Raw genomic sequence first — 72,089 nt, forward strand, 5'->3', positions numbered from 1 at the left:
TCTTGAACGGTGTCGTAAAAGAGACTGTGATTTACAATGATGTATATTTAAAAAATGATGAGGCAAGTGTGAAGGCTTACATGGATTTTGAAGTAAATCGTAACTATTTTAACTTTTACCATGCTTTTTCACAGGCAAGAGAGACATTTTTGGCAGACAGAGAGGGAGATGTTGAGAAGAGAGAAGGAAAGCTTGACGAAAAGCCAAAGCACATAGTTCTCCACGTAGCATCTTGAACGGTGTCGTAAAAGAGATTGTGATTTACAATGATGTATATAAAAGAAAATATGAGGCAAAGGTATGAAGGCTTACATGGATTTTGAAGTAAATCGTAACTATTTTAACTTTTTCCATGCTTTTTCACGGGCAAGAGAGACATTTATGGCGGATAGAGAGGAAGATGTTGAGAAGAGAGAAGGAATGCTTGACGAAAAGCTAAAGCACATAGTTCTCCGCGCTGCATCTGGACGGTGTCGTAAAAGAGATTATGATTTACGATATATGATGTCTATATAAAAAATGATGAGGCAAAGGTATGAAGGCTTACATGGATTTTGAAGTAAATTGTAACTATTTTAATTTTTTCCATGCTTTTTCACAGGCAAGAGAGACATTCTTGGCAGACAGAGAGGGAGAGAAGGAATGCATGAAGAAAGGCATTTGAAAAGGATAGATTAACAGTTTTGGCAGATAGGGAGGAGTAGAGAAGAGACAAAGAAAGATTGAAGACATTTGAAAAAAATAGATTAAAGTTAGATGCATAAGAGTTGGTGTTGGTAGATAGAGAACAAAAGACTGGCAAAGGAAGGCAGTGATTTGCAAGTGGCAGTTATGAAGAGATTGAAATTACGTCAAATTTCTTGAACATGGGGCAGTTATGAGAGGTTGATACTGATGTCAAAAAATTCAATTTCTAGAACAAACAAAAGGCATGAAGGTTTACATTTTAACCTTTTTTTCATGCAAAAGATGTTTATGGTCAGGGGCTAAACTAGGGTCGAGTTATTAGAAGACTTTTTTTTTATGTTCAAAGAATTTCTCTCCATGGGGTTGATAAAGACTGGCATCATTCCCAGTGTTAAGAAATGTCTCCATAACTTCAACTGATATTAGCATGGAAGTATTACACACTATATAAGGAAAGCTCTTGTTTAAAAGTTGTTGATCCATTCCGATCCTATCCTGTTGATGTCGCCACCTAGCAAAATGTTATGTACAATGGTTAGACGACTGGACAGACTCGTTGTTGGGGCTGGTCTCTCTGCTAGGGGTACACAGATTGTAATGACGTCATCAGTCCGGGTGTATCAGCCTGCCCTATATAATAAAGGAAAAGTGAGAATAGACCGTGTCCGCAATAGCTGATCTGTCCGTCTATACTGGGGGTGAGCAGTGTATCTCGTACAGTTTTACACAAACTCACAGGTGAAATTCTAGTTTATAACAAGTCTTGAAAGAAGGGAGTTAACTAATTTTGTATTTTGTATAATTGAAGCATGGATGTATTATTTCATTTCCCCTCCACTGTTTGTGATTCTTTCGTGGATATCTGGCTTTTTATGTCAATGTCAGAGTCCACACAACTACGTTTTAGTTATGTTTGAATTGTGTATGTCCCATGTGGACGAACCATCAGAGCTGTCGTTTAACATGCAGAAATTATACCAACTTGACAGCTGGACCCATTTACAACTGATCTAAATGTTTATCACATATAAAGTTTCTACAAATACGGTCGAGATCAAATAAACATGGATTACCAACTTGATGACTAGGATTATTTATACTAAATCCTGACTGTGTAATATTAAATCTTCACAATACAGATTGTCATTCAAAAGTCAGCATGCATATTTATTCGAACACATATAGTAATACAGAAAAAATGAAAATTAATATTAATAAAATAGTAATCATTTTTGTAAAGAAATAAATAAAAAAAAGAAATAATCTTATAAAATTGAAACATATGCATTAAATAAGTTATAAATATAGGTGTCTTCATGAAAGTTTAATTCGGTAGGGCTGCTAACAAATGTCACATATGATCAAAGTTGTCTCCCCATTGGAACTATCCGACGTGTTCCCATGGATACGAAAATTATGGATTTTCGATATAAATTCGCTTAACCTCTCTAATGGATATGACTAGTAATGTAAAGGCCTAAAAAAATATTGTTTGATTCCGGTTACCCGACTCCATCTAGCTTTTCACTGCCGACCCTAAACCTTTTTTTACGTATTCCAGAAAAAAAAATCGCAAAAATTGTGTGAAGTCTCACGAGAAATAATAGTGGATGCACAAACTGTAAACGCTGTGACCATTTGGAAAACAGTGGAAAACCTTAACTAGACATTAACACACACAAAAATGAATAATAAAAATATAAAATAAAAAATCTACCCACCCCACCTATTCTAAAATTGAGCGTAACCGGAACCATAGTTTTTTTTTTATTAGACCTAATGAAAGATCACCGTGTTCTAATTCACCCAACAGTCCGGGGTTTAATAGGATCATCGACAAATTCGTGTGCCCAAGGAACATATTTTCTTTCACTGTTCCTATGAGTATGAACTAAGTTGCAAAGGCTAGATCTTCTCTGGCGCCCGGCTTGTAAATCCTTACCTCGTACATGCTGTATAATCCAAAAGCTGCCTCGGTCGCGAGACTTGTCTTGGTCGGCAAGTACAATTACTATTCTTACTTCCTCTTTTTCTGTTGCCACGATGACGACGTTGTTGTTCCGAAGTATCACTTAAATTCGCGGGTGAACTTCAATCTGAATCGCAGACGGTACATGAAACGTCATGCCGTCAGAAAGCTCGGCGCTGGAAATTTGCCATTTCCCGCCATGAATAACTTTGCTACAAAGTGCTGCAAGACGCGATCTTTGCGGAGATCCGACTGATCGTTGAATTTTGTTGGCCTGTGTCTTGCCTCGAAACCTGCTCCATAAGGGCGTCCATCTGTCTCTGAATGTTGTTATCCATATTACCATTAAAACATTAAGTTGCTCTATCATGTCTCTCTTATGATCACCTGAGAACTACGACAGTGAGAGGCCGTCAGGCCGAACAGCTCGCCGTTCGAGCAACTTCAAGAGCGCCTGTAGGCTGTAGTGTAGGCAGGTTGACCAGCCTTCAATTTCCTTCGTATCCGTCATCTTGAAAGAACAAAAAAGTCAACTCAAACATCGATGTCCATTGGTATCCCACACGTTGGGCAAAGTCTTAGTGACGTTTAGCGGTGTTTTGGGTAAATTCCGAACTTTTTGCAGAAAGACATCGGTGAATTGTGTTGCTGAAACAGCAAGCAAAGTTCGAGTGATTGGAGCATGCGCAGAACTAAGCGCACGTATTCAAATAAAATGTGTATCATATGGGCTGAGCTCTTTAAAAACAAATCACCAAATTTCTGGTGCGGAGTATATTGAGGGCAATGACCTGGAGAAACTTGTCATTGATACAGAAAATAAAGTAAGTATTTGACTTAGGGGTAAAGCCATTTCATTTCGTTGGGGGGGGGGGGGTTGCAGGATTGATAGCAAACTAGACTCCATTTTTTTTGCTAAGAGTAAGAAGGAATGTACAACATTAAAAAAAAATGCTTTAAATTCGACTTTTGGCTGCACGATGCAACATGTCATGTAACTTTATTTTGAATTTCATCATAACAAGAGACATACATTATGATTGTAGCTTATAACAAAAGTAAAATGTAACAAATGAATGCAGCTAAGGGAGCCAAGTGGGGAGGGTCCAGGGGAGGGTATGGGAGGAGGTTCCCCTATCCTGCCCCCGACAGTCTAAAGATGCTATGAATAATCTAAAACAGAAAGGACTCAAGGCCTTATTCTCATTGCAATCTTGATTAAGTTCCGACCCAAATCTTAGTATTCCAGTATAAATGTCTCTATTTGATAAATTAATTTTCTATATGGTCATAATATCTATATCTACATGTACATCTACATCTTATCTCATCCAAGCCTTGAAAATGTTCATCAGGTTGGCAAAACAAAGTACTATATTTTATCTTATCTTACGCTAGTTTGTTTCTGTATGCAAGGTAGATCATGCAGTGTTGCATGAAGTTTGTGCTATTCATTAAGGATAGTGATGACTTTGTGCTCTTGAGAACTGAGTTTGATTGCTACACAGTCTGGTTGTATATTCTCCAGTTGTGGATACTTATCCATGCAGTATCCTATGCTGCAACCTAGGATGAAACATACATGCACTGTACATTGTGTTATAATCTTATGATTTAAGTTTAATAACTAGACAGATGTCCATTCACATCCTTGTAAAAATTTAATGCATAGGTGGACAGTGAAATTAAGCAAAACTTTGTTATAAGGTGTCGTCACTCGGGAAAGCAATAACTATCACATAAAAATGTCTTTTTAGAAGACATACAGTTACAACCTATGAATAAATCTGGTTGTGTTTGTGAGAACTTGACAACAGGTATTGTCTAAGTATTGACAGTAAATGTGACTGTATCTGCAAACATTTGAAATTCAATTCAACTATCAAACTTAAGTGGATAGTTTGAAATAAGCATCATGGAATTTTGTACTTCACAGACAGAGTCTTAAAAATATTCAATTGTTTCAAAACAAAGTTACTTGGTACTAATTGTTGTTTACCTGTATGATTTATCCAATGGAATCGATCAACAACAAACCATGTTGATTGAAAGAAATTCGGATCGCGTCGTATCGCATATCTATGTAAATTGCAGGCGTTGTCGTATATGACAAGGGATGGTGCTAGAAGAAGAAAAGAATGAAATGTAGTTTATAGTAAAAATTAATATTATGTTTTGTTATCTCTAAGTATGGAAGAAACTGTGAATAGAAATCAATTCAATCTCCTATTTTTGATGTGTGAATTGGAAAATATTTCAGACTCTCATATTATTTCAACATTAACCTCTCTATTGGATATGACTAGTAATGTAAGGCTTACAAAGAAATAATTGTTTGATTCCAGTTACCCAACCCCACCTAGCTTTTCACTGCCAACCCTAAACTTTTTTTTACGACCTCAAGAAACAAATAATTCAACATGTGTCATATTAGTCCGAGTTATTTATTTATATCAATTCAAATCTATAAGCAAGTTCATTTGTGGGCTATTAGAATTTATTCAGCAAGGTTGCTACAGTGTTCTAGAAATGTGCTAAAAATAAGTAAATTGTGGTACGATGGTTTAAAAGTAAACCAACCCCTTTATTTTCACATTAATGAATCATAGTTTCCATGGATACAACTTACTCAATTCAACAGGGAATATATACTTACAATTATCAAACAATATATTTAGTATGTGAGTAAAGTTAGTTATCACACAACAGTAAAACATAATAACTACACTGTTGATTAAGATTTTACCTTTGACAAACCGGGTCTTCATTAATGTGAACGGCAGATAATGAGATTTGGTGACTCCAGGTTTTCCATGACTTGAAATCCATAGCATATTCCTGTAATATAAAAAAGTGACGAAGTTAAAAAAAAAAAAAAATAAAGGGGATATGTATATTTTGGCTTTCCAGTTTAAATAGCAAACATGAATACAGCTGAAGCGTTTGTATATTGTTTTAGACAAGGGACCGTGCTCATCCCTGTAACAGTCACATATAACTACATCAGGGTTGTGCACATAACTGTAGCAGCCCATTATAAAAATGTATACGTACCTTACCAGCTATGTTAACGTTCCTGGAAGGTCAGTATAAAATATTTAAAGTAGTGAGAATTTGATCAAATTTGATTTTTTTTTACAAAACATATTTATCATATTCTTAGAAATTGAAAAGAAAAAAAAATGAGGTTGCCACTCAAGTTTTTTTTTTTTTTTTTTTTTTTTTAGAAATGTGGTCTTCCTTATATTATAATTTGCATGAGTATTTTACCATGTCCAATATCTTTCCTTGTGTAAAAAGTGGTATCTTATACTTAAACCTGTTTTTTAAAAAGATTTTCAGGGTATTTACTATAAGCCTGGTCAAATGATTATATTGCAAAAATACTATATATTTATTGAAATATCTGTCTTCTTGTAATGTCGCTTTAATAACATAGATGTAGACATATTCATGTACTTCTTGAAAATAGAGCAAAAATTGTTGGTTGCCTCATTCTTTTTGTGCTAATGAATTTATCAACCCTGTCCGGGCATACCCAGGACGCCATTCTAAACTTCTGTACTCTCCCAATCTCACCGCATGAGGGCGCTAAACCACAGTAAAACAACTGTCTCCTTTTCTTGCACCCTGGTCAAAGGAAAATTAGTAACAACTTATCTTTGCTCAATGGCTATTGTGACAACTATTATGTCAAACTAACTGTAGTCTGAAGTCTATATGTATAAGAATGGGCCAGTTGAGCACATTCTCTCGCTTGGTTGGATATTAATTTTGCCCTATGCATTTTTATTAAACTTTTAACCTTTTCTGGTAGGCACTCTCTGGATTTATTTTAAAACAACTGTTGTTTTTACAAGGCGATATTTTGAAGGATTTAGTATGAAATGACTATGGAAACAACTCAAAAATAATGTTTATGTAAAATGGTGTGCACTTGCGAAGTTGCATTTTCTCTACTAATTCTTAACAAATAGTAAAATTATCATTGTCACCAAATATGCCAACAGCCTGTAAAATGTATGACTTAATGCAGCAATATGATATGATGTGCATGTCATTTGTTCTTTACAATCTGTAAGAAGGAATTGTACATTTATATTATCATTTCAATCAAACATACCAGGTGAATGCAGAACACTAAAAATGCCTGGTAGCAGGGATAGATGCCTAAACTTCCTTTTAGTACACTTGTGCACTTCATTATTGATATTGGCCATATTGTACAACCCTCTTTGTCTACACATTGTAGATTTGGGAAGAACATCTAAGTAGAGTCTGTGTCTACATTTGCATATATATGTTTGTTATGCTCAGCTTCATTGTTGTTGACAGTGTTGTGGTTGTTGTCAAATGGCACATATGTGAATTGAAGTAATTCTTCAAACAATATTTGGACTAACATCGGAACATCACCAAGATTGTGAAGCAAATCAAACAGTTCTGGACATTGTTCCTGTAAAGTTTTTAATACTTCAAGGTAACTGAATATTGTGGAATAATTGTGGTAGCAGTCTTTCACTTGCCAGGGTGGATGTAAAAGTCCGCATACAGGGATGCTTGCACTTAGGCATCAAATAAATGGCCTCCATTCTGTGGCAATGATCCACTTATCAGACCTGACAGGACGTGTTCTGCCATCAGTCTTACAAGTAAAGTAGTCATTGCAGGTTGATATTTTTAGTTCCCACTGAGTTGAAGAAGTTCAATCTCAGACAATCCATTTTGCTCATTGCAATACAACCTTAACACTTCATGTGTTTGAAAATGAACAACTTATCGCTGTATTGTACCTAATAAATTTGAAAACATAATTAAATTACTAATAGCATTCCATGCATATACAAGCCAGAACAAGGCTTCCCAGAAGACTTAGAACAGTAGTGTAGGGAGCCTTCATAAATTACAGGGTCACGGGTGGGATGAGGGAAGGGGGTCTGAAGGTAGGGTGGGTCACTTTTTAGCTCCACTGTCAAAGACAGTCAGTAGCCCCATCTACAAAATGTACACTGCACTAAAAATCTTACCCGAGATAGGATTCAGTATGGTAGTATTTATTTAGCACAGGCCAGTACAATATCTTTGGTACTATTTATTTAGCAGGACTGTCTATAGTCTGTGACTGTCAAGGCCAGTGCAGTATCTTTGGTAGTATTTATTTAGTAGGACTGCATAGTCTGTGACTGGCAAAGGCCAGTATAATTATCTTTGATAGTATTTATTTAGTAGGACTGTCTATAATCTGACTGTCAAAGGCCAGACTATAGTGGGTTATTGTCTGATGAAATGGTACTAAACATTGGTGCTCCCCAAGGTTGTGTATATATTATCACCCATGCATAAATATCGGATAAAATCGATAAAGAGACATTGTACTGTCGTCTTTCAGTTTTCACAATAGAAATAATATAATGTGTTAAGAAAGATAGCAAATGGCATATATTTGTTTTTCAAATATCCATTTACAGTCAGTCCACAAATATTTGCCACAATCCCCCTTTCTTCATGTGTTATTGACCATTCTACACTTACACAGTAAAACATGTGGCATCGGTCGACTAACAAATCAATGCATGCGCAGTTAACTTTGGGCCCATTTTGTGCTAGCACAAAATTTACCCTGCAAAACAAAATTGTGAAAGTAATCTCTTTCAACTTTTTGAATTTATATTTTGAGTATTCAAATTGTCATATTCGTGCATGGACTAAATACCTTTGAAGAAAATATGAAGTTAGTAGTGAAAGATCTAATTGGCTGTCACTACTACTGAGGTTGATGATACGGGTAAATGTGAAAACAGCACATTGGATATGTTGATAACCGCTGAATGAAACAAACAAAAGAGATCACAAACGTAAATTACTTTTGATAAACATAAAACGTATTTCTGTAGTACATTTTTGTACTTTCAATCGACGATGTTGACGTCACAGTTTTTACCTCATAGCATGGGTTTGTTCTGCGTCTTGCATTCTATGACCATATGTTTGTCTAGAAGAACACTTTATAATTGAGCATTCACATGGTAACTTTGTTCTGGTATGGAAAAGATTCAGTCTTAGTTTCATCAGTCTTTAGTTCGAAGCAGTGCGATAGTTTCAGTCCGTAAAATACAAACTGTATCACTATGTTCTCTCAATTTAGTTCACGATATTAAGGTTTACATATTATATGTGTGCATTTCCGATAACCCAACCAAACCTAGTTTATGCTACCAACCCTAAACAAGTTATTCTCTTTCTGTATAAATTCAAAATTGTGTTTGCATTCAAAACAGCTAGAAAAAATGGCGAAACTTTACTTATATTTAAGTACCATTTAGTATCAATTTTTAAGTCCCTTCCCAGAGAAACCAGGTCTTTTCAAACTGTAAGCCTAGATATACAGAGCAGTCTGCATATTGGGTCTGTCTACTAATTAAAAGCTTCACATCTAATTGTGTTCAACTTCTTTTGAATTCACATCTCATCGTTAAACACAGAGGGTATTGTCACCAACACCTATCTTGTCTCTTGGCCTAAAGCACAAAACATTATCAAAATAAAATATCCACCTAACTATACTATTTTCTGAAGTCATGTTATCGGAAACAAACTTTGTGTGTTGTTTTTGATAAATTCATTAAATAATTAATTGAATTCATTTTTTGGTAAATTTTGGGTAAAATTGAGATATTATTTGGTTTATAAAATAAAGCGACCTTTCTATTTAAAATGGCGACAATATCATGATTAGAAATCGTGTAGTGGTAAGTCGAGAATTACTGTATATGTCAAATTGTCTATATTGACTGAAAAAAAAGTGGGAAATACAGAAGAAAGGCATGGTATTGTTTGAAGATTTGGTTGAATAACATTTGTGTATTCACCATTTACAGGCTGATGGTGGAAAATTGATGCTATGTGATTTTGGATTTTTTGGTTGCATTGGATCAACCGATAATATTGGTGATGCAACAATGCAAAACATGTCGCCTGAGGCAGTCATGGTGGTGTGTTAAACTTTACAGCCATCGCTTGATGTATGGTCGATAGTAGCAACCATTATATAGAAACGTTTATCGTAGACCTGCCAGGGCCAGGAATTATAGAAGACGATATTGAAGTCGTAGTTGACACTTGCCTCCAGAAATATTATAATGTATACCCCAGTGGATTGAACGAAATTGGTGGTTATACCTTGGTCGAGATATTAGTCATGTTACTAAGCCCCTAACATGAGGGCAGGCCTGGCTGAACTACTTTCAAAGTTTGATAATTTAATTCTCGAGTATGATAATGAAATATATGAATATAATTATTTTTTGTTTAAAGTGGCCATATGGATGAGGATTGGGTATATATTTTGGATTTTTAATTTATAAAACAATTTTATCATGGCTTCCTACTTGGAAAATCAATGTGAAACAACATATGACAAGTCCTTGTTTGGAACTTAATACATTGCAAAAAGCTAAAACATACACAAAAACTTTGTTATTGTACGTACAATAACAAACATTTTACACATTTATTAATCTTTTGCAATTTTATTGTGTTACAAATTTAAACAAGGACTTGGTCTATGTTGTTTCATATTGATTTTCCAAGTAGGAAGCCATGATAAAATTGTTTTATAAATTAAAAATCCAAAATAAATATCAAATTCTCATCCATATGGCCACTTTAAATTTTGAGACTTTATTATAGTTAAGGTATTAAAAGATTACTTTTAACGTTTTTATTGTATTTTCGATGGACTGTGTATCAATACTTCTCATGTCAAGCAACTGGTTTAATACCATTGCTGATTTTTCCTAAAATCACCTCTGTGTGCATGTGTATAATCAGGTAGTTACCTCTGTATATCATGCATGCCTTGATATCCTTGATAAAGAATTTTGATTTGAACCGTCTGACTGTATTTATGTATTCGGACTGCACAAGATTCCTTCTGCATTTCTATGTATGTATGTATGTATGTATGTATGTATGTATGTATGTATGTATGTATGTATTCATGTGTTTGTGTCTGTCTGCTTACGTCTGTATGTGTTCTCTGTGTTGACTATCTCAATTTTCGATTTTACCAAATTTCATGATCTAAGCTTATGTGATGAAGTAAAGATATTAATTCATGAACTGAGGGACGTTGATGTATATATGTGTGGAGACAGGAGTGTTGTGCCATGGACAACATTGCAAGACCCAGTGCCCAGAGTGTGACACATCATGTCATTCAGTCATGTTGATGGGGGCAGTGTTGCTGTGTGAAGACAGTTAGGAAGGTAATTCATTATCATCTACAGGCAACTTGGTGAAGGCAGCCAGCAGTTCATTGTAACAGTTATCTCCAGGCAACTTTAAATAGAGATTATGAATAGAAATTTTGTTGCATATAATCATTTAAAAACATACACACATATACTAAAAAAAGCATGAATATCTTGCCTTGAACAAATGAACAATTAAAGACTATCAGAATATCTAATCAATTGTCAGTCTTATATGCACAAATGCAGCTTGGTAGTTAGACAGACAGCATGGTAGATAGAAAGAGACAGTTTGTAGATAGAAAGGGCTTGGTATATAGACAAACAATTTGATAGATTGGCAGCATAATAGATAGAAAGAGACTGCTCAGTAGCTAGCCAGACAGAGAAAGACAGCATGATAGCTAGACAGAAACAGACATATTGGTAGATAGACAGAAACAGAAAGATTGGTAGGTAGATAGACAGTGTTGGTAGCTAGACAGAAAGACAGATTGGTAGATAGTGTGGTAGCGAGACAGAAACAGACAGCTTGGTAGATAAACAGTGTGGTAGCTAGACAGAAACAGACAGATTGGTAGATAGACAGTGTGGTAGAGAAAGAGACAGACAGCATGTTAGATAGAAAGACACAGTCACGGTAAATAGAGACAGACAAAAGCTTTATCATGATGTAGTATCATTGAACTTAAGTACACTTTTGCTTACAAAATCAACACAATACACTATCCATTTTTTCACGATAACTTTTTAATATTTTCATGGAGATAATGAATTTCAGTCTTTTCTACAATATTTAATGAACAGTATATTTCAATACAACCAGAAAACCTTTTCTTGGTTTAGAATTCAAAATAAAAGCTTTAAAATAAAAACCACCATAATTCCACAACAAACTGTATGTGAACTAATTTGAAGGAAAATGGAAATATATTTATATTCAAGGTAACAATATGAAGACAAGATTAACATGAAAGTATGATTACATCAGTCTTTCTTTACTGTAGATAATCTTGAGTGTGTCATGAAAATAACAATTTTGGCAAAAATATCTCGTCTGATTTGGAGTACCGAGGAGACATAAAACTGTTCATGTGAGCTAACATCTGCGATGTATTCAGGAGACAAAATACTTTATTATTGTTTGGCCAGAGTTACCTGGGCCTTTCTAGGACAGTATGGTATATGTTGAGCACAAAAAAAAAAAAAAAAAATAGTAGCACATTTAACAGAGAATCCTTGCATTTATTGTTGACATTATGATTTGCATAACTCGGGGCTCGAAATTAACTTTTTTCTTTGGTAGTCTGAGTGGGCTACCAGTTTCAGAAATTGGTAGCCCAAGGATTGTGACCAGTAGTTTGATATTTCTTGAACTGAATACAGATTTCCTCTATGTGCATTATTACATATAAAATACCTTCATGTCCATAAATCTTCTATCTTCATCACATAATCAGTGGTAGCCTGAGTGGGCTATCAGCTGCAAACATGGTAGCCCCATGACTAGAATTGACAGTTTGTGGGCATAGGACTACTGGTAATTTTGAGACCTATAATAACTATGTTACACAGTTTACAGCACTGTCGGGATGCAAGAATGTCTGCAAGCTGGTTATTTACCGATTTACAAATCTTATGCTGCCAAGGGGAACTTTGACCTCTGACCTTAAGTTATTTTGCACTTATCAATATTGGTCACATAATTGACTGCAGTACCATTGTCTAAATATCATGAACAATTCTCAATACATGCAATAGCATTTTACCTCATGCTAGAGGGTCAAAATAGAAGAACAAGGTTGACTTATTCTCAGTACTTGCAAATAGCATTTTACCTAATGCTAGCGGGTCAAAATAGAACAAGAAGATCAACTTATTCCTACGTGCACCAATAGTAATGCATGTGAAGCATGTGGAGTGGAAGTTTCGTGTCCTGAATGCACCCCTGGTGCACTGTTTGTGGCATCATGCCTTACAATAGTGCCCTCTAGTGGTATAAATGGGAAACTTGAAAATCTATTTTTGGATTTAGAGACAATACCCACCTCATATCTTGTGTTGTCTATTTTTTTGTTAATCAGCTGATGTTTAAATCGAGAAAAAACGATAAGATCTCACTGACACAGAACTACTGCAGCAAGAGGTATGGAAAGACATTTTGATCTGTTTTGTTGCCAAAAAATGTCAAATGTACCATTATTTCTTTCATTATAATAAAAATAATAAACCTGCATTTGTCTTTGACTACTACAGGAATAGAAAGGACCTGAAAAAATGTCAGGAAAAAATCTTAGAATTATTTTTTCACCAACCGATATTTTTTGAACAAAACAACAAATTCTGATGGTAAATACACCATATTCCAGTTGCCACTACGAATGTTGATCACAAGCTATTGTCTGGGCCATATGTTGGAGCCGAGCGTGACTATCAGAATAATTGAGCATTGTAGCATAAAGACAGCAGACACAAAGTTTGTAACTAATTTTCCGTGTTGTTCTCACTGTATTGATTTATAAGCAATTACCCAGTGTGCCCTCTATTAAAGCCAATTTGACACGCCACTGACATACACAATTTCTAGTGATGCAACAAAATTTGGTATTCCTCTATCTCTTACTATGTGATGATGACTCACAAGAAATCCCAGTTCTTATCATTTTGACTCACAACAACAAAATTTAGCTATCCTTAGAGGGCACACTGCGGCTATACTACCTGTAATCAAAACATATCAGTCCTAACCACTACATTGTCATGCTCTTTTAGGAATACACACAGTTCTTTTACACGTTTTGTTTAAGCTTCATTCACCGTCATATGATCAGCAGTCATGACAAAATATTATCCCTCCCTTTGCCAAACGAGGGCACCCTATTGCAATCCTTACTTTTGAAAAAGGCCTGAACTTCAGTGCCAGCAATATGGCATCTTACACATGACAGCACAAGACTTATATTTGAGGTCTTAAAAACAATTCTTCAGACAGTCTGCCAGACAATTCACTTTGAAAGTATTATCACAAGGAACAACACTTTTTGTTGACATATTGATAGAAACATAAAAAAAAATAATTGGTAAAGTTCAGGTAATGGAATTGTGCAAAATATTTGACCTTTGACCTAGATGTGGGGTGACCTCTGACATCAAAGACCTTGTCTATAATTTTGTCAATCAGATAATCACTGTTACGATCTTAAAATCTTCATAATCATAACTATTGTTTCTTGTTATGGGTTGTGAAGTGTGTAAGCCTGCACTATCGGCAACTGGAATGTTTCTTGACACTTTTGTTAAATATAATGACTTCCTCATAATATTGGACACCCTGAACAGTATTGAATCACTTATTGGTAAATGTATTTGCGTGTAGCGGTACACATAGTCAAGTGCAACAAATCCAATCAAGTTGATTGTTGAGTCAACACCCAAATATCGCACCGGAATGCACTCACAATTTCAAACTGTTACTGTACTACTTATTGATACAATTGACTTCTAATTAACATGTACAAAATCTAATTATTGGTATTTTAACCATTTTCATTAAGTAAATTTCTTGATTGTCTGATTGACGAAATAATAATCAAGTTACAGCTCGTGCAGGTTTAAGCTTACACTATACATAGTTCTCTTTAGTCTACATTTTGATTCAAGATGGCAAATGAAAAAAGTTACACCCCTTCTGTTAAAAAATGGCACCAGTTGAGTGTATAAACTTTTTTTTACTCAAGTGAAGATACTTGCATAAAACTTCAATTAAACTATTTTAGTGTAATGTAACATAACAATTGTCTTCTGTCATTGTCTTCTGTCATTGTCTTCTATCATTGTCTTCTGTCATTGTCTTCTGTCATTGTCTTCTATCATTGTCTTCTGTCATTGTCTTCTGTCATTGTTAAAGAGATTTTTGAAAGGTAAGGATTTCATTTTTCATACATATTATAAATTATGTCATCGGATTGTTTATATATCAGGTGTAAGATCAGTCAGTTGCAAGTGATACTTAGGTTTGCTTCAGTAAGTAGAATACTATGAGTATGACTAAGTTTTAACTATGAAGCAACACTTGCATTCCAAAATGCATTTACTCAGCTTGTACCCCTTTAAAGGGTTATGCCACCACTCCAGGAAATAGATTATCATAAACTATGGGTCCTGGAGAGTCATTTCATGATTTTACATCACCTACAATTACTTGCAATTTCAGAGAAACATCAAGTTGATCTTGTGCCTTTATAGGGTTTCTTTCATATGGGTTATTGCATCATGAGAGTCAACAAATATAATATATATTCAAGTTGCACACTGAATATTCATGGAGGATGTTTTACACTGAGGGGAATAGGCATTTTATTCTGTTCAGTTTAAAACATCCTTCATGAATATTCAGTGTGCAACTTGAATATGTTAATTACTTCTGCTGACTCCATTAAATGACCCCCTTTTCTATTGTGAGTCATCCACAGAACCAATAGTTTATGAAAATGATTCCATATCCTGGGGGTAGTGTTCCCCTTTAATGATAATCAACATAAAGTGGCATGATACTTGTTGCCATGGCGCTGGTCAGTATGGTGTCATGGGAGCTGGAGTAGGTACAGGTAAAGAACTGATTGTATCACCATTGGTTGTAACATCAGCTGGACTTACAGCATGAGATTCCACTTTCTCTGACAGTAACTGGTACATATCATGTACTGTTTGGCTATGCTGAAAACAGAAAAAAAAACGAATGTTCGTGTGATTTATGAATTTGAAATCCACAACGCTGTGTGATAGGGAAATATTTGTTCAGTTTTTATAGTAACCTTCTGAATTCAGTTTTGTGGAGACCATCTTCATGTAGTTTTTATTTGATTGTGTATTTTTGTCAATTATTGATTTCAGGTAATTTTCAGAACAGGTGAAATATGACTCATGGTTGATTTAGTCAGATTTAGATAATGATGCAATATTGCTTATATTATTACATACATGCATGTACCAGAGAACTACATGTAGTTGCACTGGTGCATGCACATACTAGTGCTATTTGCAATTCAGTGCAATACTGAAACATTAGTGCGTCCCTTCATGCAAATGAGAACACCCGGAACAAAACGAGTAACACGAAATGATGGATATAAAGGTAAATAAAGACATCTAGCTGCTTGCACTACATCAGATTTTAATCAGATTGGGTTTACTACACTAAACAAAAACTTAAAATAAATTTCTCACAACATGTTGATACAATAGTACAACGGAAATCATAAACCCTGAAACAAAACGTTGTCTGACTCAACAAAAATCTCATTAACATTGCTACATGTTATCGGCTGGCTAGACAAAAATCTTACCAACAGCATTTCGTCAATTGTCTGGCGTGACAAACATCTTTACTGATATTGTTACACTTTCTTTGTGTGAGCTACCATTATCTTAGGAGATCAATGCCAAATATATATGTCCCTGCCTTGTAAACCTACGGTCTGTCGCGTTCTTTTGACATTTTTGAGAGTCAATTGACTAAAATGTATCAATTGTAGTTCAGTTCTTGTTGTGGCAGACGATAACTTGTGGTAATATTAATTAGGTTTTTATCGAGCCAGACGAGAACATTTACAACATCAAAGAGATATTTTGTCTGGCCAGACAAAAACTGTGGCAATGTTAGTGTGATTTTTGTCAAACCAGGTGACGTTTTGTTTCAGGGTTTGTGATTTCTGTTGTCATAAGCTATTGAGTGGACATGGACAACAAAAGCTGATTTCCACCTGGACCCTGTTACCACTCATTAAAACATGGATGTCAAGGAAGTTTTTCCCTGTATGGGTTTCAAGTTTGTACAGTTGTCCACTTGTACATTTTTGTAGTTGTAGTCTGCATATTGAGTTTAACACCTCCCTCCTCATTTATTTCTGATTTACTCATCATTGCGTAAGTTGTGAAATTACTATAGTTTTGAAATTGTCTAGTCAGCCACTTTTTTTCCAAGATAAAGAGAAATTTCTTACCTCTGAACGTGGCTTGAGTTGTTCCATCAGCTTGGTGAGCAATGCTGCAGGTAGCTTATGATAGACGAAGCTGAGAAGCCTAAGCAAGTGTCTCCTGACTGAATCAACAGTCATCGCAGGTAGAAAGAAGTCATTGAAAACTACACTGCAGAATTCTTCGGAACTGAACTCATCTGATAAATTCAGCAAAGATGACACAAGTGAATGTATAACTGTATCATCGCATGCTCGTTCATTATCGCCTTTGAGAAGAGTGGGTAATATCCGACATACGCCTGCACGATTGCGCTGTTTTGAAGCATAAAGGACATAGTACACAGCTAAAGTGAAGGCAACAGCATCTTTCTTGAGACATTTGAAGTACAAGGTAGGCAGCGAATTATTGACAGTGTCATTTTCTCCAAGTTTTCGATTAATGTTTCTTGTGTGATCGTCTACGATGAAACTGACAAGACACGGAAGGTACTTCAGCATCAGCTCATTATCCTGAAGAGAAAAAACATCAATTTTTTTTTAGGAGACACTACCACAAACTGTTCAACCAGACATGGCATGTATATTTCGACATTTATAAGACAGGTAAAGACTACTTTCGTTTCCCACTTCTGTTGCCGAGGTTCCCAAATCTTAGAAAAAAATAGAATTCAAATAATCAATCTAACTATGAATGCATCGATCCCTTTATATTCTCATTAAAATTATGGCATACAAAAATGTAGGCAAAATTGACCATCTCATTGAAAGAAACCGGTGAGGAAAGAATACATGTGTTTGTAGAAATAACTTGCATACTAGTAGATTTGCTGGCCCAGAACATAGCCCCCTCTATGGCACAAATCTTAAAATATCTATTCATGAACAGGTAGATGTATACAAATGGCTAGACTCAAAGATTAATTGAGGCATTTTCATAGCGCCCTCTCTGGTGCAAATTTTAAAACATCACTACAGAACAAACAGATAGAATCACTTTTGTACCAAAAGGTCTGTGCTAAATACAAAATACCTTTGGTACCACCCTCTTTACATGAGATAACACCACATTATGATCTGCTAACCACAGGTACATGTGTGATTACATGAAATTAATGAATTTTTGTCCTTTCAAAATTTCTTTACAGGATAAGGGAACACCAAATGTTGCTGCATCACAAGAAATTGGTGTGTGTTGGTGGAATGCTCCATTGATGACACAATGCCATTTCCAAAAGAAACTGTTTTGTTTTGTTTGCACCTACCTTTTACATGGAATTGAAAAATGCAAACAAAAGTGCAATGATTTGGAAATGGTGCTGAAAGTGGATTTTTTTTCAATACGTTCTGTTTAATTTTAAAAACGAGTCCTTAAAAACCGAAAGATTTGAAAACGGCATTGTGTAACAACCTAAAATAACAACTACAAACTGTACAAATGTGACCTCACGAATGACCCTACTGATGACATACTAACGTGTGCACTTCAATCGTTAAATCATGTAATTATATTTGCGCATGTGCAACGGTATCGTTTTTGAATTGTTCCATCTGCGAGGTTTGCATGTAAATGGTCAGAAACGTTTCTGACCTATCATGTAAACGCATGAAAACAAAATATTATTAATATATTGATTTTTAGCATTTTTTGTTGTTGAAAACATCATCATGTAAATACTGCATTAGAATGCACACGAGTCACAATGCTGAATCTGTCAAATGACTTACCAGTTTAGGTTCTTTGAATGCTTGTTTTTCTATCATATGCCAGGCTCCAAGCCCAAGTGTCAACATCCTCACCAAAAGAATCAAATCTGCATTTTCCTGTTGAAAGGGAACCAAGCATCAATAAAGTGAGGACTTCAAATCTACAAGACTAAATAAATATCTCTCTAAAAATAAATGTAAATGTCGTGCATATGCAGGGGTGAACAAATCCACTGGTCCTGGGTCCGGGACTAGCGATTGTGTTGGGTGGACTACACAAATTTTACATTGTCTGGTCCGTCGAACCAGTACCTTACTGTTAATAACTATGTTAAAAAGTCATCTGAATATACAGATTCATAGGCAAGATTTAATGTTTTACATTAGCGGGACCTGGGACCACTAATTCTTTCAGCAGGACTATTGGACTTTTTATAAGGCACTGGTCCAGGGACCACCAGTTCACAAAATGATTTGTTCACCCCTGATATGCAATTTAGTTTAAAGTGGCCATATGGATGAGGATTAGGTATTTAGTTTGGGTTTTTATTTGATAAAATAGCTTCACTATGTTTTTTTACTTGAAAAAATAATGTGAAAGAACATATACTAAGTAAGTTCATGTTCATAACTTAATACATTGCAAAAAGATGCAAAAAGTGTAAAAAGTTTGTTATTGTACGTACAATAACAAACATTTTACACATTGTTTAATGTTTTGCAGTTTATTGAGTTGCGAACATGAACTTGGTATATGTTATTTCACATTATTTTTTCAAGTAGAAAAACATAGTGAAGCTGTTTTATCAAATAAAAATCCAAAATAAATACCAAATTCTCATCCATATGGCCACTTTAAAAGTGGCCATATAGATGAGGATTAGATATTTAGTTTGGGTTTTTAATTTGTAAAACAATTTTATCATGGCTTCCTACTTGAAAAATTAATGTGAAACATTGGTCAAGTCCTTCTGTGTAACTCAATAACATGCTAGAGATTAAATAAATATGGAAATCTTTGTTTTTGACAAACTTATTACATTTCTTTAAATAACTTTTTTTGCAATATACATGTACACTGAGTTTCAAACACAGACTTTGTCAATGTTGGTACATGTAGTTAAATGTTGCCTAACTCTACCCTTCTGTTACCACTGGTAGTTAAATGTTGCCTAACTCTACCCGTCTGTCACCACTGGTACATGTAGTTAAATGTTGCCTAACTCTACCCTTCTCTGTTACCACTGGTAGTTGAATGTTGCCTAACTCTACCCTTCTCTGTTACCATTGGTATAGTACAATGTAGTTAAATGTGGCCTAACTCTACCCTTCTCTGTTACCACTGGTAGTTGAATGTTGCCTAACTCTACCCTTCTCTGTTACCACTGGTAGTTGAATGTTGCCTAACTCTACCCTTCTCTGTTACCATTGGTATAACTTACAATGTAGTTGAATGTTGCCTAACTCTACCCTTCTCTGTTACCACTGGTAGTGTGTCCTCTGAGCTAAACTAACATGCCACTGATGCACATAATTTCTAGAGCGAAAGATTTAGTGTCAATTCTACATGTACATTTGTATCTCTTATTCCCAAATTTTTATTCAATTTATATCAACAAAGCATTACAATTCTGCTGATGCTAAAAGTAACACCTTTTAGCACCTTCTTACACCTGTACCCATATGGTGAATAACGCCACCAGCCTACGCTTTGGGGCTATGTGTAAATAAAACTTGTTTGTCTAAACTAAGCATCTTGCTGGAACTCGTTGACACCTCTCAATCCGATAATGGTCAGTAGTTGTACCTCAGATCACAGACAAGAAACTGTGTTCCTTGCCTGTGCTCAGATGTTGTACCATGGCTCACAGTCCTGCTTGCAGACGGTGCACGCGTTTCGCTCAACACCGTCCTACGAAAAGTAACCGTCCTATAGCGAGTGCGAAAACAAAATACTTTCGCACCAATAACAAAATAATTACATATAATTTTTTTTTATAAAGCTATCAAATATTAGCAATCGGTCGAATATGTACTCATTTTACATCTTTTTGACGATAGTAGTCGCTGGTACGATCACAAAAAGTGTCGAAATCGGAACTTTTCCAGTTCCGACTGATTTCAAAGTCCCGCCTTACAAACTCCGCCACATTTGATCGGGCGTCCACTTGGGCATAAATTACGATTGAACTTGTGATTTCGGGATTGCTGGTCCTCCGGACTGGGACTAGTACTTTTGTAGCCAAGGCGAGGTAAAATTACTAAATAGTCGATTTATTGCTGATATTTGAACACAGATGCGTTAAATCTTTAGTTACTAGCATTTCAGGTAAGCCCAGGTTTCACAACTGTCTCTTTGTAGGCGACTTACTCCGTATGCAAGCAGGGCGACATGGACCCTCAGACCACTAGTGGTCAACCGGTCTGAGATGGATCATAGACCCTACGAAATGGATGTAGCCTAGTAGAAATGTCTGTATTTGTGAACAGTAAGGAATGTCTCTCAGATAGACTGTGTCCATGACTGTACAATGTTGTGTCAATCAAGGCCTCTTCGCAGGTTTGTGAAAATGATGCTGGGGACTAATCTCCATTTCAAAAAGGGAAGTTTTTCTAACTGAAAAAGGTGTTTGTCCTGAATGTTCGATAACTTGCATTTCCGTCATTTTCTCGTCTCTGTTAATTTTAGCGACGAAGGGATATGATATTCTATAGAACGCCTTTTGTTTTACCAATTACAAACAATAGCATGTGAAGGGCGATATAATATTGCCTTGTCCGAGAAACGGGAAGTACACTAGCTGTTTTCACTTCACTGCTCACTCTTACATTGAAGAGCTATGTAGTCAGTAATCTTGGCGAGTCTATTCTATTGTCAAACAGAATTTTCCCTCAAATTCAACATCACTGTCAGAATATATTCGAGAAAGGTTTACAAGGTTTAAACTTTATTCATCCTGGATTCAATAGCAAGTGTACATTCTTTGATCACGGATTTGCGAGTGCAAAACATTATAAAAGCACGGGACTGCAATTTTGTGTTCCTTGTCTGTGTAACCTCAGGCCACTGAAAATATTCATTAGTGGTCTGAGTCTGAGTTGGAACACATCTCCGTTTATACAAGTGCTAGCTGTGTGTATTCACTAAGCCGTTTCAATATAATAATCATATGGACGTTTTATTTTCAACATCACGCAAACCATTGGCCTCTTTTCATGGTAGCGATTAGTCTATCTGCTAGACCTCGGATGTTCTTCCGATACAATACGACATACGAACATCGCTATCGAGGATGGAACATCCAAGGCAAGCCCTCACTGCGAACTTTGTTCGCTTATAGTATCGAAAGAAAGCACGAACATCTAGCAGCAAGACTAGGTAGCGATTTGACAGACGCCAACAAAATCGAATTTTAGACTCTAATATTACTCTTCGCACGTACAGAGTACTTTTTATAGGATAATATCATAAAAAGTGAATCAGAGCAAGCATCTAACCTACAGTCTAAAATTAGATTTTATCCGATAATGGATATTTGTGTAATGTCGCGTCTTCATGGGGTCAGGTGTCAAAATTTGGAAATGTGCACTCAGAGAACTGCGACACAACTGCTGACAGAGAGTTCTCAAATCATATTTCAGAGCTAAGGTGGCTATTGTCCTGCGTGTTCATTATAAAGCGGCCAAGTTCGCGTCACAATTTGTAAAATAACGCTACGACATTATACTAAACAATAAAGAATAAATAAGCCTTTGAAGTTTCTGTGCTCCTACTATAAATACTTCCTATGAATCTGGCCACAGCTACTCATGTCCTAGTCTAGCTGCTAGACCTCAGGTGTTATTCCGAATTTACAATACGACAAGGATGGGCGTTCGCCATCACAGCGAACTTCGTCGGGAGAAAGCCCGAACGTCTAGCAGCAAGACAACTTTCTATAGTGGTCTGAGTGCACCATGCATACAATGAAAAGATGGAAAAGAAGATTATGCAAATACCCGACACTTCTTTATTTCTGTTGATATAGATGATGAGCCAATTAACACATTTCTACCAGCTTAGCATATTAACTAACCTCGGATTTTCGAGGTTGGGAAGTTCTCAATTGGTCACACTTTAGCATCGGAGAGAATTGTAATGGTTTGGTTATCATTAGAGAGTGCTAGTTACCAGCCTGGGTTAATAAACCTTAGCAAAACAATGAAAATTAGATGTGATGGTGATCAGAATTTTAGTCAGATTTCCAACTGTATAGAGGAGATGACAAATGCTGTCTAAAACTCAATCATATACATATATACATGTACATGTACAATCACTCACGTCATCCATGCTAAGAAATAAAAGAGTAAAATCTACGCCACTTACTCTGGGGAGTGAATCAGTATTAATCAATTGATGTACTATCTTCAAGGCACTGGAGGCAAGGGTGTGAATAGCAAAGGGGTCACATAATATCATCGACAAATCCCTACAAAAAATCATAAAAATAACTGTTACATGTACATGTAGATCGAAGCTGATATGACATTTGTATCATTATCTAGAGATCTCACAATCCTTTTTATAAAAAGTTCTACGATATGAAGCTGATGCCAAGTACATGTACATGTACTAGACTACTCATTTTGATTAAAATCCGATGTGGTGAAAGTGGCTAGATGTCCTTATTTACCTCTATTCATCGTGTTGTGACGTTTTGTTTTGTTCGGAGTTATCGTCGCCTTCCCACGTACGAAAACAAATGACACAAAATGATGGAAATAGAGGAAAATACAGTGTAAAGCATTTAGACACTTTCACCACATCGGATTTTAATCAGATTGTAGACTACTGTAACCTGTTGGTACAAGTACATTGTACTAACATGATACACCTTGACACATTCAGTGGGTGAAACGATGGAAAACAGAAAGAAGAACTGCTGCCCATCGACACATCATGGGTATAATTTGCTGTCATTTCATGATATGAGCTAGTCTTAGTTATCCAGATTCTCACCACTGGGGGCTATACTATGAGACCACCGACACAAGAGTTTGGGGGAAATTTAAATCTAAGTCTATCGCACCGGATCTGTCTCCTGGGGCAGTGCATTCTGGGGAAACTTCAAATCCATCATGCAAGCTGAACGATCCAGGTTCCTTTGCGACAGGTTTTACATGTCTCAATTGACTGATGTATGTACATGTACCTCTTTATTACACGAATGGGCCTCATAAACCAATTTTTCACGACTTGAAAGAAATGTTGTGTAACTTCCAGTACGAAAGACTTCAAATTACATTTCCCCAGACTCTCGTCTGTATGGTCCTGTAGTAGAGCCCTCAGAGGTGAGAGTCAGGATAACCAACGACCTGCATATGCATTGTAAAGTATATGGCACGCCATTGACAATTGAACAGCACCCCCACCGGGCAATATGGTAAATGAAGGAAATGTCACGTCCTACCACCTACTAGTACTAGTCTGTATAACATAAGACATGCCGTGATGGGGTGCCCTCACAAAGTGGTCAACCCCTCCGGCGAGGAGGCTGGTGAGGGTGGGATAACATCATGACATATCGGAGTCTATCCCACTACCTGAGTCAGATGAAATACATGTAATTAAATGTGTAGACAGCTGTACATTGCCTGTTTCAATTTGAATGGAAATACAATTTTTTAATGAGTATATTACCAAAAGTATCTTTAATTTCTCATCATACAATAGGGAAAACACAAGAAATTTCTCTGAATCTCAATGGGCCACACTTAAAAATTGAAGTTGGTTAATCTATTTTAATATTGATGTAAACTTAATATTTATTATATTATACATTCACATTTTTTTTTTATCTCTCTCCCTCTCCCCCCCCCCTCTCTCTCCCTCCCCCCCCCCCTCTCTCTCCTCCCTCCCTCCCTCCCTCCCTCCCTCCCTCCCTCCCTCCCTCCCCCTCCCTCCCTCCCTCCCTCCCTCCCTCCCTCCCTCCCTCCCTCCCTCCCTCCCTCCCTCCCTCCCTCCCTCCCTCCCTCCCTCCCTCCCTCCCTCCCTCCCTCCCTCCCTCCCTCTCTCTCTCTCTCTCTCTCTCTCTCTCTCTCTCTCTCTCTCTCTCTCTCTCTCTCTCTCTCTCTCTCTCTCTCTCTCTCTCTCTCTCTCTCTCTCTCTCTCTCTCAGATTACACACACATGCACAATTTTTCCTCATGTCTCCAGATGTATTTTTCCATTTCAATTCATTCCTCTGGTCGAAAAAAATTGTCAACTGGAGAACCATATCGTACATTGTATGACTCACCCTAGCACTTGCTCCTGTCCTCTCTTTATACCATCCAGAAATCCTTGCAACTCTCTTGATCTTTTCTCATCTACGAATCTCTCTCGTATACAGGCATCTAAACACCACGTGAATTTGTGACAGGGATCAACAGAACAGATTTCATGCACCTCTAGATCGTGGAGAGACATGAGTAGCTCTGCTCTTAAAGTACAATAATGTATATTCCTAGTTCTCAGAAACAGTGTCCGCAGAAACTGGAGAACCATGTCGTAGAGTTTGATATTCTTTCCAACCATTTCAGTTAGTTTCACAACAACATCTCCTTGTCTTCGTTGCTTGGGTGATGTCCCAAAGAAGAATGTAGTATTGATGCTTTCCATCCCGACCAGCTGTTTTTCTTTAGTTCGTATATATTCTGAAAGGAGTGGCGAGACCTCATCGCCAAACAACGACTGATTGTCTTGCCAAATCTGTCTTTTCACGTCAACCGCAGATTTCTTATACAATGTAGTATCCTCGACTAAAACCTGCAAATACTTTTCAGGTACTTGCGGTAGATACTTCATAAGTGTCATTACAATCGGCTGTACTGCTTCAATTCGTATAAGAGGGAAGCTTTTTTCTAACAGTTCTTCGATTTTATCTAACCGTTCCTTACCATCCCTCTTTGAAATTTCATTGATTCTCTCAATGAGTCGGTCTCGCAGTTCCTCCATCACCGACTGGTGAAATTCAAGTCTATTAATACTATGTAAGTCCAACAAAGGCAGTGCTGGTTGAAGTGTTGGCAGTAAAATACCATTTTCGACTTGGAATTCTTCGATAGCAGCGAGGGGGTCTGTACAGTTGGTGAGCGCTTCCCGCAAGTAATCACTACCCGCTATTCCGACTTCTTCCAGGCCAGACATTGTAATTTGTAAGTGTGATGAAAATAAAACTGAACCTGAATTAACGATGCGGGTTGCAAAATTTATAAACAACCGGCCAAAATTGATCCTTTCAGTCTCTCTAGTAAGTTAAATTTTGAAAACACAATTATTACTCACACGTTGATAAAGAATAAGTCCAATATTCGTTGAGCTCTCCACTCACACGTTTTCTCACCAACTCAAAATGGCGGCGGTATTATACCCACCTAGGCCACTCTTAATGAACAGTCAATGTGCGAACCCCATGCGACATTATATCATTTCAAGACATGATTTAATATGTCATGTTTATCTACAATATCAAAAAATGTCTTTATGTATAGATTCTTCCTTATTGGAATATCATAATAGATAAAGTAAGACTAATATTCCAAAAGGTCAAAATGACATTAGACCACTAGTTCATTTCGAGAGTAACTTAGGTGGTCAAATTTAATCGCCTTCAGTGCAGTGTATGTACGGGATGTAATTATCCACCGAAATGTGGGCCTACGTTCTCGACGTTCGAAGCTGTAAATACGCTAGAATATTACCCACTGTGGTAATATGTAGTGCCAACCGAAGATTTCATCTTGTGCGACGATTCCAAGCCAAATTTGTGTGCGGTAACACGCAGGAAGCAAAGGGTGATACAGTGGTGAGTGCGTTCCTGCAAAGTACACACATACATGATACATGTATTAAACTTTACATCACAGTATATTATTGTGCATCATGTAATCTATGCACATGTTCTGTAATTGTTTTTCTCTGAGAAGAACTTAAAGTCCAGTACGAAGGCAAACTTCGATTTGAACTTTACAATGCGTAGGGTGCACAGTTAGTGAATAACCCGAAAATTTGGTGAAATTCCTAGATAGTAGATGTTTACGTATTTGATATGGCGCACTGGTAGCGACCTACTAGCCCATGCATGAACTGACATTGGTACAACAACGTCATGAGCAAAAGCGATTGCACCTTAGTGTAATGAAAAGAATAACAGTTATGCAATGCAGCGGGTCAGATATACATTTATGTAAATGCACAAATTTCTTCACAACAATAAAAAAAAATACATTTGATCAACTGAATTGGTTTTACGTTATTTGTGCCCCTCCCCCATTTTCCAAAATGATTGTATCCTGTAATAGTAATACTATATCTATATCATGTGCAATTTCTCAAATATAATTATTGCTATGTCCACCCACCCATCCATCCAACCATCCATCCATTCATCCATCCATCCACCCAACCAACCATCCATCCATCCATCAGTTCATTGACTCATTTAATAAAGTGACATCCATGGAAAAAACCAATGAATTTATGATGTTTTTGTTTAATTCCTATTCAGCCCATCAGCTATGGAACTAAAACAGCTGCAAGCTACTTTTCTGAGTATCTGGATAAAAGGAACAAGTCTGCTTGCCGTAATGGTTTGACAAACAGTGTCAAAGCTGATGTTGGGATCCTTCACCAAACATTGCAAAGGCAAGGCATGAGGGAAAGTACCATTTCACTCCCTACTGTGTATGTCAGACACACGAAGGAATTATGCCTGTACCAAGGAAATTCGCAGTCATTTGTATCAGAACTACCCATTGTATTTCAAGCCACCAACCAAAACACAGCTGACCTAAAAAATGCAACACAAAAGTTGAAAGACATAGTTCAGTATGTCCTTGTACAAGACATGGTGGATGCGGTTGGCAGACTCAGAAATGACTGCACTGATGACATCATCATTAGACATCATCACCATAGAAACTGTTACCATGTTGACCATAATGTTATCAGTCGGCAAAAATACCCAGTGACTTTTATAGAGTCGAAATATTTTGTAAAACCACAAAACAATGATACATCAACAGAGCACGCCCTGTGGACGACAACACTGGATCGAGACAATTCTTGTGTTTTATCCATGGATGGTACCAAGTTACAGTCTCAAGAGATGCCAGAAGACAACAATAATAACCTGTCAAGACCATCAAAGGAGCAGCTGGAAATTATGTATCACAAATTATGTGATGAGGTAACCACCACAAATATTTCATACACTGTATGTCATTCCACTGTAAACCTGCACTACATGGACATTGTACATTGTACATCAATCTGATTAAAATCTAATGTGGTAAAAGTGGCTAGATGCCTTTATTTACCTCTACACATGTATATGTACATCATTTTGTGTCGTTTGTTTTGTTCTGAGTGATCACTGCCATCCCACATCTGAACCTGTGTACTAGACAATTGCGTTTGAATCTCGCGCTTTGATTCACCAATCAGGATGAGCGTTACGTTGGCAGCTGCACACACTGGAGAAATTGAAGCGTGCTGATTGGTTGTGAAAACAATATTGTTGACATTCAATGGGATTGTCTATTACACAGGTTCAGATGCGGGAAGGCGGCGATCACTCGGCACAAAACAAATGACACAAAACGATGGAAATATAGTGGTACATGGAAATAAAGGTATCTACATGTAGCCCCTTTCACCACATCAGATTTTAATCAGATTGATTGTACATGTAGTTGTAACTGGCATGGAGTATCATTTTTCGATCCACTGAAAATTTGTAAAATACCATTAATTAGACATTATATATGTTAACCAGTGGTTAATATTATTCATAAGCAGTACAGACATTTTTCGGTACTTTACCATAAATTGCAAAGTGTGTGTTGTGTTTCTTTGCAAAGATCACGATATTTCTTTACATAATCTTTCAACATTTGCTGTGCTGTTTCAGCTTTGAAATTGGTGGTTTTATTTCACTTTGCTAATGATTGTTTGTAAGTTACTTTCATTTCAGATACCCAAGTTTTACATGAAACCCCATGATTTTACCATTTACCATGACGATGTTGAGTTTAATAATCAAATTCTGGGATTAAAAACCAGGTAAGTTACTTATCATATACAGGTAAGATTTGATTGGTCACAGACAAGTCCATAGGCCAAATAAGAAAATAGTGTGTTTCCGATATTTAAGCTGCCGACCCTAAATATTTTTACAAGCGAAAAGGTAAAGTTATCACAATTTACTTCTATTTCTATGTAGGTGTTCTTGCCAAAGTATCTTTAGTCACTTTTTAGAAAATCACATTCCAGATCAAAGCGATGTCTTTTCAGCCTATAACACCACAGTCTGTATATTGGATTTGTCTACTTCTGAATCACATAATTGTCTTCATTTACTTCTTTAACATTTCATCAATTGTTACGGAAGTATTGTGACCAACGAGTATATTGTCTTTTGGGGAGAAGTAATTTAAAAAAATATAAAATTTGAAATAACATAAAATCCTGACATACCTACATTTTGTGCCCTATTTTATGGAGTCGTGTTATCAGAATAAACATTTATTTTTGATTTTAGCCTTGTCACCTAACCTGTCTGTTTAAAATTGATTGTATCATGCATGAGTCAGGTTGTACATGTATACTCTGGTCGTTCTACATCACGGCAACACATGTCTACATGTACTTCACTAGTTCTACTGTGTTCAAAATATGAATCAAAATGTTCATCAAATCAAAATTACCATTACTTTCCCCAATTTTTCTTTGATATTACTGGCGCTGGTATCATTATGTTATTCTCCAATATATTTCTTGATTTAGTTGGAAATTACTCGTGACCTAAGGGTTGTTTATACTACTCATCTAGTGACTCGTAGTGACAAAGACCCCTTAGGTCACTCGTATTTTCCTTGGCTGAACGAAGACAAATAGTGGGGAATAACATCTAAATCTAGCCATGATTGAAAACTGATTTTTCAGTTTGCCTGATTACCGTAAAATTTGTTTTTGCTTGTATTGTTGTTTGTTGTGTTTTCACATTTTGGTCTTGGTTTCTGTGACCACGACCAAAGTACATTTGGTTTTATAAACTCAAAAACAATCTAGACCGGGGATTGATGAGTGAGTTAAAAATAACTTGGATTTTGTCCATGGTTATAGACAGTGTGCCCTCTAAGGCAATTTGATGTTCCAATGATGCACACCATTTCACTAGTGATGCACCAAAATTTGATGTTCCCCTATCTCTTATTATGTGTTGACTTTACAAGAAATGCCAGTTTTTATCATTTGGACCCATAACAACAAAATGTGGCTATCATTCGAGGGTACAGTGGTTAAAGGCATATATAAGGTACATGTGTAGGGGTATGTAGTTGCACTGCAATGCAATTCTGCAAACATCATATGCAAATTAATGTGCAGTCATTTCTATAGTTCCAATCATCTCTAACCTCATCTGGTCGAACTGACTCAATCATGAACCAAAAGTTGTTCATGCAAATTAATAGTAGACCCAAACTGGTATAATGGTGTGTGTAAGTAGTGTCCTGAACTGACAAGTATACCATATTTGGACATTATTTAACTGCCCCAATAAACATTAATTTATTATTGGTTGGAATTCTGTGATTACCATATTTGGGCATTACGTATCTGCCCCCAATAAACACTAATTTATTATTGGTTGGAATTCTGTGATTACCATATTTGGGCATTACGTATCTGCCCCCAAAATAAACACTAAATGTATTATTAGTTAGAATTCTGTGATTATCATATTTGGGCGTTATGTATCTGCCCCCAATAAACACTACCTTTATTATTGGTTGGAATTCTGTGATTACCATATTTGGGCATTACGTATCTGCCCCAATTAAACACTAATTTATTATTAGTTAGAATTCTGTGATTGATTAAGAAAGACATGACATTAATGACTGTGTGAGTGGCTGTGGTTGAATTCTAAATTTCATCTCATTGCATCTCAAGACTTCATTGAGCTAGACTGAGTAAAAGAGAGATCTGACAGATTCAATGAAGGATAGGACAAGACTACTAATTCCTTCTACATAAATTTACATCATTGCACAGTATGATTAAAATCTGATGTCAAAATATGGCTTAATTTTTTTTTACAAATTACCTCTATTTCTTTCTTTGCTATATCATTTTTTTTTTACTTTGTTGCTCCGAGAGACTAAAACATAAACATTTACAAATACAGGTATTTGAGCATAACAAAATGGTAATGTTAATTGTGATTAAAATAGCCATCCACTTTGATTTGATTGTCGTCAGATTGAGAATGTGTGTTTTTATTACAGAATTCTGCTATAATTCAGACAAACATTGATATTATAATAACAGAACCCTATGTGATATGCAAGTGTTAGTCTGGGTACTTCAGGGTTTTGTACTCATACTTGCCTTGTTTTCGACTGCACATTTACTCGCTATGCTAATGAAAGTAAGACCGCAGAGAATGTCACAAGGAGTTGTTCAAATGACATGTGTATGGCCACACTTGCACTTGCATGTGATGGTGGTGTTCCGTTATATTAAGCCTAATTTTAAAAATTGCATGGTAATTCCAATTACGCTCAATTTTAGAATACTTGGAGTAGGTAGATTTTTTATTTTATTTTATTGTATATTTTTTATGTGTGAGTGTGTAGTTCAGGTTTTCCATTGTTTTCCAAATGGTCTCTGTGTCATTTATTTCTTCCTATCAGATGTACAGCCATTACAGATTAGAAGAACAGTTTTATATCATGATATTGTATTTTTAAGTTGATGTCAGTTTCCGCATTTCTTGTGAGACTTCACACAATTTTTACGATTTTATTTTTTTTCTTCTCAAATACGTAAACCAAAGTTTAGGATCGGCAAGAAAAAACTAGGTGGAGTCAGATAACCAAAACCAAACAATTATTTTTTATAGGCCTTATATGCACTGTATAGTACTGGTAAGGTAATCATTTGTCAACAATATTGCCATTACTTGTTATACAGTTACACTCTTAGAATGTAATCTGCTCTGTTGCTATCATTGACATTACAGAGGGAAAACTACCTACCAAGCGATGGTGAACTCATTAAAAATGACGAGTTTACTCTACTTCATCGATGCTGAGTTGGAAGTATTGAAGGTGACTGTCCACCCAGATGAAAGCAGTATTCAGGCCAGATGGAGAATTAAAGCTTTACCATTTCACATCTGGTTATTAAGGCTTCATAAGAGAGACAAAACCAGATATTACAGGTAAACTGTTATTTTGATGTACCTAGCTGTGTTAGCGCCCTCGTGCAGCAAAGAGAGTGGTGCTTTTGTTTGAATAAGTTTATTTTGTGAAAAGATTCCGATTAGCGTCCAGTTAGCTTCACCCTACCCTTTAGAAATACACCCCCTCAACAGGGTGAAGCAAGCATGAAATTGATTGACAAATTTATTTAATGATTGATTGATTGATTGATTGACTGATTAATTAATTTTTGTGGTGAAATAGAACTTAGTTTGTGTGTGATATTGATTAATTCAATGTTTGTGGTGATATAAAACTTTTTTCTTTCTTTCCCAGGCTAGTTTTCTGTCTTTCACCTGTATATAATTCTCTCTTTATTGACTAAATAAAGACACCTTGTCCATTCTTCTCTTATCTAAATTAAAACACTCGTAATCTTATACTTACCAGGAGACCACATTACAGCAACAGTTTGCTTTACCGCTTTTCTTCTGGGAGATTATAACACTGAATAAACACTAAACCATGCACACGTTAGTTTACTAGTCTGTCACAGTGTGCATGGTTGAGTATTTATTTGGTGTGATGTTCTGTATGTAATATCACAGGGTTCAGCGACCTTGTAATTGATTGATCGATTGATAGATTGATTTGTTGATTGATTTATTATTTGGTTGAATGATTTATCGATTGAATGATTAATTTTTGTTGTGATTTAAAACTTTTTTCCTTCTTTCCCTGGCCGCCTTTCTCTCTTTCAACTGTATACAAGTCTCTCTTTATTGACTAAATAAAGACATCTTGTTCATTCTTCTCTTCTTGTCTAAATTAAAGTACCCCTAAGCTTATAATTAGCATGGATCAGTTACTGCACAGATAAGTGGTTACTGCGAAAATTTGCTTCATGTCTAATCTTATGGGAAATTATCACAGCAGACAAACAATCAATCGTGCACACACTAGTTAATGCATGTATGAGTAATAATCTCCAAGAAGATAAGCCATAAAGCAAAGTGTAACTAGTGTCTAACAAATCAATCAGTCAATCAATTACAAGCTCGCTGGACCCTGTGGTAATATTGAGAGGTGTTGATAAGTTGATTAAAATTTACTGTTAATGTGATATACAGTACCGGATTTCCTGTTAGTATTTTAATGTGTTCACTGTGTTTTTTCAGTGCATTGATCGTAGGGTTGGGAACTACTACAGTTTTGACTATGGTCTATGTGATATGTAAACATATCAGTGTTGCATTCGTGAATGTTTGTGGTGGTGGTGGTGGGTGGGTGGGTGGGGGGGGGGGTTCAGCCTCTTGCCTTATTGAGCTTGTAATACATTGTGCAATCATCCCTTACATGATTTGAAATTTTTGTTGTTGAATTTTTCAGTAAGTACTTTATACTTTCTCTTTCTTGTCAGATACTACGATGCATTTTCTACATTCTATGTTGGTACAGATGGTTTGGTACATGTCCATAAAGTAGATAAGGTTTGTAACACAACATTATTATTAAGTTCTGAGATAATTTCTAGCAAAACTGAAATACATGTGGAAGGGTTCAGTTGTGCTGTATTCATGGTAAAGAGAGAGAGAGAGAGAGAGAGAGAGAGAGAGAGAGAGAGAGAGAGAGAGAGAGAGAGAGAGAGAGAGAGAGAGAGAGAGAGAGAGAGAGAGAGAGAGAGACAGACAGACAGACAGACAGACAGACAGACAGACAGACAGACAGACAGACAGACAGACAGACAGACAGAGACAGAGAGAGAGAGTCTGTGTTTGTCTCTCTGCCTCTGTCTCTCTGCCTGCCTGTGTGACTACATATACATATATTATAATTTATATATCCATGCATACATACATACATACATACATACATACATACATACATACATACATACATACATCCATACATGCATACACACACACATACACACACATACATACATACATACATACATACACACACATACATACATACATACATACATACATACATACATACATACATACATACACACATGCACACACACACACATACATACATACATACATACATACACACACATACACACACACATACATACATACATACATACATACATACATACATACTATGTATCTATGTATGTCCGTGCCTGTGTCTTTGTAAACATTTTGAAGTCAAGAAGTGGTTAATAATTACCATAAAACTTGGTTTATGTATTATTTGTAGTTTGTAAAATTGTGACATTATTGAAATGGAAAATGATGAATTCAGCAATTTGCTGATTATGTCCAAAGCAGTGAAGAACCCCCACCCCACCCCCACCCCCCCCCCCCCCAACATACATGTCAACATATCAATAAGTGAGCAAAGTTATGTAGAAATACTACAACGCCATGGGCAGTATTTTTATTGTAATATTTGAAATGATAAACAGCTCAGAAAACATGATTACATAGTGTGTGTTACAGAAAATAATCCTAATTATTATAAAATTGTATGCATTTTGGATTACATGTATTATACATTATATAAAAATCAATGTGCCCTCTCTCTTAAAAATAGTAAATTTGACATGTCATTGACGTACAGCAATTTTATGTTATACACCAATATTTACTGTTCTCATATCTCTTACTATATGGCGACTCACAAGAAAATTGTTATATTTATCACCTTGATCTACAATAATAATGTTGTCTTTCATTTAAGAGGACACACTGACTACAATTTCTATGTCACAATTACATGATTTAAAGATAACACTTTGGTGGAAATAAAGGTAGAGATTACAACATTTTGGAGTCAAATAAAAATGTCAGATTGCTTCAAAACTTAGTCCTTAAAGGGGAATATCACTCTAGGATAATAAAGGTATTTTTTGTAACCTTTGGGATCTACAGTGTCATTTCATAATTTTACATCACGTAATTTTCAATAGGTTGCCAAGAAACATCAAACTGAAAACCCTCTTTTACCTCTCGTATTCTTTCAGTGGTGCACCATTGCATCATGGGTCTAAGTAGACATGAATATGTATTAGATGTACACTGAATATTCATAATCCCTAAAAAAAGGCATATTTGCTTCTGATAGTCATGAATATTTAGTGTTCATCTAACATATATCCATGTCTGCTAAGGCACATGAAGCAATGGTGTATCACTGAAAGAACGAACACTTGAGGTGAAACAGTTTCAATTTGGTGTTTCTTAGCAATCAAACGAAAAGTATGTGATGTGAAATCATGAAATGACTCTCCAGAGCCCAGAGTTTATGAAAATTCCTTTATTTGCTGGAGTGGTGTTCCCCTTTAATAACCAGCTTAATAATGCGTTTACACTTTCTATATTACAAAACACATTATGTGTACAAATTAAGTACAAACAATTCTAGATTTAAAACATTCTAAGATAAACATAAAAGTGTGAGTACTACACATGATATCAACATATTATGCGTACAAATTAAGTACAAACAATTCTCGATTTAAAACATTCTAAGATAAACATAAAAGTGTGAGTACTACACATGATATCAACATATTATGCGTACAAATTAAGTACAAACAATTCTTTAAAATATTCTAAGTTAAACATAAAAGTGTGAGTACTACACATGATATCAACATATTATGTGTACAAATTAAGTACAAACAATTCTAGATTTAAAATATTCTAAGATAAACATAAAAGTCTAAGTACTAGTACTACACATGATAACAAAATATTATGTGTACAAATTAAGTACAAACAATTCTCGATTTAAAATATTCTAAGATAAACATAAAAGTCTGAGTACTACACATGATATCAACATATTATGCGTACAAATTAAGTACAAACAATTCTCGATTTAAAATATTCTAAGATAAACATAAAAGTCTGAGTACTACACATGATATCAACATATTATGTGTACAAATTTTAGTACAAACAATTCTAGATTTAAAACATTCTAAGATAAACATAAAATGAAAACAACTCATTACTGGAATACATATATTTCTCATTTCCCCAAACGTATGGCACCCTAAAAATGATATTTCCTTTTGAAAATGACTACAAGGGGTATTGGAATATGGTGCACTGTGATCAGCTCACTTGGTACTAGTACCTTAATTGATATTCATTATATAGAGACCCCTATATATATCATTTCATAAGTTCATAATGTGAAATATAGATATGAAATGAAGGTCAAAATTATGAAATATATCAGACTACAGTTTGTTTCTAGGTTTTTGTCTGTAAAAAGATTACATTACTGTGAACCAGAGTAGCAATGCATTAATACAAATACAAGTTGTAAAAATACTATCAAACATTTAAAAATAAGGATTTATATCAACGTTTGAAAATACAATGTGTGAAAAATCTAAGTACAAGCACCAATAGTTTTAATGTGCTTGTTAAAGCACAAAAAGAAAGCAAGTACTTTATATTCTCTACAAGATATTATACAATTTTGACAACTAATTGAGAAGGCTTTTTACGTACTCCAGAGAAAAAAGCAAATCACAAGTATCCTACAGTGAGCAAACGTGACATGCCAGTGGCTTGTCATTGGAGAGAATTGTATGCAGCGCCCTCAGTGGTAGGCCCCATCATTTAGTCTGACTTAGAGTAATGAGGAAATGATTACCAGTCTGATAGTGGTATGTCAAATATTTTCACATGAGTTAAAAGCTTACAACCCCGCTTGAACCACTTTGCCACCAACAAATCCAAGTTAATTATCATGCTCATTAACATAATATTTGGCATATTTTGAAATTCACATCATTCTGTCAAATCTCTCGCTAAATTTTTCCAGAATGCTTTCAGTCTTTTTTTATTATTATCACCCGGCCACTTAATGTGTGTCTTCATATTAATATTGACCATCAACAATTCAGACATTTTGTTTTGTGGAACTTCTTCTAAAATGACAAACATTAATTTATCTCCAACGTTATCATCCAGAATGTGTTGATTTGCAAGTTGAAGTTCAAATTCACACCATGAACTTCCAACAAAGTTGTCTGATATCAGAAATAGAATTTTACGACTTGATGTCATGCAATCGTCAATGTTGTTTTGGATGTATTTTCCAAGTATAAAGTCTCTTTCATGGGTGCATAGCTTCAAGCGATGAGGCCGACCCTCAAGTGTTGGTAGAAGTTTGTCCTCTACCCAATCAGAGTCTTCACTATTGTAGCAAACAAAGGCATCATATTGGAATACTTGTATGTCATCGTCCAATACAGCATATCGTAATGGATATCGTTGCCTACGCCTGGCCATGTGTCTGTAAGCTTTGTAGATTAACTTCCATCTGTATATCCACACTATGATTCCAATAACAACAAATACTGTAGTAGCTCCTACTACTCCAGCTAACATTTCATAAGGGAAACCCTTTCCACAAATCATGTCCTGAAAATTTATCATCAATACAGGTTTTCCCAGAACTTCTATTGGAGTCTCACATTGATAAGTTTGCCATGGTAATGACCCATCTCTTGTAAACTTGATACTTTGGTTGGCAGTCATCCAGGCATGCATAGCAACTATGTCACAGTCACAACCCAATGGATTGTTTTCAAAATACAATTCAGATAAAACTGGTAAATCTGTGAAAGTCAATGGATCCAGTTGTATGATATGGTTGCCACTTAGATCAATTATCGTCAGATTTGTATTGAATTTGAAAGTCGGTAGGTCTAGTTGTGTGATTTTGTTGCCACTTAAATCAATTATTTTAAGATCAGTATTAAATCTGAAAGTCAATGGATCTAGTTGTTTGATTTGGTTGCCACTTAGATCAATTATCGTAAGATTTGTATTAAATGTAAAGACATCCTTTGTAATAATAACAATATAATTGTTGGATAGATCTACATATTTCAATTGTGTTAAATTCCTAAAGTAAAATTGACACAATACACTTATCTCAGAATGAGAAATATCAAGGTGTTCTAACTTATCAAAATCTTGAAAGAACATGTGAACTTCATGGTTGCTACATGTAACAGCATTATTATGATCAAATTGTGTATAGCTTAGGTCAACATACTTGAGATATCTTGTGTCTGAAAATACAGTGTAATGATTATTCATCTTTAATTTAGAATGTGACAAATCAAGTTTAACAAGTGATGGTACATGTATTGTTTTTTGTAACCAATCATAATCTTCAATCTGTGCAATCATTTCAGTCAAGTTAACAAAGATTAATGACTTAGAGTGAAGGTCTTCAAATATTACAGTTGTATTTGTCATATCTAATGTCTTTAAGGAATGTTCATCATGAGTAGACCAGACTGCATGTATGGTATTATGGTTGTTAGTAATTATCAAACTTTCTGGTAGATTGCTGAAGCAAGTAGAAATAAGAGAGTGTGAGAGAAAGATACAATTGCCTTCAATAGCAATGACATCGGTATCACTGATATGTAGTATTTTTAACAAAGGCATATTTAAGTGATACTTATTATTATACCAAATATGTGGAACTTCGTGAAATATTTTGTTATTACTAAGATCAAGAATTTCAAGGTTCTCTAAACCAGTCAAATCAGAAAAGTCAATGGATTCCAATGGAGGGTTACTGTGGTTGAGATACAAGGCTTTCAAACCATCAAAACAAGAGAATACATTGTTTATTGTTTTGTCATATCCATTGTACAACAGTGTTTCTACTTTGATAGTAGACTTGTTCTGTGGACATTCTGGCATCCATTCTGTTGGTGCATTGAAATTCAGCCAGTTGATTGGTGTATCTGACAGTAAATCAATGAAAAAAATGGGCATGTATTTGGCATTTTTACCATCTGGTAAGCTGTCAGGTGAGAAGACTAATGACAGGTGGTCAATGGAGTTACATGTCTTATTACTAGGCTGTCTTGATAATGTCATACATGGTATCACTTCATCAAAAGGACCTTCATAAACAGACTGGACAGTTTCAAGTTGTGGATAGCTACACAGCCAGTTGCCAAGACTAGTGTTTCTCTCCCTGATAGAATATAAGACACAGTTATCACGATGGCGTATATCATATTCTAAAAATCTTAGTCCCGTCAAGGGCTTCAAATCTGCCAGTGACAATTCAATAAAGTGAAAGTCTAATTTAAGGCTCTGTAGATTTATCAAATGATTAAATTCAACAGAATTTAAGCAATTATTTAACAGGTTTAAATAAGTCAGACAGGTCATGTCCATGAAAGCTGATTTTTTTATGCAAGATATTTTATTAGATGAAAGATCAAGATGGGTGACTTTGAACAAACCATCAAATGCACCATGATCTATTGTGTTTACGTCATTCCCTGACATATTCAAATGTGTCAGGTTAGTTAATCTATTGAATGTACCAGTGTATAGCCTTTTCACCCAATTGAATGAAAGATCAAGGTGGACGACTTTGAACAAACCATCAAATGCACCATGATCTATTGTATCTATGTGATTCCATGACATATTCAAATGTGTCAAGTTAGTTAATCTATTAAATGTACCATTTTGCAGCCTTCTCACCAAATTGAATGAAAGGTCCAAATACTGTAGGTTATGCATATCATTAAAAAGTGATGTATCTGTAAACTGATTATTTGAAACATATAAATGTGTGATGTTCAATTTTGTGTTTGAACTTTGACCAAAAGTATGATTTTGATTCTGTAAACGTTTGATCAATGTAGGTATCTTTGATGGCTTCGTATTTATACAGACATCTTTATAGACACCCCATGATAAATCTAAAAATTTAAGACTGGGTAGATAAGCAAATAATTCAAAATTTACACAGTGATCAGTGTTGGGATTTACTGTATAAAAACTGAGATCTAAATACTCAAGCTGATCTAATCCATTCCATGAACATGTGTAAACGTCCAGACTTACTAACGGTATATAATTATTGCTCTCTTCAGCACTTATACGTAATGTTTTCAGACTTGTCAATTCTTTAAATGTGTTACATGGTATTGAGAGAAATACATTTCTTGAGAGGTCTAATTCTTCAAGTTTTGAAAGTTTCTTGAAACTTTCAGCTGTGATTTTCGTTATCTGATTATTACTCAGATCTAGTTTTTTCAAATTAGGAAGGTGAGTAAACGAAGTGTTGTACAATTGTGTGATAGCATTACCCTGAAGATTAACTTCAAATGTTGAATTTGGCAAAAATGTTGGTATTTCTTGGAGTCCTAGGTATGAGCAGTTAAAGATAATTGGTTCATATCCAGGAACTGTTCTTGAATGACAGTATTTATAAGGTATTGATTCACCAGTTGATGAAGTTGACATAAGTACATAAATTATGAACACAATATAAACTGTGGTCTTTCTGTCCATGTTGTGATCTCCAGGCCTCCTCATTCTGGTAAGTTGCAATGGACTGTTGACCACTGTGACAAAGTGTCAACCAATTAATGGTGTAGTCTTCAACTGTGTTGTATTGTACAGAGTGTCAACCAATTGATGGTGAAGTCTTCAACTGTGTTGAATTGTACAGTGTGTCAACCAATTGATTGTGTAGTCTTCAACTGTGTTGAATTGTACAGAGTGTCAACCAATTGATTGTGTAGTCTTCAACTGTGTTGAATTGTACAGTGTGTCAACCAATTGATGGTGTAGTCTTCAACTGTGTTGAATTGTACAGAGTGTCAACCAATTGATTGTGTAGTCTTCAACTGTGTTGTATTGTACAGTGTGTCAACCAATTGATGGTGTAGTCTTCAACTATGTTGAATTGTACAGAGTGTCAACCAATTGATGGTGTAGTCTTCAACTGTGTTGTATTGTACAGTGTGTCAACCAATTGATTGTGTAGTCTTCAACTGTGTTGAATTGTACAGAGTGTCAACCAATTGATTGTGTAGTCTTCAACTGTGTTGAATTGTACAGTGTGTCAACCAATTGATTGTGTAGTCTTCAACTGTGTTGAATTGTAAAGTGTGTCAACCAATTGATTGTGTAGTCTTCAACTGTGTTGTATTGTACAGAGTGTCAACCAATTGATTGTGTAGTCTTCAACTGTGTTGAATTGTACAGTGTGTCAACCAATTGATGGTGTAGTCTTCAACTGTGTTGAATTGTACAGAGTGTCAACCAATTGATGGTGTAGTCTTCAACTGTGTTGTATTGTACAGTGTGTCAACCAATTGATTGTGTAGTCTTCAACTGTGTTGAATTGTACAGTGTGTCAACCAATTGATGGTGTAGTCTTCAACTGTGTTGAATTGTACAGAGTGTCAACCAATTGATGGTGTAGTCTTCAACTGTGTTGTATTGTACAGAGTGTCAACCAATTGATGGTGTAGTCTTCAACTGTGTTGTATTGTACAGAGTGTCAACCAATTGATTGTGTAGTCTTCAACTGTGTTGTATTGTACAGTGTGTCAACCAATTGATGGTGTAGTGTTCAACTGTGTTGAATTGTACAGAGTGTCAACCAATTGATTGTGTAGTCTTCAACTGTGTTGTATTGTACAGTGTGTCAACCAATTGATTGTGTAGTCTTCGACTGTGTTGTATTGTACAGAGTGTCAACCAATTGATGGTGTAGTCTTCAACTGTGTTGTATTGTACAGAGTGTCAACCAATTGATTGTGTAGTCTTCAACTGTGTTGTATTGTACAGTGTGTCAACCAATTGATGGTGTAGTGTTCAACTGTGTTGTATTGTACAGAGTGTCAACCAATTGATGGTGTAGTCTTCAACTGTGTTGTATTGTACAGAGTGTCAACCAATTGATTGTGTAGTCTTCGACTGTGTTGAATTGTATAGAGTGTCAACCAATTGATGGTGTAGTCTTCAACTGTGTTGAATTGTACAGAGTGTCAACCAATTAATTGTGTAGTCTTCAACTGTGTTGTATTGTACAGTGTGTTAACCAATTGATTGTGTAGTCTTCAACTGTGTTGAATTGTACAGAGTGTCAACCAATTGATGGTGTAGTCTTCAACTGTGTTGAATTGTACAGAGTGTCAACCAATTGATTGTGTAGTCTTCAACTGTGTTGTATTGTACAGAGTGTCAACCAATTGATGGTGTAGTCTTCAACTGTGTTGAATTGTACAGAGTGTCAACCAATTGATGGTGTAGTCTTCAACTGTGTTGTATTGTACAGAGTGTCAACCAATTGATGGTGTAGTCTTCAACTGTGTTGTATTGTACAGAGTGTCAACCAATTGATGGTGTAGTCTTCAACTGTGTTGAATTGTACAATGTGTTAACCAATTGATGGTGTAGTCTTCAACTGTGTTGTATTGTACAGAGTGTCAACCAATTGATTGTGTAGTCTTCAACTGTGTTGAATTGTACAATGTGTTAACCAATTGATGGTGTAGTCTTCAACTGTGTTGAATTGTACAGAGTGTCAACCAATTGATGGTGTAGTCTTCAACTGTGTTGAATTGTACAATGTGTTAACCAATTGATGGTGTAGTCTTCAACTGTGTTGAATTGTACAGAGTGTCAACCAATTGATGGTGTAGTCTTCAACTGTGTTGTATTGTACAGTGTGTTAACCAATTGATGGTGTAGTCTTCAACTGTGTTGAATTGTACAGAGTGTCAACCAATTGATGGTGTAGTCTTCAACTGTGTTGTATTGTACAGTGTGTTAACCAATTGATGGTGTAGTCTTCAACTGTGTTGAATTTATAGTGTGTCAACCAATTGATTGTGTAGTCTTCAACTGTGTTGAATTGTACAGAGTGTCAACCAATTGATGGTGTAGTCTTCAACTGTGTTGTATTGTACAGAGTGTCAACCAATTGATTGTGTAGTCTTCAACTGTGTTGAATTGTACAATGTGTTAACCAATTGATGGTGTAGTCTTCAACTGTGTTGTATTGTACAGAGTGTCAACCAATTGATGGTGTAGTCTTCAACTGTGTTGAATTGTACAGTGTGTCAACCAATTGATTGTGTAGTGTTCAACTGTGTTGTATTGTACAGAGTGTCAACCAATTGATGGTGTAGTCTTCAACTGTGTTGAATTGTACAGAGTGTCAACCAATTGATGGTGTAGTCTTCAACTGTGTTGAATTGTACAGAGTGTCAACCAATTGATGGTGTAGTCTTCAACTGTGTTGAATTGTACAGAGTGTCAACCAATTGATGGTGTAGTCTTCAACTGTGTTGTATTGTACAGAGTGTCAACCAATTGATTGTGTAGTCTTCAACTGTGTTGTATTGTACAGAGTGTCAACCAATTGATGGTGTAGTGTTCAACTGTGTTGTATTGTACAGAGTGTTAACCAATTGATGGTGTAGTCTTCAACTGTGTTGAATTGTACAGAGTGTCAACCAATTGATTGTGTAGTCTTCAACTGTGTTGAATTGTACAGAGTGTCAACCAATTGATGGTGTAGTCTTCAACTGTGTTGTATTGTACAGAGTGTCAACCAATTGATTGTGTAGTCTTCAACTGTGTTGTATTGTACAGAGTGTCAACCAATTGATGGTGTAGTGTTCAACTGTGTTGAATTGTACAGAGTGTCAACCAATTGATGGTGTAGTCTTCAACTGTGTTGTATTGTACAGAGTGTCAACCAATTGATGGTGTAGTCTTCAACTGTGTTGAATTGTACAGAGTGTCAACCAATTGATTGTGTAGTCTTCAACTGTGTTGAATTGTACAGTGTGTCAACCAATTGATGGTGTAGTCTTCAACTGTGTTGAATTGTACAGAGTGTCAACCAATTGATTGTGTAGTCTTCAACTGTGTTGTATTGTACAGTGTGTCAACCAATTGATGGTGTAGTCTTCAACTATGTTGAATTGTACAGAGTGTCAACCAATTGATGGTGTAGTCTTCAACTGTGTTGTATTGTACAGTGTGTCAACCAATTGATTGTGTAGTCTTCAACTGTGTTGAATTGTACAGAGTGTCAACCAATTGATTGTGTAGTCTTCAACTGTGTTGAATTGTACAGTGTGTCAACCAATTGATTGTGTAGTCTTCAACTGTGTTGAATTGTACAGTGTGTCAACCAATTGATTGTGTAGTCTTCAACTGTGTTGAATTGTACAGAGTGTCAACCAATTGATTGTGTAGTCTTCAACTGTGTTGAATTGTACAGTGTGTCAACCAATTGATTGTGTAGTCTTCAACTGTGTTGTATTGTACAGAGTGTCAACCAATTGATGGTGTAGTCTTCAACTGTGTTGAATTGTACAGTGTGTTAACCAATTGATGGTGTAGTCTTCAACTGTGTTGAATTGTACAGAGTGTCAACCAATTGATGGTGTAGTCTTCAACTGTGTTGAATTGTACAGAGTGTCAACCAATTGATGGTGTAGTCTTCAACTGTGTTGAATTGTACAGAGTGTCAACCTATTGATGGTGTAGTCTTCAACTGTGTTGAATTGTACAGAGTGTCAACCTATTGATGGTGTAGTCTTCGACTGTGTTGTATTGTACAGTGTGTCAACCAATTGATGGTGTAGTCTTCAACTGTGTTGTATTGTACAGAGTGTCAACCAATTGATGGTGTAGTCTTCAACTGTGTTGTATTTTACAGAGTGTCAACCAATTGATGGTGTAGTCTTCAACTGTGTTGTATTGTACAGTGTGTCAACCAATTGATGGTGTAGTCTTCAACTGTGTTGTATTTTACAGAGTGTCAACCAATTGATGGTGTAGTCTTCAACTGTGTTGAATTGTATAGAGTGTCAATTAATTGATGGTGTAGTCTTCAACTGTGTTGTATTTTACAGTGTGTCAACCAATTGATGGTGTAGTCTTCAACTGTGTTGAATTGTACAGAGTGTCAACCAATTGATGATGTAGTCTTCAACTGTGTTGAATTGTACAGAGTGTCAACCAATTGATGGTGTAGTCTTCAACTGTGTTGAATTGTACAGTGTGTCAACCAATTGATGGTGTAGTCTTCAACTGTGTTGAATTGTACAGAGTGTCAACCAATTGATGGTGTAGTCTTCAACTGTGTTGAATTGTACAGAGTGTCAACCAATTGATGATGTAGTCTTCAACTGTGTTGAATTGTACAGAGTGTCAACCAATTGATGGTGTAGTCTTCAACTGTGTTGTATTGTACAGTGTGTCAACCAATTGATGGTGTAGTCTTCAACTGTGTTGAATTGTACAGAGTGTCAACCAATTGGTGGTGTAGTCTTCAACTGTGTTGTATTGTACAGAGTGTCAACCAATTGATTGTGTAGTCTTCAACTGTGTTGAATTGTACAGTGTGTTAACCAATTGATGATGTAGTCTTCAACTGTGTAGAATTGTACAGAGTGTCAACCAATTGATGGTGTAGTCTTCAACTGTAGCATTTATAGTGTCAGCCACTCTTGTTTTGTAGTACATCATACAATCTTAGTAAAGCATGGTACTCTGCTGTCTGTAACACAAAATAGAGTTAAGTAGTTATTAAAGACATAGTTCCTAACTACACATTGTGGGTTATTTAACAGTGAATTTTATTAGAAAGTAATTCCAAAAGCACTCAACGCTAAAAGAAATGTGAAATCCAAACATGTACATGTATCTTTGTACTTTGTATATCCTGCATAGAATTCAAAATTAAATTGTGGTCACAATGACCAATTCTGACAACCAAATTAAACTTTTAATGATCTATTTGACAATGTCAGTGCTATTGGTAATTTTGATTTGAGTGTCAAAACAGAGAAGTTGTTCAAAAGTAATTAATGTACATGATTGTATGTACAATGTAAAATCATTACTCCAAGACACATTAAATAATAGAGACATAAACTTCATATTGGGGTCAAAGTATTGTAAACACAATTTCACAGGAATTCTGTTCTCTTCCTACACTGAAATATTTGTTGTTGGTGGTGTTAATACTGATGAAGGTCATGTCCAAGTAAGGATTACGCTGTAAAATTTAGCAGTGTATAAAACAGATTTCAGACAGAGCTATAGGAGAGTTGGTTATGAACAAGGAAACGACATGTTATCTACATTTTGTAATTCTTATGGCTTCATTGATGAGGTGAGAACCTGGGATTGAATCTTTGGCCTTTAACTGTTAGCTAAATACTTGTGTAATGAGTGATTTAAAGTAGTGTACACTGTATTAATTAAATTAGTGAATGATATTTAGCAAAATAAATAGCGCAAAGGCGTAGTACAACACTGTATTTGGCTGTTACTATATAACAGTTTCCAAACTAGACACCCAAGGTAATATTCACACCACGTACTATGGCTCGCGGTCCAGTGTTTTTTTTTCTTTAAAATGAACGGAGATCAAATAGTTTCCTTGTCTTCTTCTTTGTGATTTGCAGAGGTCTAATTCTTTGACCAGTTTGTTTACATCTTCAAGACAAATGGTAGTATTATATGTGTATAACTTAGATCATTGTCAAGACATGATGTAGATACATGTAATAGCTGGTTACTGGTCACAACGGCCTGCTATAACAGCATGTGTGACTGACTGGCTATGAAATTTTGGAAAGTTCATAGAAAAGAAATCCTAAGGCCGGAAAATTGAATATGAGTTCCGCTGAAATTCCCACTCACCATTTATTTTAGCATACGCAATTAAATATCATATGTAAGGTTAGAAAAAATAAAAAAAATGCTGGTCAGTGGGTAACCTAACCCATCACATCACATGCTTGACAAGGATAAAACAAACCATATCTAATGATAGCAAAATATTTCAGGTCAAGTTGAGATAGAACTTATTCAGTCATCTTGATACTATCTCATGCAATTTGTCTGCATAGCTACAGTTAGGAAATGTACACAATTTACGGTTAAACAAATGGTGTAGTTCCTCTCACCCCCTCTTCTCTAAAAATGTTAAGCCCCGCCAATTGAAACTCAAGCATTATTTTAACCACCCCTTCTGTCACCTACACTACAGTTTACATATAAAATCATATGGTATAATGATGCATTGGAAGGAGACAACTCCAAAGGTGGAAAAAATGAAAACAAGACTGTGTAGGAGGCCATTTAGAGGCATAAAATATCAAACCATGGACATAATAAAATACCAGAATTGAAACAATTATGCTATGCATTACATATTATCTGGAAGTGTATTTTGTTGTGGCAAAGCTGAAAGATATTATGTGGATGTGCACATGGTAAATGACTTCTCCTGGTTTAATTTGGTTCCAAAAAATCTTGAATAAAGTGCAAAACATTTCAAGACTTTCAGACTTTTGATGGCCCAGTGGTCGTAAACTTTTGTTCAATTTTTTTTTAGTGCACATTGGATATTTAATCTCAATTCATTCCCGATGCAACATCAGAGACAAGTAAACCACTTTATAAGAAATTATATAATTTGGAATAGACTCAAATATAATTTGTTACATGTACTATTCAGAAATTATAAAAAAATATCTTTAATTTTGAAAAAAAAAATGCGAAGCAGACATGAGGATATATTGCCCATCACCAGAAAAAAAAAATATATGGGTAGGTTGAACAGCTTTTTCATTGTTTCAAAAGTAACACCAAAAAAAAAATCATTTTCTTTTAATACCCTACTCCCAAAACTGTTATGGCCTCGTTTATGTTGGAATCCAAGGTGAACTCAGTGAATTCTCCTTGTCATTATCATTATAATGGAAACTGAAGTTTGGATTTTGATGTCGAAGGTACAGCTCTGTTTACAAATTCAGGGCCATTCTTTCCAAAGCAAATTGTCGCTTCAAAATGAATTACGGAATAACGCTAGTGTCAATGTGCAATGAGGTAATTATACCACAGAACATTTTAACCAAAGACAACGTCGAACACAATTATTGAAACAATTATCTTTAAATAGTGGATCTTAAACTGCGTACCTAGTTTAATAGTTTTTCAGGGCCACCAAATATTCCAAAAAGCGGTCTGCCGTTTTATCAGTGTGAAATGTTTTAATATAAGGAACAAGATGTAAATGAGATCGAGCGCACCTTCGGAGTCACTGCATTCAGCATAGCAGTCACTTTAGTGAACTATCCATTTAAATCACGCAATCGTCTTGTAAATAACGATCAAATCGCAGGGGAGGGGGGGGGGGGGGGGCAGCTGCACTGAAACTGCACTGAATGCTATCAATGCTAGGGCCCCTTAGTACTTTGATGGTATTGCCCCACACACGACCCTTGACTACGTACGCGACAACCAGTATTGGTGCTTGTACGTCTATGATACAGATACAGATACAAATACAGATACAGATACAGATACATGTACCTTTAAAGGCACACAAGCTGAGTTTATACATTTTGAGGTCTTCCTCTGGCTGCATTTTTATTAAACGTATGTGCTGTGTTCTACTTACTGAAATATACTGGATCATCACTTGCAATTGATTGAACTCAAACCTGGTATTACGATATAACTGATAAAAGGTCCGATGACGTAATTTACACAAAAGTTGAGGAAATACACATTGCATCAAAGGTCAATGAAAGGTGGCGTGAAAAATCAGGTCAGGTGATGGGTACATACTGTGTTTTGGAATTGTGTTCTGTTTCTGCGTTTTGTACCAACCGGTCTTAAAATAGTACGAATGTAGTTAAAATAGATATTCATTTCTGTATTTCATTGACAAGAAGTGTGTATGCTAGTTAAAACTTTTAAGTATGCTATAATAATTATTTGTCTTGACATGGATGTACTATTAGTGATCACTGATGGTCTTGGGTAGACTTGTTCTAAGTGCAGTCGACTATGTAGAAAAGAACTTCATGTCTCAACAAACACAGAAAGCTACTCAAGACTCCAAAGTCAGTTACTTGTACATTCCCACTGTGTTCAGACAATAAAACTGTTGCAATCTGTCTACTAAAACAAGAACTGTGGCAATAATGTGTTGAAGGATGATAGGATGAGATTGTCAAACGACTAAAAATTACAGAACTGAAATGCTCTTCTAAACCTTCGCACACTCACAGCTGTGACAGCTTATACCAGTTTGGTGACCATCTATTCAAAATATTTTCTACACCACTCTGTATGAACAAAGCAGAATGTTTTCTCTTTTACGGATGTTGATTCTAGTGAAAACCAAATCTTTGTATACCTGTAAATGTAGTATAGTACAAACTATAGCAAAGACATGGCACAACCCATCTAAGTATGCATTACTGAGTACTATGTATAATCGTAATTTAGTGTTAGTCTTGAAAGGGCTTTTCTCAACTTGGAATGGATACACCGTTCTTGTAACCGATACTCTTTCCCTGTTGAAGCTCAATTATCAAAAGCACTTGATCATTGTATGATTACCTTTAGAGACCTACACTGCAAGACTGGTGTATACTGTCCTCTTAAGTGAAATGTAATCTGGTACAGTAAATCTCATGATTCCAGGAATCTTCAAAGGAAATGTTCCCATACAGCAGGAAATAGGCTTTATAAATTAACATCCGCTCCCTTTCTCTTTAAACTTAAAACATATACAAAATGTGGTCTGTGTGTTATCCAAATAATGGATACAATGTGACAAGTTCTTAGCCTCTACATTGTGTAAGTGTAGAGAACATCTCTTGGCTATAATGTGATGTCTCCTAATTCTAAACCTGTGCAATATACTACATGTATACATGCAGTACCTTAAGTTCTACTGATGATGATGGTGGTGGTGGTGGTGGGTGTGTGTGGGTGGGGTGGGGGGTATGCATCATATAAACAGAGTATGTACATCATGTTAAGTGCAGTTTTGACCCCCTCAACCCCTTTTTCTTTGAGCATAACTGATCATGAACTGGGATTCAGTAGTGCTATAGGCATGATGAAATGTCTGGATGGATGGATGGAAGAGACATTGTATGTGACCTCTTGGTTCAATCAAGGCCCTAATATATATAGTATTACTCATGTATACTCATGATGACATGAGTATACATGTACATGTGCAGCACTTGTCAATTTTCCATATTGAAACTGTGATATGAACACAACTCCACTCCCTCCCCCCTCCCTTGTAATTCAGCTAATACACAACATTGTTGTCATTTTCTGATCCATCTTTATCATTTTTTGTCATTCTTAACAGAACTATAATAGTATTTATTTTGGCATTCAACAAATTTGACTTAGTCTAGGATATGTCAGGCAGTGCAAATGGAAATACATGTAACTTGGCACTAAATACTACATCCTGTCAACCCTGCTGTTTTCAGTGGAACTGGCGTTAACGACACATTTTACAACAGCTAAATATGGATATGCTAAATTATGTAAAATATGTTTAGTGGTACATGTCTCCATAAACAGTTTTTGCATTCAGCTGAAATAAATCCAGTGCCAAAATACATATAAAAGACTCCAGTATACTAGTATTTAAAACTCAGTGTTTGTCTTCACTCTCATTCCATCACAGATTTGTCTAAAATCCGGGTTGAATTTCCTGGTTGTACTGCTTACATATCTCTTTATCTTAGAGTTAACAAGGAGTGAATTCCACCACTCACTCCAGGAATTACTTTTTACAATACAAGCTGTGAGCAATGTTTGAATCTTAATAATTTGTAATGTAAATTTCTGTCTACATGTATACTGCCCTCAGTAAAACTAAAACAAATCAATTTAACAAATGTTGCACTGTCAGTGTCCTAGGAGACGGACTGGACTAGCTTTTGCTGTTTTCCATTCTCCCTTTACCCTTTTACCTAAGAATGTAAAAATATACTGTAACAAATGGGCAGTGAATAAATAATGTCTGTCTTAGGTTATTAGATGAAGATATGTTTTTAAATCAATGATTCAATTATGGATAACTATGCAAATTAGATCTTTAAAAAACACCATATTTAGTCGAGAATCTTGACCTAGCTAAATTACTAGACAAATTTGTCTAAAATTCAGTTGGAATGGATCATTCTCAATTCTCAATTCTGTTATATTACTAGCTGTGACAAGAGCATTGTGTGGGTGGGTGTAAATTTGTAAAACTACTCTGAAAGTGGCTGTTGGTAGGGATAGGGTGGGGTCGTTTTAGATTTTTGATTAGGCCAAAAAAAAAGGATTGTTTCTGATTGGGCCTGGGACAGTTTGTTATAAGTGTGCGATAATGCGATTTTTTTTCAAACCTTTAGTACTTTACAGCAAGTGTGTGTGTGGGGCAGATGTCATTTGCTTGTTCATGATTTGCTCTACAGTTGTCTTCACTAAAATAGGGAGGGTCATTTTTGTGTTTCCCCAGGATCTGCTGACTAAATATGCTGAACAAACACGAAAAAATACGAACGAGAGAGTATTTAAGTGATGCCTGCGCTGACCAGAAACAATTCTTTAGTTTGGGCCTTACAACAACGTTACTTTATTTTTCTACTTGAAAAAATAATATATGACCAAATAGACTAAGGCCATGTTTGCAACTCAGTCAGTACAAAGAGCTAAAAACAAACGTGTAGAAAGCATTTCTGCAAATCAGTTTCTTTATAGTTTTCTTTTAGTGATTGATGTTACAAATACAGACTTGGTATATGTTGTTTCGGATTGTTTTTTTTTTCAAGTAAATGATTTTTTAAATTGAAAATTCCAAATAAGTACCTTTTATATTTATCCATAGTGCCACACTAAAGAGGAACGACACTCATGGAAATTAAGTCATTTTCCAAATTTATCAGTTCTGGAGAGTCATTTCAGGATTTTACATCTCTACAATTACTTGTGATTTCAGAGAAACATCAAGTTGACTTTGTGCCTTTATAGGGTATCTTTGCTATAATACTGTTAATGTACACTGTTGTACACTGAATATTCATGAGAAATCTTTTCCACCAAAGGGAATAGACAATTGATACTCATGAATATTGAGTGTGTGGGTCACCATGAATATATTTGTTCTGCTATTTCCCATGATGAAATAGTCAACAGCAAAGATACCCTATCAATGCACAAGATCAACTTGATGTTTCTCTGAAATTGCAAGTAATTATGGGTGATGCAAAATCTGGAAATGACTCTCCACAACGCATACTTTATGAAAATGACATCATTTCCTGGGGTGGAGTTCCCCCTTTAATTTAAGTAACATATCCTGGCCCACTTTTGATGAAACTAAATCCTGTGAATCCTGAGTCTATTATTCTTGTTGGAATATGTATTACTAAATGTTTTACATACACATACATACATACATTGATTGATTGATAGATTGATAGATTGATTGATTGATTGATTGATTGATTGAATGATTGAATGATTGATTGATTGATTGATTGAATAATCTTGACCTCTATTGATCTTTATTTATGAGCCCAATACACTCTTTGACAGTAACTAAAACAATATTGTGGTGAGGACCATGGAAATAGTTCCCTAGGAACTAATCAAAGTCTGTAGATCAGACAAGCATGTAAGATATTAAGTTTGGATTACGAGTTACAGAGCAAGAAAACTAACAACAGCTACATCAGAAAGAGGTATGCAGATGACTGTGTTTAGTACAAAGGGTCTTTGGATCAAGCAACACAATTGGAAATAAATATTAAGTGAATGAATCGATAAATGAATAATTAAATATATAACAGAAAAGCGTATATGACTGATTAATATTACAGAATTATTTTAAAGGGGGGCAGAGAAAGAGTTCAGTCACTGAAAAAGTACCGTCGTTTTACGTTTATGTTATCCTTCTAGTGTATCGCACGCACATATGTCTTTCCAGTGGTACGGTATTCCAAGTTTTGATAGCTACATATTGCGAAGTTGTGATGGCAAAATTGAATTGCAAACCTTTTGAATTAGTAAATTATCAGTGGTGCTTGCCATGGTTGGATAGCCATGGGAAAAGTTAATGTAATAGAATGGTCAAGAGTGTGTGTATAGTGATCGTGTTTAGGTCAAAGATAAACATGTATGTAACTTTGTTTGAAGTTTACAAAGTTCGTAGATGTCAATAATGTAAGTTGGTTATAAATAGATTACTTGTAGGCAGTTCAACATCTTGAGTAAATTATTGTATGTAACAGTACTCCGGTTACAGCTATTGCTACATAGAAGGGGGGATACTACAGGAAATGTGTTCTGTAAAGTCATTTTATGATTTTACCTTGCTTACATTACACACCATGTAATGGTAGAAATCTGGCATTCACGATTCTTTTCCGCACATAGTGAATACATTCTGTTAACAATAACAGCTACATGTTTGCCAACTCCTATTAGACAATGGATGGAAGGACATCCACTGAGTAATGAATGTGGAAAAAGTTTCAACTGTATGCTGTTCAGGAATTGGATGTAGTACATGTGACCTAAAATTATAAAGCGACTCTCCATCATCCAAAGTTTGAGAATATGCCTTATTTTCTAGAGCAGAGTTTCCCCTTAATCACTCTTAAAATCATAGTGATAGAGATCGTGGAGTGGTATTCCCCATTAACCAAAGCAAAATTGCAGTGACATAGAGCAATCAAGCACATAATGACAAAGGAGTCATGAGAACACATTTTGTGATTTTGTACAATGTATTGAATTTTAAACAAAGAGTTGGTATTTTTTTATTTCAGATTGGGATGGGGTTTTTTTCAAGTAGAGAAACATATTAGGGTTATTTTACCAATTAAAAACCCTAAATAAATACCATATTCTCATCAATATGGTCACTTTAGTAATTGACTGAATGTCTGCTATTTTGTTACAGATGATGCCAGACAGAGGTGACAAAGAGATTGTACCCAGCTGGTTTACCAGACTACGCTGGGCTCTAGGAGGTGCTAGACCACCAGCTTATGTGCCGCAATAAGGGTAATCAACAAGAAAGAATATAATTGTGTAACATGTATATTAAAAGCTTTGTTGTGAAACCTAATTTACAAAAAAGTACAACCATAATTTCAATCAAGTGTGTAACTTGGGAGTGAATAGTTCTCTGTGTGTGATGTATTGAACATATATTGATGAATAAGGGTTAAGATTTTTATGGATAAAATATGATGTGTAATAAGAAGCTACAACAGACAATTTGAAATCCAAAGTGAGCACACTCAGATGCAAATGACTATTGGACTATTTGTTGTGATAATATCGAATCTGGGGTGAATGGAAAGAGAGCCCTCCTGACTAGGTAATTATGACTACATGTAGATTTGTGGTCACTGTGTTTGATTCAAGTTATCAACGGCATGATACCACATTTCCCATGATACACCATTCAAGATGGTGGGTTTGCGAGTTCTAATATTGTTGATCAGAAATGTATAATAAGCCATACCACTTGGAAGCACCATGGCAACGGTGGATTTCACCATGTGATTTTAAGTTCAATGCTAATGATTTGGGCAGTGTGTGTGGACCAGTACAGAAACGGCCTGTAAAATTATTTGAATATGATATACTAACAGTTACTTCACCAGAAACAAAATGAGCACAACCATATTTGGACAGGCTGAGAATACAATCCATTTAATCATAAAACGTTGGTGAAAGATGATTTTTCCGACCATCTTGAACCTTACATCTGATTCAAAAAATGACTTCCAAACAGTGGTCTTTATAGTAAGCAAACCATACAGTCTTTTGTCTTTCATTTGTAACTAGAAAATTGTGTATTACACAGCCAAGTATTTGAATATCATACCTTGTTGATATTTGTAACTATGATGAAAAAAAGTAAATACTTAGATATAGATAATATGTACTAAGTAATGGAATGGCATTCAGAGAGTTTATGTTAGTTACAATTTTTTGTAAAACTGCTTCCAAAAGACAATGTATTTTTATTCTTTTAGTCCAAAATGTTCACTTTGAACGCTCTTTGATTAACTCTTTCAAACTTTTGTTTACAGAACAAAACACATGTTCTTGGTCTACAGTAGATTGTAATTTTCAAAGAAGTATATGCTCAATACAAATAGCCACACACACACATACATGTACACACACAGACACACACACACACACACACAGACTCACTCACTCACTTACTCACTCACTCACTTACTCACTCACTCACTCACAGAGACAGACACAAACACACACACACATTGATTGACAGTAAGTGGTTGGATTGTTTGATCAAATATGTTAATTACCATAAATCAAGTCACATACATATTAAACTTTTAGATAGTCAAGACATGCTAATCAGTGTACATGTACATAATTCCATATTTGGAAATAAAAGTTTTAATATGGTCATTAATACCGTATATGGCACACCTCTGCTATATTTGGTGATATTATATCAAAGTGAAATGCCAAATGTGGAAATAAGTTCAGTGTTGCTGTTTCCCTGCCCGATTGCAAGATTGCAGTGATATTAAATTTGATTTCTATTCTGAAAGAACTTTTGAGTTCTCACAGTGTCAGATCGTTTATAAAACTGTATGTATATTGTTAATAAAACAGTGAATGAGATACTAGTATGGTGCAGCTATGTACTTTGTGTAGTATCATTGGTTTGACCCACGATATCTCTTGATAGTATTTCTGCTAAAATTGTAGCTATAAAATTTATGCCAAAAAGACAACACAACAAGTCATCAGGAGTAGTTCACACAAAATGACAGTAATGACTAGATGGGACATGTAATGCAGGACACAAGGGCCAATGCTATGTAATTATGTTAATGATATTCATGAATATTACCAGCTGGTAGTCCTTTCATATGATAATAGCAAATCTTATCATTGACAGGCCTTGTATTCTATACTATGTACCTAATTCAAGATATTTGATCTAACATGTATTTATCATTTATGTTAATGATGTAAAATGAGTGTTGTCACCTCTTAGTTGTTTTTTATGACAATGGCCTTGTATCTTGCACTATGTACCTAATTCAAGATATGTTGCTGATTTACCATTTATTTATGTGAATGATGTAAAATGAGTAGAGTTCTGGTATTGAAATTTAATGACAGTGACTTGACAATGAACAATACAGATTATTGGTAACCCCCTGACATCATGAACCATTTTATCCCTATACATGTAATAGGTACACTACCGTAGAAGTAGAACAATTTTTACGAAGTCACAATATAGTACCCAGTGTCTGTCAAGATGTTACATACTGTCACACAGACAATTTACATGTTCTTTAACCATCTGAATTTCTGTGGAGTTCATTTTTTACTGTAAATAAAGCGTTTAAAGAATATTTGTATATCATTGTTCCATTGTTTTTACATCAGTAGTAAAATTGATGTGTGGTATCATATTGGTGAGTTCTATTCTACTCGCCCAGCGTGATGTATAATATGTGCACATAAACAACAGTTGGGCTAAAACACCATTGGTGCCATTTCAAAGCATGGAAAAACATCTATCCAACTGTCTGTCTGTCTGTCTGTCTGTTTGTGTGTGTGTAAACAACTTAAAGTTAAAAACTGTCCGACCGGATGCTTTGGTATGTGGTGCCAAGGGTACGTTCATTTGCGTCTATAGTTGAGAAATTGTTCAAATCAAAGAGATCACATCACAGATGTTTGATTTGGGAAAAATAGGCACCCTTTTTGTCAAAAAAAAACTTAAACTCAACAGCTACTGGATGGATTAGTCTGACATTTAGTGGAGATGTTGTTAGAGCTGTTTAGAGGAAGAATTGTTATGACATGTGTCTTTTTTGATTGTAGTGTTTCTGGAGATGGGATTCTGCAGATATTCAAAATGTTTTGACACAATTGGCCCTATGCTATAGTAGCGATCATAACTATGCTGTTAGCAACAGTCGAAAGATATATATTTGCAAAGTTAACAACAGGGATTAGATCGCAATTGAATAAACATTCAAAAAATGTATGCAAATATCCCTAACAACAAGACCATGCTCATAGCAACAACCAAATGATGATGGTATATTGTATATGTATGTCCTCTTTGTACCAGATTTAAAAGAAATTGGATATTGCATGTCTGGGAAAAGATGTATCAAAGATAGATGGACAATGTAATACCCCTGGGGGGGGGGGGGCATTAAAACACTGCTGACTTTTCTGGTGTATATATATTTTTTGTGAATATTCTTTATCAAAATTGAATATTGAAAGAAAATTGTGAAACATTGATAAAGATGAGATATTCCTGCCCAGTTCCTTTGTTAAACAGGATGTAATTTTTAAAAAAGACTAGGGCAGATGAAGGGGGTAAAATACTTGTAGTATAAAGATATGGCCAAATTTTATTTTTTAAGCGCTAATTTTAGCTTACAAATTAAACAACATAAATTACTTGCACATATGCAAAACTTCGACCCCAGTTATTAGGAAGAGAAACTATCTGGTGATAGTGGGTAATAGTGGAGAATAGTTAACAGAGTGAGCGGTCTATTTAAAAAATGCATCTGCACTGGAACCTTAAATCATCAGTGAATGCCTAGAGTGAAACAATCCCCGGGAACAACTTAGCTGAGATTCCTCCCTCCCACCCCCTCCCTAACAGTCATACATCAACATATTCAAATGACTATTGGGGGGGGGGGGGGGGGGGGCTGGTGGATTTAGACCCGACAACATTTTTTTCCCCAATCAGCTTGACAGCAAAAAAAAAATTTACTTAAAAAAAATGTATTCTTTGAATTGTTACTTTTCGCCACATCGCGTCACATCCTATAACTTTTTAGTTGTGTTATTGAATTTCCTCGTAACAGGAGACATGATGACTGTAGCTTGTTTCAAAAGTTGAATAGAAGTTTGAGGGACTAGGGAGCCAAGTGTGGGAGAGTACCCACTAAAAGTTGTTGAAATTCAAGAACTAAAAGAAGGCTTTGTAATGCTATTTAATATGTCAAGGCAGCAATAATTTTAGTTAAACTTTGAAAGCAGTCTAAAATATAAAACTACTAAAAATACAGAAAAGCTATAAACCTTCGAAATCTACATCAGTTTGGTGACCATCTATTCAAAATATTACCTTCATCGCTATGGCGACGTATGAATAAAGCAGAATGTCTTCACTTTTGAGGATGTTAATTCTAGTGAAGATCAAATCTTTATATACATATAAACGTAGCAGAGCACTATAGTATAGTATAGTATATAGCTGAGATGTGGCACAACACATTAAGTATGTAGGACTGTAATTTAGTGTTAGTCTTGAAAGGACTTTTCTTACCTTGGCGATCGATATACCGTTCTTGTCAGTTGTAACCAATATTCTTTCCCTGCTGAATGAAGCTTGCTTATCTCAAATACTTGATTGTTGTATGATCAACTTTAGAACCCGTAACACTGACACTACAAGACTGGTGTGTACTGTCCTCTCAAATGAAATGTAAACTGGTAGAGTAAGTCACATGAGTCTTTCAAGGAAGTATTCCAATACAGCCTAAAAATATGTTTTATTGTCATCCACCCAGTTTCTCTTTAAATTGACACCAGATACAAAACTTATACAAAATGTAGATCGTGTGTGATCCAAATAATGAAAATAATGTGACAAGTTCTTAACCTCTACATTGTGTAAATGTAGTGAACAGCTGTTGGCTGGCGATCATATCAGATGTGGTGAAAGCGCCGGCGCTCTAGATATTTTTCAATTACCTCTATTTCCATCGCTTTGTATAATTTGTTTTGTTCTGGGTGCTCGGCGATCACCCAGAACAAAACAAACATGTGACATCTCCAAATTATAAACATGTGCTATATACTACATGTATACATATAATAGTACATGTACCTTTATAAGTGCCACTGATAGTAGTGGTGGTGGTGGTGGTGGTGGTGGTGGTGGTGGGTGGGTGGGGGATTACGCATCACATAAAATGAGTATGTACATGTCGAACTGCAAGTTTTGACCACCCTTTCTTTAGCATAACTGGGGTGACCCTAAAACGAATGACAACCCTAATGACAGAAAGCGAATGACACCATTTCCAGTATGTAAACAGTCGATTGACACTCTTTCTACATTCAGTTAGTTGAATGACACACCCTGCACTATTAAAGAAGGAGAATAACAGCCGCCACTCTATAGCATAAGTGGAATGACAGCATTTCAAATAGTTTATAGAAAGGCGGCTGTCATTCAACTTGTTTTACAGTGCCGTTGATGTCATTCAACTATCTGAATGTAGAGAAGGGTGTCATTCCACTGTTTACACACTGTAAATGCTGTCATTTCAGTTTCAAACAATTGGAAATGGAAATGCTGTCATTCGTTTTCAGTCATTCGGGTTGTCATTCGTTTTAAGGTCACCTGAATAACTGATCATGAACTGGGGTTCAGTCGTGGTATTAGACAATGGTGAAATTTCTGTGTGGGTGGATGGATTGATGGAAGAAATATTATATGACCTATTGGTTCAGTCAAGGCCCTAATAAACTCTACACGTATACAAGGATGACACATCCTGTGTAGCACATGTACATTTTGCTTCCTTATTGAAACTATGAGACGAGAACAACTCCACTTCCTCTTTCCCCCCCCCCTACTCCCCATCCCTTACAAAATTGTTATTATTTTCTTCTCCGTCTTTTTCATTTTCTTCGTTCTTGACTGAATTATAATAGTATTTATTTTGGTATTTGACAATAAAATGTCACATCCTGTCAGCCATGCGGTTTTCAGTGGAACTACACAACTTGAGCAAAATTGCACCTAGTTCCCGGGTACACGCGGGAATGAATCGCCATGAAATCGGAGGGGGGGGGGGGCGCGACACGCAAGGCATAATATTATACTAATAACTATGTACCGTCTCCCGTGTAATCGAGGGTAACACACGCGTGTGTATAGTAGTTTTTCATTCTTCAGTGACTTCATCGTGAGGTTATAAATTTCAGTATTACAAATATATATATGTGTGTGTGTTTTGTGTGGTTCGTGACATCTGCCATACGCATGTTGAAATGAAATCGCCAACACGTTCCGAAGTAAATTTTTATCATTATGCTAAAGTTACTATGACATTACGTTTCTCATCTTTCTCTACTTGCATTCCTTTTCTATCATTTCTGGAACCTTTTCTTGAAGTATGTTCAATAATTTACTAGGAATAAGCAGTGTGTGAAATTCAATGTTCGATTCAAATATAATTTATAAATTAACCGTCTTAGAAAGGCCAGCGCTAGGGCACTGCATCATATTCACGGACACTTGGTGGGAAGGGGTACATTGGACTGTCGACAGTCGAGCTTGCCTTTTTGATACGTTTCGTCGAAAACAAAGTCGTCGCCTCGCTCCGTAGCACTGGATAATGCATACTGATAGGAACTGCGATTGCCGAAGGCACGAACTGTGAGTGCCGAAGGCACGATGATCAGTACGCGCTTAAAGTATTGCTCCGGATCGAAGCGAGGCGACGTCTTTAGTTTTAGATAAAACGTAGCAAAAAAGGCACGAACGAATGTCGACAGTCTAGGGGTACATGTATAGAATGGCCAGTTGTGACCGATAATCACGCTGTGTTACAACTGTAAGACATATCGTTTACATGTACATAATGATACTTACAACACAAAAACATACCCGGTTCAACCGTTCCGATTCGTTTTAGAGCAGTTAGGGTCACTGACCGTCTTTTCCCCCTTCGACTATATAAGGTCGCTGTGTGGGTACGAGAGGGGCTTCCCCCTCCCGGCCCTAGAAATTTGACTAAAAGAGTGCTATCTGTGTTATTTTAACATGTCAAAGTGATAAAAATACCCTCTCCTGATCACAATTGAAATTTGAATTCAGAAAACTAACACCAAGAAAAATCCTCAAAGTACATTGTTGCATGCCACATCATTTAAAATTATTTTATTGTTATGAAAAAACACAGGATTCATTAGGTCAGAATTCTTAGTTATTTGATATAATGATGGTAGTGTTTCGGTTTGCTAACAGTTAGTATAATCTTTGACAAGAAATTTAAAACACGTTTAGGTGCAAGAAATACATGTACCTACGAATTTGACATTTGTTGCTAGTTTACCTTATACCCTGGAAACAATTTTTATTTCTGTCTACGGCCGAGCTCATCAGCAATTTTTTCCCCTGCTTTTGGCCGGCAACAAGATTTTTTTCCGAAAATCCTCCAGTCCCCCCCCCCCCCCACACACACACACACGAAATCAAATGGTGGTGTACCCCTGATACTTCCATGATCTCCCTTTCACTAAGTTTCTGATGGCAATCCGCTATACATATAGTTTATAGCGTCTAGACCCTTGGCCAATTCTGCTAACTATAAAACTGACCACAGTACAGGTCAAATAACATCAAAGTGCTGTCGAGGGCATGGCCATTGGTACTAGTCCTCGGCTTTTGTTCGGCAACCTTCGAAGCACAGCTCCGAGGTCTTGTCACAAAACTGCTACAAATAGGTAGTGACATATAAAGCCAAATAAAAAAAAAAGTTGTTTGGTTCCGGTTAGTTGACCCCACCTAGTTTTTCACTCCTCCCCTAACGTACGTATTCGACAAAAATAATAAAATAAAATCGCGAAAATCGTCACAGTGAAGTCTCGCAAGAAATAGTGACATCAACTTAACAAGACAATATAAAACTATTCTTCCAATCTGTAATGGCTGTACATCTGATTGGAAAAAATAAGCAACACAGAGACCATTTGGAAAACAATGGAAAACTTGAACTAGACACTCACACATATATAATAAAATAAAGTATAAAAATCCAACTACCCCACCTATTTTAAAATTGAATGTAATCAGAACCACACACTTTTTTAAAAGCCTAATGACGTATAGTGAAATTACTTAGAAAGTCCTTTCCAACTAATACGGAACAATGGGAAGGCGAGCCAGAGGAAAATCAAAACATTAAAGCTGTTGAAAGAATTGGTCACGTCGACATGTCTTGTCAACATCCTGTCACGTTGTTGAATACGATACATTATTATGGTCGAGTGGGAGTTAGTCAATTCATGTCAGTTGGATCTCATTACGCAAACTCTCATACACGTCTCTAAATAATACACCAGGATCGTTCTTGGTCTGGTAGCCGGGAATAAACCTGAATCACGGCTTTCATTCCAGTCTCCAGGTCTTTCTCTTTCTCCTATCTATTACTTATCTTAACTTAATAACTGGAGACTGTAATTTTTTATTCCTATTTATACTATTGGATAATAACAAAGAAACTACACAATTCTAAATTTAACAAATCACGTCATATTAAAACTTGCTGACGCTTCAATCACACGTGATACAAACTCTTACTTCTCCTAAATTTATCATTGTGTTTTTCCCAATTCCCAACATAATCGTGTGCATCCGTACCATGCTCCTACTCGTAAGATCACTTGGAATTTAGCCAATATCGCCAAAATTGTGTAAATTTAGACCCAATTCCTAAATATACTAGGAAGCTTAGAGCTTGTACCAGCGTCGATGAAACGAGGTAACTTTGAGAGTGGACAACGCTGATCCCTGGTACGATTTACAGAAGAAAATAATAAGTGCTTAATTAATTTTAAATTACGAAGATAACATTTCACTTTTTACATTTACGATGAAAAAAACACAAATTGTGAATTATGGAAAAAATAAACTGAAGCTGACTTTTTCCAATTATAACTGGAAAGTTACTCGAAGGGTATTCTGATCTATTTTTCACTCCTTGTAAAACTCACGACAAGTGACATAGTATCTAAGTATGTCCTTACATTTTTGACACACTATTTTGATTGACTGCTGACTGTATGTTGAATATGTGTTTTGGAGTATATGCTATTCTCAACGCAGGAGGTAACACAAAACTAGGTGGGAGTTACTACAACGAGTTACCGGAGCGACCTAGTGGGTATGGGTCCGGGAGGGGGATGTCGTCCCCCCCCCCCCCCCCTTCCTCCCGCCGTTGAAATTTTTGGACCACAAGTATGTGGTCTGGTCACAGGGAGCAGCGAGCATGTAACTGATTGATCGATCGATCGATCGGTTGATGTATTGATTGATTGATTTATTATTTGGTTGAATGATTGATTGATCAATTTTTGTGGTGCAGTATAACTTACGTTATGTGTGATATTGATCAATTGACTCATTGAGTTTTAAAACTATTTCTTTTTCTTTCCCTGGTTACTTTGCTCTCAGCTGTTGATCTCAGACCACTAAAAGTCTGAGGCTGTATGTAATTCTCTCCTTGCTTTATTGACTAAATAAAGACGCCTTGTCCATTCTTCTAATCTTATCTTAATTAAAACACCCCTTATCTTAAAACTGGCAGGAGATCACTTACATTAACAGTTTGCTTTATCTCTCATCTGCTGGGAGATTATCACACTGGACAAACACTCGATCATGCATAAACTAGTAAGGAAGAGAAAAGGGATGTAACTCCACTGCACTGTGGCTTGAGGATCACCGTAAGTCGGCCGGACACTTAATATATTCATGTATGCACTTATAAATAGGAAATAAATAAGCTGCCGCAGGAGTGACGCTTTAATTTATTCAAATTGTAAAGAAACCACACAGGTACACAGGTCCTCCTTCAGGTGGGGCAGCATCCTAAATATGGCTTCAACAGAAGCACATGATGGCCGGCAGTACGTGTCATACATTATAAAACTGACACATAAAAAAACTATTTCGCTGGGGAGGGGGAAGATTTCGTTTTGTGTCCAAATCACGATAAGGATTATGAAATACCAGCTGTTTTTCTCAAGTCGTCTTGAAGACACGACAGTCAGAAACTAGGCCAACTTATATACATGGGGAGAGATGCATGTTGTCCTAAAGTAACCATAATGTCCAGGGACAATAAAGAGAATTCCAACAAATGAATGAATAAAAAAGATTTGAATGCTACATAAACACGATTTTATCATTCATCAACACCTAAACAGGAGTTTCTAAAATCCAGAAACGTTTTCCCATTTGAAGTGGGTCGTCACAATGTCGCCATTGAGATCCACCCGACACTATTGCAAGTTTAACCCGCACTGATTAACTACCAAAACAACAAATTTGCTGAGTGCGTCTTCTATTGGCAACAGATGAAAATTTACTAGAACGGACAGACATGGACGCACCCATATGATACATGTACCACTTTTGATGAGAGGGGTGAAATTAATTTATCAATAATGTTTGCATCGTAATCGACGAATTTTACACACATATCGAGTCCAGTTACAATTGCATTAGGTTGTGCATACAGAAGCGAAGAAATTAGAGTATTTTCAATAAATCGTGTTATAGGAAAGTTTCTGAAATTTCATCTTGTAATTATATTTAATTCCAAGGAGTACAGTTTCAAGTGATATCAATTACCTTGCCAGATAGAGACAGTGACTGCAACAGAGATGTTCGTTCTTACGTTGACAATTTCATATCAGTGCAAGTGCTGGTACGAAATAGCGATGTTGAGATGTCAAGGACCTACGGTTGTTACGCAACGGAATGTCACTGTATGTGCAAAGTTTAAATGCTTTCGTACTTTTGACTTCAATTTAGAGTTCACAATGAAAATTTACCAATGGATATATTTTAGATCTGTGACTCGGAACACAGAAGGCATTCGTAACTGGTGTAGTGCCATGTCAACTGTATCGACACAGACTTTTATTAAAAATACGGCATTAACCATAGTAATGCAACATTTGGCATTTACGAAGCATCCATACAGTCTCTCGACTATGATAGTTTTCTGTCGCTGATAGTCACAAATATTCAAGTTTCGCCAATTTACCAAGACAAAACATTAGAGTCCGTTGTATAAAGGACACTGCCGTTTTCATAAACTTGCGTCACTGTGATGACCCGTTTGTTATGGCTATATTCCAGTCAGTCGAAGTTATAGAAGGTAGAAGTAGCGAAGTTTCTAAACGAAAAACACATGAAGTGGATGAAACACACTTCCCAGCACAAAAGTAGCAAAAATATAATATTTTATAATTTATAATTTATATACTTCTGAATGTGTGGTACTTGACGAACTTACACATCAACCAATTTCTTCCGACATCGATTGCGATTATAAATCTTGAAAACATTACTTCAATACTAAATTACTTGTACCTGTAATTTCTTGATTTTATAACATCCAACATAGCTTTGAAGAACACCTGATACCAAATTTTAGACATTATCGTGTACACAAAATAGTCAAGGCTGCGCTGCACTACGTATGGCATAACATGTGAGTTTTTGTTGACGAACAGACGATGAGCAAACCATGGTGACCTCAAGCTATTTCAAGTTGACTATGTAGAACCACAGACAAGGAGGAAATTTGTCTGTGGTAGAGAGTACGTCCTCAAAATCCACCAACGCTCAGGCATGATCAAGCTAAATCACATTGGGATATAACGTGATAAACCTATACGAATGAAAGTCTGGAAACTACCAGTACAATATTATTACTCATTGATGTCAACTCTGAAGTCTCGTTCAAACAGCCGCGCGATCAATGAAACACGTATTATTTTACCCCTCTCATATTACACGTGTTATTTTACCCCTTTGGTGAGTGTAAGTGGGCGAGTGGCTAAACAGATTTGTACATTTTTCACATGCTGAAACACGTTAAAGCAGCTGTCAATTTGTTCATCACCGTCGCGTTTCTGTGATCGCGCATTGGAGTCCATGGTGACTTGCGCGATCACAGAAACACGTATTATTTTACCCCTTTCATATACAAATTGGATAAACACGCCACTATTATCGATATTTTATTGTATTCTGATATATATCTCGGGACACAAGTGCCTATGCAGCGCACCGCGTGTTATTTTACCCCTTTGGTGAGTGTAAGTGGGCGAGTAGCTAAACATGCCAATATTATCGATATTTTATTGTATTCTGATAGAAACATATTCTGATACATATCCCAGGAAACAAGTGATCATGGTGTTTACCTGTGCTATCTACGTGTATAAATTACGGAAACGTGCGAATCTAAACTCCAGAAACAACATGAAGGCTATAAAAGCATGAGTACCGGTATATCTAAATTGTCCCGTTGAAAGTATGTTTTCCAGAGAAAGCAACTTGTTTTACAATTTGAATTGCAAGCTTAGCTTGTGTTTTCGATGTCACAAAAGTAGCTACATATTTGTGTATTGTGTAAGATAAGACAGCTGAGGTCGTTCATTTTTTCCCTTTGGTGAAGTCTGGTCCATGGAAGGAGAGTTAAACGAACGAATTTCGTTTCTTGTGCATCAATTTTAAAATGACTCGGCCGTTTTACCAACTTGCAGAGAAGTTAAAGCCGATAACATACCATCAATATGGTAAATAATATCCTCTGTTTGAGCACCCAAGAACGTCGGGAATTTTATGCAAATATGTTTACGAAATGCAAAGCGAACGCCTCTGTGTGGGTCAAAGGTTTGTACTTCCGTCTTCCGGTCTTACGGTGATGGTCTTACCATCGAGTCACACAAACGATAGTCGGCAATATAATGCGAACTACATGTTTGATCGACCCTTACATTGTCAGTATTACTTATCTTACCTATGGAAGACTTATCATAGCACTTATTTGGTAATTCATTGTAAAAATACTCCAGAATCACGTTTATTCAATTCACGGTGGTTTGGAGTTACATCCCTTTTCTCTTCCTTACTAGTTTCACAGGGAGCAGCGAGCATGTAACTGATTGATCGATCGATCGATCGGTTGATGTATTGATTGATTGATTTATTATTTGGTTGAATGATTGATTGATCAATTTTTGTGGTGCAGTATAACTTACGAGAATTCTCTTCCTTACTAGTTTATGCATGATCGAGTGTTTGTCCAGTGTGATAATCTCCCAGCAGATGAGAGATAAAGCAAACTGTTAATGTAAGTGATCTCCTGCCAGTTTTAAGATAAGGGGTGTTTTAATTAAGATAAGATTAGAAGAATGGACAAGGCGTCTTTATTTAGTCAATAAAGCAAGGAGAGAATTACATACAGCCTCAGACTTTTAGTGGTCTGAGATCAACAGCTGAGAGCAAAGTAACCAGGGAAAGAAAAAGAAATAGTTTTAAAACTCAATGAGTCAATTGATCAATATCACACATAAAGTAAGTTATATTGCACCACAAAAATTGATCAATCAATCATTCAACCAAATAATAAATCAATCAATCAATACATCAACCGATCGATCGATCGATCGATCAATCAGTTACATGCTCGCTGCTCCCTGTGCTAGTTTATGCATGATCGAGTGTTTGTCCAGTGTGATAATCTCCCAGCAGATGAGAGATAAAGCAAACTGTTAATGTAAGTGATCTCCTGCCAGTTTTAAGATAAGGGGTGTTTTAATTAAGATAAGATTAGAAGAATGGACAAGGCGTCTTTATTTAGTCAATAAAGCAAGGAGAGAATTACATACAGCCTCAGACTTTTAGTGGTCTGAGATCAACAGCTGAGAGCAAAGTAACCAGGGAAAGAAAAAGAAATAGTTTTAAAACTCAATGAGTCAATTGATCAATATCACACATAAAGTAAGTTATATTGCACCACAAAAATTGATCAATCAATCATTCAACCAAATAATAAATCAATCAATCAATACATCAACCGATCGATCGATCGATCGATCAATCAGTTACATGCTCGCTGCTCCCTGTGGTCTGGTGCGATATTAACGTATCATCTCATTAAAAATACGCACTTCTAATCAAAGGAGAAGTATTGCTTTGTCAATGATCATAGAGAAAAATGTGATTGTACATGTATACAATAGTACATGTAGAACGTATAATTGTGTATGCCATATCGAAACAGTGAACAGTACACACATATATTCGTAACTGTTACAGGGAACCCCTCTGGACCGGATTTGAAACGGTAATACACAGCTCGGTGTTAAACAAAACCATGTCAAGCTGTACAACATTAAGAGAGTCTGACGTACAATTACAGAAATGTAAATATCAAATTATAATCTAAGACCTTTGAGGCAACTAGTGAACTTTATAATACATCCATCCTCATTCGTGGTATTAAACCTAGCGTAACTAGGTTAGAGTAACCTAACATAACTTTGCATGTTTGAATTGGGCTGACCATAGACCCTGCACATGTATGGTCTATGAGCAGACGAATCTTGTTACATTGGCCGACAAATAATTATAATAAACGGATGACCCTTCGCGTACCTTTAATATTAATGCCTCTAAATTCCCCCACCCCCACCCCGAAAGAAAAAGAAACGAAAAGAAGAAGACACACTGTATTCTGATGATATGACCGTTATTTGCAAAGTCCTGGGTATACGAACATGTGACGATCGTGTTTAGTGTTGCTTGTATTGGATCCTTTTAATGTCGTACGTACAATTACGATACAGTTGCAATGCGTGTATTTTTTTCTTTTACGTCTACGAAAAAAGTGGTGCTTTTACGGATTACAGTCAAAATCATTGTCAGTTGATTACGCAGTACGCCGTCCACTGAAAAACTATTACATGGACTTCATTGCAAGGTTTTACTAATTAGGAAAAATTGTATGCAAAATGACCAGATTAAGAAGAACGAAAATACCCCTTTACCGCCCTCAACATCGTCCCTTTTCTAGTTGGGCTTTTTTCATTCTTTCCTTGAATAAAAAAACTTAAGTTCAAATACGAAAGCCGGGAAGTCCTGTATAGCCCCGGGCGTAAAGAAATCATCTTGTATCGGTGATGGGGTCAAGTCGTGCTATCAATATAATTATGAATGAGATTCGATCATAATAATTACTACATTTATTCATGACACAAGTAGAGCTACATAGCTAATACAAACAGACAAACAAACAAACAAACAGACAGACAGACAGACAGACAGACAGACAGACAGACAGACAAAGAAACAAACATGGTTAAACAAAATATCATTTGAACTATTGGATATAAACTAATTAACATGTATATAATTATGTATATACAGGCCGGTATCGTACTGAAATAATATGGTATATGTTTCTAGATATATTTTCGTGTTGTTTGTATATATAGTATATGTAAAAACATATAGTATTTTATTTCCTATACATATATACATGAACTCAAATGAGAACTGGATGGTCTCAACAAAACGCAACTCTATCTATCGAGGATCAGTTTCTCCACCTAAAAATCACATTTCTGCATACGCCACTTTAGTACTTATACAAGTAAATCTACTCGTAACAGCCACACTGTTCTTAGGGCCAAAACATGTACCACATCGAGTACGATCGTATGGAAATGAACTAGTTAACTTCCAATCCATGTTGTTCTGTATGGACCACCATATTTCTAGACTGGTATCATGACGCCCAAGCTGTTGGGATCCTTCAGGAAATAATGCATTGGTTACCCTATTAGAACATAAGATATTAAAATACTTGTATATTAATGTTCTTAACTCTGGTGGAAAAGGGATGGTATGTTAAATAGCAGAAGAGCGATTTTTCAAACAGTAGAGCGATAATGCAAACAGATGGGCTGATTTGTCGATATCTGCCGCATACTTGTACTGTGCGCCCTCATCGACTACATAGGTCTAAACATTCGTAGTCTGGTCCCCTGTCTCCTTTCTGCCGCTGCTGGCGCTACACTCACGAAAGAGTGTAGCGCCAGCAGCGGCAGAAAGGAGGCAGGGAGGGGACCAGACTAAAACATTCGTTGACGTGTTAGTGCGACAGGAGATAGAGAGAGAGAGAGAGAGAGAGAGAGAGAGAGAGAGAGAGAGAGAGAGAGAGAGAGAGAGAGAGAGAGAGAGAGAGAGAGAGAGAGAGAGAGAGAGAGAGAGAGAGAGAGAGAGAGAGAGAGAGAGGGGGGGGAGAGACCATAGGTTAGAATGTACAAATATAGCATATAATTATATACTGAGAGTAAAATTAGGGTATTGAAGACAATATACTCGATGACTTTCAATAACATGTATAGTTAAACTTTTACATCTCTTATGGCCTCCTACAAGTCCATTTTTTGTGCTCACTGTTTCCACACACTCACCACCAGCGATCAAGGCGATACTGCCTCTCCCTCAAATCAGGATTGAGAGGGGTGGGGGTGGGGTGGGGCTCTACTGGCTGAATATAACCAAGTAAAAATTAAAGCTAAATGTGAGAAATATCCTTGCAAATTTAAAGTCGTCATCTATTTCTTAAGAAATTTATTATTATGTAGGAACGCTGAAGTAGATTGTCACTGTTATATTAAATGTAGTGTTATGTACAATTGTTCATCTCCAGAGTATGGGACCCATGATATGGTATTACCAACCTTTAATTTGCACATATCAAAATGCTTGTGAAGCCTTTGGAAGGCGTGGGGCCTGGGATACGACTGTGCAATGGATTCTATTCGGAGGGGGGGGGGCACGACATTTTGAGAGTGCGAAGGTGGGCGGTCTGCAAAAAAAATGACCAAAGTATTTTCTCTCCAGCCTCCACCACTGTAAATTCTAATCGTTCCCTAAATCTCCTATCTGTTTTGAATTGTTTTGTACATGTAATAACCAAACAGATGACGCATTTGGAACGAACGGTGCCTCTGGCCTGTCATTCACTCACTATTTCTCGTTAGTGCAATTGCTTACCTGAATGATTGTCGACTTGTTTCGGGTCTTCCCGGAGAAATAACCTGTCGTCTATCGCAGAAATGAGTATGATGACGAGAAGGAAGATATTTCGTACGCTATGTGTGATTACAGTGACAATAACTGGTTATATTATTCAACACAATTCAAGCTTCATCTTTCCACAAATGAACAGGAAAATTCTGACTGGACAGGTAAGTATAATGCCTTGTAATAATTTCGTAAGATGTATGTCTGGTTGATCAATATTTATTTCAATAAAGGATTCTTTATTCCGTTTCCTTATTTTGACACCCTGTTTTACAGGGAATTTTTTTATTTTTTTTTTAAAAACCTCTGTTTGCTAGATACACAATTTCACGTGCCATGTGTTGTGTAGAATATTGTGCAAGAAATACAAATAAATCATTTTAAAACAAACATGGACAGTAACAAAACAGTCGCTATCATGTGATATTTGTTATTTAGTGTTCGGTGGTCAGGCAAAATATACGACTGTCAGCAGAAATCGAGGTTTCGGCTTACTAAGATACAAAAACAATCCGAATACTCGATTACCGGAGTAATAAATATATTTCATTCATCTTTGATATCTAAGCAGGTATTATTCATCTACACATTTAAGTTCTCATTGTTTTGGGGTTTTCATCCATATTACCCATCCATTACATTGCATATTAATTACAAAAGTAAATATTTAGTTTAAATTCTGAATTATAATTCTTAATCCTTATTAGCAAGTGAGTAGAAGATACATGTGCTGGAAATGAACATTTTTTTAATTTGGTGCACGGCAAATACTGATTTAATGATAAAGGTAGTCTAGTATTTAAATGACTAGGGGATAAATACCCAGAGCAATATGGAAATTACGGATAACATCATCCATGGCGCTGTTTCTAGGCAATTACAACAGGCTTTGGATTAATCTCTGAATTTAATGAATGGTCCGAAGCGTCGTAAAAAATAACTTGAATTGTACATAATTAGACATTTTGTTTTAAATCTGAAAAATATATATTTTTATAGCGATATGAGAAAAGTAAATGGGACGTTTGTTGCTATTATTAAAGATGATAATAGTATATATGGTTCAAAATACGGCTGTCATGACCAGTTCTTATTTACAATATGGTATACAATTGGTACGATATCATCTGATCAATGAAAGTCTGAGAATTTTATTTACTATTTATTCTATTTGAAACTCCTTGTCATTTGATATTTCACTTGCCATTGTAAACAAGCGTTTGAAGTATTTTAATACTCGGATTGCAAACCATTACTATGAGTTACTTGTGAACAAGTTTGATCATGAAAATCCCTGTATATGGGTGTCAGTCTGCCATTGTATAAAATCCCTGTACCTGGGTGTCAGTCTGCCATTGTACTATAAAATCCCTCTACCTGGGTGTCTGTGTGTCGTTGTATAACATCCCTCTACCTGGGTATCGGTCTGTCAGTGTACAAGTTGTCGCCCGTTTAATGTAATTGTAGGTGTTTCCAAGAGTTTTGTAGTGTATCTGTAGTTTTTGCCGGTTGTCGACGTCTTTTATTTCGAATTCTATGTATATTTGTTTGGGGTACACGTTTATAGGTGTTCATCACCTGTGTGGACTGTCTGACGCTTTTCAAAGTTAAATAAATAAAAAATATAAAATAAATAAATAAATAAATAAATAAAAAATATAAAATAAATAAATAAATAAATAAATAAAGTCTATAAGGTTGGAGTTGTAGTGGTGACTACTGCTACTTAGAAATGTCTCAGTAAATAGTAGTATAAGTAAAAACCGACACAGAATATGCACAAGTTCCATATCACATCCTCTTAACGTGTATTTCATTCTAGTCTAAATTCTCGGTTATAACGTTTCCTGTTAAACAATCAAAAGAGATATATGTTCTGGCTAAACCACACAGGAGTCTTCTGTTAACTTAAAAG

At 36.0% G+C, this 72,089-nt stretch overlaps 4 protein-coding genes and 1 long non-coding RNA gene across 5 annotated transcripts in view; 3 read left to right on the plus strand and 2 right to left on the minus strand.

Moving 5' to 3' along the window:
* Positions 1 to 15,392: 15,392 nt before the first annotated feature.
* On the minus strand, positions 15,393 to 25,760 carry LOC144441449 (negative elongation factor B-like). Its single transcript, XM_078131023.1, has 5 exons — positions 24,871 to 25,760; positions 22,960 to 23,062; positions 18,612 to 18,707; positions 16,911 to 17,396; positions 15,393 to 15,624 (listed from the first exon to the last, which is right to left on the minus strand). Exons 1-5 carry the CDS (start codon positions 25,758 to 25,760, stop codon positions 15,481 to 15,483), a joined length of 1,719 nt encoding a protein of 572 aa, XP_077987149.1. The 3' UTR covers positions 15,393 to 15,480.
* A 491-nt stretch (positions 25,761 to 26,251) lies between these two features.
* On the plus strand, positions 26,252 to 27,227 carry LOC144440715 (uncharacterized). The gene is made up of 3 exons (XR_013481214.1): positions 26,252 to 26,418; positions 27,121 to 27,147; positions 27,216 to 27,227. It is a non-coding gene; the product is annotated as an uncharacterized LOC144440715 (long non-coding RNA).
* Positions 27,228 to 27,258: 31 nt separating this feature from the next.
* Positions 27,259 to 53,804, plus strand: LOC144441425 (uncharacterized). Its single transcript, XM_078130997.1, has 5 exons — positions 27,259 to 27,801; positions 28,588 to 28,676; positions 31,642 to 31,842; positions 33,243 to 33,312; positions 53,393 to 53,804. The coding sequence occupies exons 1-5, from the start codon at positions 27,265 to 27,267 to the stop codon at positions 53,492 to 53,494; spliced, it is 999 nt and encodes a 332-aa protein (XP_077987123.1). The 5' UTR covers positions 27,259 to 27,264; the 3' UTR covers positions 53,495 to 53,804.
* On the minus strand, positions 34,208 to 40,345 carry LOC144440847 (uncharacterized). The gene has a single exon (XM_078130274.1). The coding sequence runs from the start codon at positions 40,162 to 40,164 to the stop codon at positions 36,586 to 36,588; it is 3,579 nt and encodes a 1,192-aa protein (XP_077986400.1). The 5' UTR covers positions 40,165 to 40,345; the 3' UTR covers positions 34,208 to 36,585.
* Positions 53,805 to 70,099: 16,295 nt separating the features above from the next.
* The window catches only part of LOC144441441 (methyltransferase-like protein 27), a 32,693-nt gene continuing 30,703 nt past the window's right edge, over positions 70,100 to 72,089 (plus strand). Inside the window, exon 1 of the mRNA XM_078131011.1 lies at positions 70,100 to 70,338. Coding sequence (XP_077987137.1) covers positions 70,207 to 70,338 — 132 coding nt within the window. The 5' untranslated portion in view covers positions 70,100 to 70,206. The remainder of the gene's footprint in view (positions 70,339 to 72,089) is intronic.

The sequence above is a fragment of the Glandiceps talaboti genome, chromosome 10 (assembly GCF_964340395.1).
Source record: "Glandiceps talaboti chromosome 10, keGlaTala1.1, whole genome shotgun sequence".
NCBI lineage: Eukaryota > Metazoa > Hemichordata > Enteropneusta > Spengelidae > Glandiceps > Glandiceps talaboti.

Coding starts and splice junctions, on each gene's coding strand:
- LOC144441449 (XM_078131023.1), bottom strand. CDS start 25,760: ATGTCTGGCCTGGAAGAAGTCGGAATAGCGGGTAGTGATTACTTGCGG. Junction 18,708..22,959: donor ATACTGATTCACTCCCCAGA/GTAAGTGGCGTA, acceptor CCCTTTCAACAG/GAAAATGCAGATTTGATTCT. Junction 15,625..16,910: donor AACTCAAGCCACGTTCAGAG/GTAAGAAATTTC, acceptor TTCTGTTTTCAG/CATAGCCAAACAGTACATGA.
- LOC144440847 (XM_078130274.1), bottom strand. CDS start 40,164: ATGAGGAGGCCTGGAGATCACAACATGGACAGAAAGACCACAGTTTAT.
- LOC144441425 (XM_078130997.1), top strand. CDS start 27,265: ATGAGGGAAAGTACCATTTCACTCCCTACTGTGTATGTCAGACACACG. Junction 27,802..28,587: donor ATCACAAATTATGTGATGAG/GTAACCACCACA, acceptor CTTTCATTTCAG/ATACCCAAGTTTTACATGAA. Junction 33,313..53,392: donor ATGTCCATAAAGTAGATAAG/GTTTGTAACACA, acceptor ATTTTGTTACAG/ATGATGCCAGACAGAGGTGA.